This window comes from Haemaphysalis longicornis, unplaced genomic scaffold (genome assembly GCF_048455015.1).
Source record: "Haemaphysalis longicornis isolate Haplotype H1 unplaced genomic scaffold, Haemaphysalis longicornis Haplotype H1 scaffold_10, whole genome shotgun sequence".
Taxonomy (NCBI): Eukaryota; Metazoa; Arthropoda; class Arachnida; order Ixodida; family Ixodidae; genus Haemaphysalis; species Haemaphysalis longicornis.
In genome coordinates, this window is record NW_027526204.1 from 101608473 (window position 1) to 101665982 (window position 57510).

At 49.6% G+C, this 57510-nt stretch overlaps 1 protein-coding gene across 1 annotated transcript; it reads right to left on the reverse strand.

The window, feature by feature from the left end:
• Positions 1–3565: 3565 nt before the first annotated feature.
• LOC144159987 (cholinesterase-like) lies at positions 3566–39079 on the reverse strand. Its single transcript, XM_077691614.1, has 4 exons — positions 38978–39079; positions 36918–37284; positions 33966–34249; positions 3566–3676 (listed from the first exon to the last, which is right to left on the reverse strand). Exons 1-4 carry the CDS (start codon positions 38978–38980, stop codon positions 3566–3568), a joined length of 765 nt encoding a protein of 254 aa, XP_077547740.1. The 5' UTR covers positions 38981–39079.
• Between the last annotated feature and the right edge of the window lie 18431 nt (positions 39080–57510).

A 57510-nucleotide genomic window follows, 5' to 3' on the forward strand; every position in this document is an offset into this window, starting at 1 on the left:
ATTTATCCCACAATGCTCCTCGTGGTGTTTCCGAAAATTTCTTAAAACCTGTGCGGCAGCTTTTCACCGTCATACGAGCGACGTCGTCAAAAAATAGCAGTGGTTTAGCTCGGCTATGCCAGGATATACGCAGCGTGACTTAAGGTTCAGCTAGTTATTCTTAGCTTTCCGGGTTGTCTAGCAGTAGCTTGATTATCCTGCTTAGTGCTGCTGCAATGACACACCCACAGTATACGCATTAAATGACACATGTCTATTTATCAAGCGGCTCCGGCGCCGCGTCATCAATCGCACCAGAGCTAAGCTGGTTTCACAGGCGCAGGCCGGTGTTGCTGGCACTGTAGAGCCATCGATTCCACACCCAGCCACCCCTCGCATGATCATCAAGAGGACCGGGCCGCCACGTGCGGAACGTAGGGCGGCGAAGACGCTGGGCGCGTGGCGTGTGTTATGGCGCGTTTATACTTCGACGTAGCGTAGGCGCGCGCCCGCGCGGCACTGTTATGCTACGTCTGCGAATGCCGATCCCTCTACACTCCGGCGTCAGATAACCACCGGCGTGTCGGACGGAGTTCGGCGCGGTTCGGCGCGGGCGTCGGGATAGGACATGTCTCTATTCTGCGCGGGAAACGTCGGGCTAGTCGGGCTGCGTCGGGCCACCGGCGGCCCCGTATCCCGTCATGCACCTCGCAAACCCATCTGGACCACCCGTACAGCGCCCGCACGCGTCCGTTTGCTCGACTGTTCTCTCGGCGTGCTCTTTTTGGTTGTGCCCGACCGCTCGACAAGTGCGCAATGGAAGCTTCGAACCACAGCGACGTGTCCAATGCCGTGGTGGATTCCCTTATCGAAGCCATACGTCGGCACCCCTGTGTCTATGACAAGAAATTACGCCCACCTCCCCTCGCGGGAACCCTGGTGTGATGCAACGCATCTCATGCGGGGGGGGGGGGGGGGTTCCATTGGCGTTTTCCATCGTGTTGATTACGCTTATAGCAGGGATTCTCACGCGAAGGGAAGGTGGGCGTAATTTTCCATTTTCACCATGCAATGCACATGAAGTACAGGTGTGCTCAGGTACGGTTTTATTGCAGACGAATGGGCTCAACCGTCTTAGTACTGCGAGAGAGTGCAAGCGTAGTGCGTACGACCGTCGACTGAGACCGTCTGAGCGCGGCATGCCGCTTTATATTCACAGCGCTCGAAGGAGAGGAGAGTGGGAGAGAAAGACAGTACTGCACATGCGCAGCGCGCGCAGCGCCGCCCACCGGCGCCTAGCGACGGAGTGAGAGCGCGCTGCGCCAACCCGCAGCTGTTTGGGCGAGAGTGTTCGCTATCGGAGAGGAGAGGAGGAGAGGCGCAGCTGTGCGGAAAACGCCGCACAGACGCAGGAAGGACAGAGGGGCGAGCATGAGATGCGTTGCATCTAAAAGGATTGACTACCGCGACAATAGCTCCATTCGATTCAGACGCGATTCCCTACAACGCCTGCACTGTTGCACGGTGCGCTGCAGCAAAGTGCTCGATTCGCCGCTTCAGGAATGGTGCCGTGCACCGCGTCGCTCGATTGCTCATGGTGCTGCAGCGGTGGAGCCGCGGTGCAGAGAACCGCTGCACCTGCTACGGAGGAGGTGCAGCGATTAGGTGCCGTGAGCGTTGGGGCGTTGCGGGTTGGCAGGCGGCTACCGGCAGTTGCGGGGACCGCGTGAAAATGTCCGTCGAGCTCGAAGATGCGTGGGACAAACTTAGCGTCGCCGCTGATGCGTACGACGCATCCCAGATGGCCGTAAGCATCCAGTTGTAGAGGACGACAGGCGAGGATGATTAGAAGACGACTATGACTGCACCTCCCTCGATTGTAAACACGCACGGGCGCTACTGACGGTGCAACCGTGATGCACGGCACCGCGTACCCACGCTGCTACACTGCACCGGCACCACAGAACTTCCTCTGCAGCGTTGCCGTGCACCCCTTCTGAATCGAATGGGGCTTATAACTAACGTTGGTCAAATATTTCGCGGATATACTTAGACCGCTTCCGCTTACGCCGCAGCCGACGAACCAGTAAGGCCAGGGCCAATTTATGACATGCAGGGTACGCCCAAGCCATGATCAGGACACAAGTGTGCGAAAATACACGGACAGACAGAAAAAGACACGAAGAAAGGTTCAAACAATGGTGCTCAGGCCGCACTGTTGCAAAAACGCGGCACACGGCCGGGTTAATGGAGGCACAAAAAAAAATTCCCCGCATTTCCCCGAGGGGAAGAATGTGAAAGTGCGGATGCACGAGTTGAATTTGCGCGGTTCGGTAATGTTCGCGAGAGAGAGATCACACACACACACACAACTACAAAGAAAGAAAGATGCATTTATTCACAGACACCTATTTGTGTTGTCGTTGTACTTGATTGCTAGAGCGGATCTCAGCTTCCAAATTTCGTGTCAGTACTCCTTTAAGCGGGTGCATTAGCCCTTCTCACGCCCGATTCCTGGCCAGTCCCCCAATCCTGGCCAGGCAGCGCGCGCCCATCTCCCCCCGTTGCTAGGGAAGACGAGGAGCGCGCGCACCCGCAGCTGTTGCTATGCGGACTACGGCGGCGGACGATTCAGGCTCGCTTAAGTGCATTCGCATTTAAAAGAACGTGCGCCTAGGTTTTAGGCCGAGTGTTTCGCGCATTCCACGACAGCTGGCGCACTAATTGCAAAACCAACTCCTCATGCGCCAGCCGGAAGCGACGCTGGCTGCGCTGCGCCGGCAAAGCTGGAGTGTACACTGGTAGAAATTGCCGCTGGAGTAGTCTAGCAGACGTGACGACGCCGACCGCGCGGTGTGACGTCACAGCTCCTCGCGCTTGCACAGCATGCTTCTCCAGGAGCCACGCGAAACTGCTCAACCTCGCGCAGTGTAGCTCATGCTACAAAATCAAAACTGCTGGGAAGATTGTTTCCCATCGGAATGTCTGCAGAATCGCCCGCGTAGTGGCCACCGTGGCTCAGGGTGATGACGCAATTCCGGGGAAGCCACAGGATGTTGTCCCCGGTCTGGGGAGGCCAGTGTCTGATTAGATTCCAACCTGGTTTCTCGAAGCGCAACCATACAATCGTCGCTCACACCACAGCCAGGTGTGCGGTCGACGGTCACGCTCGGGTGACCTGATCGCTTGGCTCCCAGCCTGCAGTAGGTCGTCGCACAGACCTCTACTATCACTCACGCTCGTCGTTCGTGGCAAAGCTCAGACTGAGGCTAGCTGGTTGCACTAGCTTTGGTGAATTATGTACTACAGCTGCGTGTCGCCTTGTGTGTTTAGTCCTGTTCGTTTGTGTGTGTGTGTGTGTGTTACGCCCACCCTCCGCCTTACAGCTGGATAGCATAATGCATTTTTTGCTACGTTTTCATAAATGCAGAAAGTCCACGCCGCGTAAGCGCCGACATACAGAAAAAACGAAAACAAACTGCTTCATTGTCCGCACGCTCGCACGCCGAGCGCCGTAAGTGTTATTGCCCGCGGCACCGATAGTGGCTGGCACTATTTATTAAAAAAAATTGTCTTGCAAAAGTTGTTAACTTCTTCTTGAGCAGGGACGTCTGTTTCGTCCTCGAATTCCATGGGAGTATTGCCGCTCTTTGACCAGGGTTCCCACGGGTCTCCATATTCTGTTATGGGTACGCTCCTGCAATAAAAAAAAAATGGAGCAAGACACAACCGCTGAAAAACTATTACGAGGTAAGATAAAAAAGTATTGCGTCAGCTTCCGGTTCAAGAGAGACTTCGCGTGAGGATTGAGCCGACAGTTGATGAACGAAAAAGTGTAACCCAGTGATGTGGCGCTTAATGACACAATCAAAACGTAATCAATTGTGGTTACCAGTGACATACCGCGCGAAGCAACAGCACACGCTAATACCCAACGCCCGGGACCACCTCAGGTGACTTGCTACATATGTGAAGGTGCCTATGGCTAGTGCTGCGTTTGACGTCACAAAAAGACCTGACTAAGATGTAGCTTTATTCCTAGGTTTACAGCAAGGAGTTGCGCTACCTGCGCTGGTACGTCCCCAATAACGGCGTCCAGTGTAGTTAAAGCACTGAGAAACAATGCAGCGAATGGCTTGTCGTCCGCACCGATTTAGCCTCTTTTCAAGGTAAGTGCGAGGAAGATAGATTTCAAATAACGCTAAACTAAATACCTTCCAAAGAAATGGTGCAGTTACTAAACCTGCTAGTTGACCGAGCCGGTGAAACAAAATCAGTTTTGGGCTGTGCTTATTGCTATACCGTATGCTCGGGCGCATTTATTGTGTGCCCGAGGTGTCTTACATTTGCGTAACGATGACATGTGGACTAGAAATCAATTATGCAAACGGCATTGACGCGAAGCATCTTCCATGCCGCGCTAGGGAAACTTCAGATAAATGAATCTCATTCTCTGTGAGATCACACAGAGGGTTGCGTCAAAACATTTCCTTAAGTACTGACACTGCGAATCGCATTTCAACCAGAGAAAGCAAGTCCAGGCAAGAAAAGTTTCAAAATACCCGCCAAGTTCACGGAAATGGAAGTTTACAAGGAGAGTTTTCTAATCCTGAATAGCCATATTCTAGATTAAAGCCCCGGCGCCGAATTCCTAATGCAGTCGTATGCTTTCCGAATGATCATCCCGTGCTTCCAACGTGCAAAGCTATATGCGTTAAAGAATAAATCGTCCACGCGCCCCTGATGAGCCAACGTCAATACCGGATATATAGTCCGCTTGGTTTATGTTCCATGCTTGATGAGACAGCGCGGCATCTCTTACTTGAAAGGCTTACAACAAAAATTTTCGGCTTAAAATGCTTGCACAGTGTGCAGCAGGAATTTGTGTTTTCAGAATTGAAGGAAAACGAAAAACAAATTTAAGAGGAGACTTAAGCGCGAGACACATGCACGACTAGTGCACGCGATTTGCATGCGCCTGGTCGTTACGACTGATCGTTAGGACCGGTTTTGGCGTTAATGGCTGGTCGGAGGAGGCTCACGACGTGCGACTGGCAAGCCAGATGCAATCGGGCCATCGTTGCGATCGTCGTGAGGCCACAGCCAATGAGAGCGCGCAACCGGCTTGCGTTGCTCAGGTCGGCTCGGATGCTTGCGGAGACAGTGTAGCTTCCCTTACTGGAAAGGTTTACAACAACAATTTTCGGCTTCAGCGATAAAATGCTTGCACAGACAATATCCTAGAGACAGCGCAGCAGCAAGAATGTGTGTTTTCGCCTTTCGGTTGCCGTTTGTGTTTGCTTTTCCAGACTGTTGCCTACGTGGCCGTCACCCGACGGCATTTGCCGTAGTCGCATATGGCACAATTATTCCAAAATGGCAATGGCTGTCACCAAACCAGTCGTCGTTGCAGACCTGCAGCGATGTCTGGAAGTACAACTGGCCTACGCGCGGCGCACGTTCAATTGCTGAGATACGAAGTTGAAGAGTTTAGAGCGCAGAAGCGACACCTGGCATTTTAGGCGCTCCGTGGTGATCGCTGCGCGTTAATTTTGGCCACCTGGGCATCTTTAAGCTCCGCCAAAATGTCGACACACGAGTGCGTCCGCTTTTGCTGCATTTGAAGAGCAGCCACCGCTGTCGGGGCTGAATTCGCGTCCTTGGGCTCAGAAGCAACACGGCGCAGCTAGGATAACTAAATAAGTTACGCTTAAGACTACCGCCACGTCGTGCACCGGGAAGCGTCGGGGGGCTACTTTGTTTCTGACTTGCCGTGTTGCCTTCTGTCTCAACAAAACCGCCGCCTGGTTGTGTCGGGCAGAGTGTGACCGGCTGCTCTAGCGTCCGCGAAGCAGAGAGAGAGAGAGAGAGAGAGAGAGGGAGATATTTGGCGCCCAGAAACAGAATGGCTGCGCCCATGTGTAAAAAATATCACGTAGTGCGGACCGAAAAATGAAAATCCCGGCCGCACATAACAATGAGAGAAAAGAGTGCCGATACTCTAATAGCCTTTATTTAGTGACGATAGGCGCAGCGAGTGGACAGCTACGGGTGGTTGTTAAACTGCTCAGCGTCGGCAGACTCAGTTCAGCGCTCTTTTGCTGGGCTTGCCATTCAGCAAGTAACTGCGACTGCTCACATAGAGGGTGTTAGACTTTGAGCGTCTTTAAAACTTCGAGCACCAGAGGTGTTTAAGCTTTTAGTTTCGCCGTCCAATGTTACCAGAAAATACCAAGATAAAAAAACTGGCTCCAATCCACGCTGCGAAGGGGGTTGATCTGCGAAGCTGTAAACGCCACCTACAACGATTACACACGCGGCGTCAGTGGAATCCATACCAGAGACTCTGCCAACCGTTACCAGGGGTTCACGGGGCTGGATACCCGAATGCATCTACGACGGCTAAAAGAAAACGGAGAGGTGCATATTTCGGAGAGTGAGGAGTAGGGTGGCACACGCGGCTATGACGTCATCTCTCTCACTGCCTCCCTCTCACTCTTGTTTCATGCGTCGCCGCCATAAAGCACCCTCCCGGCCCCCAGACTCTGTTGAGTTCACCACTAGTCCAAAACACGTGAACGCATGAATAAAAACATTGTGCGGTTTGCACTTCACACGACGGATTGAATGAGCGCAGGTGGCAGACCCGCTGCTGTGCGCGTTGAGTACACTTTTCATCTGCACATGTACACGTGTGGTCGTAGCTTTGTCGCCAAAACGACGGACTTTCACTCTGTTTCTCTATTCGGGTCGAGGTTCGATTCCTGGCGGTGCCACTAGTTTCTGTAGCCTGGGTGTAGCCAGTAGCCAGTTTGCTTGTGTGGCCAGTAGTAGCCTGTAAGTTTTCTGTTGACGCGCACACGAAAATTCCCTTGGCCGGTAAAGGTATACTACTTCGCAGTAGAAACCGAGATCACGTGAGCATGCGCCCCGTGAGGAGCGCCCGGCGTCGGCCCAGCCCTCATGGTGTGATCCCTGGCGTCCTGTTCTGCTCGCCAGTTCATGTGTGTTCGTGCCTCAAGCGGGGAGCACAGACTCCGAGTTTGCATTACAGGCGCAGAGTTCACGAAGCCGGTGACCGCGGGGTTTAACGCCTGCTGATGCGGTTCAGCCTCGGAGAGATGTGAAAGGCTGGGCGCAAAATGATCCGGGCCTCCCAGTCACGGAGAACATTGTCGACGAATCGTGAGGGGGCGCCAGCCCTGCTGTCTCTACAGCCTTGCACCACTAGGGGAAGCTGAACCCGATTGTTCTAAGTTTTCCTTCATAAAACTTACAAGAAGAAATAACAAGAGGAAATACGTGATACGAAAAAACAAATTTGCCTCCCACTAAAACAAGAAAACAGTCGGATTTCGCAGAGATTTCCTTTGGTTACAAAACTAATTCTTTCTATTATGTCTGTTTTTGTTTCTCGTGCCACTCGCCATCTCGTTCCACTCTAATGAGTTTGAAATACGGGAACGTTTACACCTTCGCGTGCGTAAGATGAGATGCATTCCCGTTAACGCTTGATCAGTAGGAGGATGCTGTGCGCGGCTCAGGAGCTACAAGTCTCGCGCTTGGAGGAAAAGGTGGCAGCGGTGTACAACGTATGAGCCGCTCCCGGACCTTCCCCACTGTGTTTTGATTGCCCAACTATAAATCTGTTCTGACCACCCAGCACAAAACGCCCAGCGCAAATTTCCAGCCCCCAAAGCGTGTGTCACGTGACATATTTGCTTACCCGTCTTTGATAAAGTCGACCACGGCAGCCATGTCCAGGAGAGGCTCGAAGAGCTGTTTTTCCCGGCCATCGGTCATGTAGTGGAACCCCTTCACGGACGCTCTTTGGACGAGTGAGCGCGTGTCGCAGCCGCCCATGTATAGCGCCAAATGGGTCAGCAACTGGTTCTCCGTTTTCGGAACGAAGTAGAATTGGGGGACCGTATAATCCATATCCAAATAGGGTGGGAAGAAGTACTCGATCGTGAAGTCCCAACGATCTCCGACCGTTGACAGGTCAGAAGGTACAAACCCCGGGGGCAGGACGTACTCGTCCAAGAAGATCCTCACCTGCGCGTGCCGTGAAACGCACACGTCTGCATACACATAGGCGGCTGCTGTTTCGTTCAACAAGGGTAATGCTCCTACGAGGGGGTTGTAAAAGGGGTGTGAAACTATTCCCGATATCTTCTGAACTGCGCATGCCCCCTTCCCCTTCGTCTCGCCCTTATTTCTGGGCTATGTGATTTGGAAACTTCATCAACTATCTATAATGTAAAAACAAAAAATAAGAAAGCTGTCAGTTTAATAAAGCCAAAAATTGACTGAAACTTTGTTGGAGCGCGGACCACTTTTTGTTACTGCTGGCGTATAAGTCCCCCATAAAAGTATTTCTGGCTAGAACTTTGGGGTGAATACCGACGCAGTCACACAAATGCGAAGGCAAGTTAAGTTTCGTGTTCCCTAAAAATCATCTGCCATCTTCCGCACTTCCCTCGCGGCAACGCCAAATAGTAGAGGACCATTTTTACCTAAAACTCGTAGTTAAAGTAACAGCCGTAATGGTAACATAAATATTATCACTGTGAATATTATGAGCGCTGTAGGCAGAGGACCAGGCGACGCTGTCAAATCTCTACTCCATAAATTACTGCCCCTGCTTTGAGGTTCCTGTATTTTGGCGTTGGCACTTGCGCGACAGTGGCGGCTCCTGAGGGGGGCCGAGGGACCAGGGCTCCCCTGAGACCACTGCTTTCCCTCTTTGCCTTCCCCTTTTATATGCCCATGTCCACCAGTTCATCCCCCCTATCCATTTTATCCCTCGGCCACGTAATGTTCTGGGAATGAGTTTGTGGCACAGAATAGAAGAGCGCCGGCTTCGCAACTTCGTTGTTGCACCACCTCCCTTCCACCCCCTTTCAGCCTATTGTTCAGTAAACTCTCCCTTTGTATGCAGTACCCCGTTTCCTCCTCTGTCAGCGATGTTCCCCAATGCGGGCACCGTTTGCGTGGTAAACACATGGAGCTTCACCTGCACCAATAGCCTGGATCCGGTTTTCTCTGGGGCAAGCGAGCTTCTGCAGTGCCCTGGAGGCTGGAACCGGAAGCAGCTCTGTGGAACACTCTTCTTCCTAACAACGAAAACCGGCATGCTTTGTCGTGCAACAAGTCCGTTCACGGTCTGCTTTTACCCCAACCGAGAATTTCCCGGACATCTTTCGCTTAGATGGTCACTCACATATCCACATCCTGGCCCCCCCGACCCAAAACAAGAGATGTCGTGTACGCCTCGTTTCGCGTGCTGCCGACGACGAGTCATTATATACGGCTTCAGAACCCCTGCGCATGTCGCTGAAACTGCCCACTCAAGGCATCTGATGGAATCATGTTAGAGAACACTTTTAACCTTTACGAGTTAAAAGGAAAGGCTTGACGTCATGATCATCAGTACACTTATATCATCGAAATATTCTGGCCGAAAGGCGATTACGGATGAGTTGAATTGTAGCGTTTCTTTTCCTGTTGCTGTATCAACCGGAACTCGGCTTGAGCCAAATATATCGCCATTGACTTATTTTTCGTCACAACGCCTGTCAAGCCACTAAAATAATAGAGAGAGAGAGAGAAAGGACTTTATTGAGGTACCGGCAGTCCGGGACGGGTCAGGCCACGCAGGGCTTCACCGTCCCGTAGTCTTCACCGCTCACCGCGGCGTCGGGCCGACCCCGAGGTCTACGTCTTGTCGGCGCGGGCTACTTGGAGTGCCGCCGCTGTCGCCCCTAGCCCTCGCTCCCGCAGGAGGAGGCCGAGAGGAGTGCGGGTTCCCCTTTCGCCTTTGCCTGTCCAGTGCAGCCTCGAGCCGCTGGATGGCCCTTAGCTGATCTTCTCGCCCCGAAGAGCGCACTGAGTCCGCAATGTCCGGTGGAAGGATCGGCCTCCCCGCACTTGAGTCGTGGTCCGCACATCCCCACATCAAGTGGGCCAAGTCTGCGTTCACACGCGCACGCACACTGCACACCTCGTCCTCGTACATGTCCGGGCACACGTGGCGCGCGAGCGCCGGCGTAAGCACCGTCCTGGTTTGCAGTTGTCGTAGAAGCACGGCCTCTCTCCTCGCGAGCCCCGGGTGGGGCGGAGGATAGGCCTGCCTCTCTGTCCTATACCAACACAGCGTAGCTCCATATGTGGTCAGGGGCTCTGCGCCGTTGTCGTCCTCGTCGTTGCTTGGCTCCTCGTCGACGTCGGCGTCCGTCGCTAGCGCGGCCCGGCACGCGGCGAGATCACGGGCCGCAGCGTCGGCTGCCTCGTTGACGTTCCTGTAGCCGCCTCGCAGCTCCCGACCCATGTGGGCCGGAAACCAGCGCACGGTCGTCGTTGCGTTCTTGCGCGCGCCTTCCCCGATGCCGGAGAGGACTCGCATCGTTGTCTTGCAGACCATACCCCTGGCGAGATTGGCGATGGCCGACTTCGAGTAGCTGAACACCGTTCGCGTGTCGGGGTGAAGCAGGGCCAGCGCTATGGCCGCCTCCTCCGCCTGTCTGGCGGTCTTGGCTTGCACGCTGCCCGCACTCAGTACTTCTCCCGTGGCGGCTCGTATCGCCACCACGGCGTAGGTGTCTTCCCTGTCGCGGCGTTTGGAAGCGTCCACGTACACCGCGTCGCTCCTCCCATTGTACCCCTTGGCGAGCGCGCACGCCCGCGCCATCCTCCGCTCCGAGTTTCGCCCCGGCGCCACGTTCTTGGGTAGCGGCGGGATCACCAGGCTGCTTGCGATGTCGTCGCGCAGCGGTACTAGCTCGTCCTCCTCGTCGAAGGAGCAGCTTAGTCCCACGCGCTGTAGTAACCTTCTGCCCGTGCGGGTCGACCCTAGGCGCTCCAGTTGAGACGTTCGCTCCGCCTCGCTGATCTCCGAGAGCGTGTTGTGTACTCCTAGAGACGCGAGGGCCGCGTTGCTCGTGCTGTTGAGGAGGCCCAGGGCCGCCCGGTACGACTTGCGTATCGCAGCGTCGATCTTTGCGCGTTCTTGGGTCCGCCAGTCGTGGAAGGCTCCCACGTAGGCCATCTGGCTGACCACGAACGCCTGCAGCAGGCGCAGCAGGCTCGCTTCTCGCATGCCGCGCGCCCGCGTGGCGAGGCGCTTGACGAGGCGCGTGGCGATGCCCATCTTTGTTACCAACCGTTCGACAGTGGTGGTGTTGTGCAAACGCAAAAACCCCGGAGGTGGGGCTTTAGCTGTGGTTAGTGATTCAGTGTATTGTAAGATATGGTCGACTTGGAGACAGATTTCATCGGCAGGGCGTTAACTGCCTTGCACTCAGAACAATAATGTATTCTTTGGCCTTTGGGCACAGGGTGTACAAGCTATTGGGCACCAAGAATAAAAAAAGAGCAATGATGTTACTCGAACAAAACCTAGCGCGTAATGTTTCCAGTGGAGTGGAGTAGCAGCCAGTACTTCTTTCGTTAATGAGATATGAATTATTGGTTATAATTATCTAACTCGAGAAGTGCTGCCCTTATCATTGAAGTGTCAATGAGGCACGTATATACCCACGAGATTAATCTAACTTCGGTATTTTTTAACGGTGAACTAATTGCGCAGTTAATTATTCTGACTGATAAGGAAACCCCGCGAAATGTGAAAATGTACCACGTGATGGCGCTCCTGCGCACATCGTAAAGCAATGCCCTTGAACAGGCTGAGTCTGAGTTAGCCAGAATGAAATGAAGAAAAGAAACAAGCGCGTCGTAAAGCAACGCCCTTGAACAGGTTGCGTCTGAGATAGCCAGAATGAAATGAAGAAAAGAAACAAAGAGGAAATGGCCACCGAGTTTGCTGCTTATCCACTACACGCGCACCGCGGCACTTGCTGTTGGTGCTCATTCCATGCATGTCCTTATCAAGGTGATTCGCTGTCTTTTCGGACCTGTGACGCGCAAAGCAGTTGGTTTGAATCAGGTCATTTGAGGGCGCTGGCTTGTGATGCGCACTAGGGTGCCTCGTGCGTATTGCACACGGAATTGCCAGCACGTGGCATTTTTTATGTTTCACGGAGTTTCGTTATCAGTCAGAATAAAGGAGTAGGCAATTACTTCGTCGATGAAACTTGATTGATTGATTAAAGGATTGATTGTTTATAGGGCAAGCGATGACGCGCGCCGTAGCGGAAGGATTCCGATTAATTTTCACCACCTTGGGATCTTTAACGTGCACCGAAATCTCGTACAAACGGGCGATTTTGCTTTACTCCACCATCAGAAAAGTGGACGCCGCGTCCGGGAATTGAATTCCCTACCTCGTGCTCAGCAGCGCACCGCCTTAGCCACTGAGCCACCGCTCGTCGACGAAAATTCCGCAATAGATTCCTCTCGTGGGCACCTACAAGTGTCTCATTGTCACCTAATGATTAGGGCAGTACTTGTCCAATTAGATAAACAATTATAATTACTTAGATCTCATTAACGAAAAAATTACGGGCCCCTACTCCACTTTTCAGGAAACGTTATTAGCTACGTTTTGTTCGAGCAACGCCATTTTTGTTTTGTTTTTAATCTTGGTGCATGATAGCTGGGACACCCTGTATACGAACTAATATTCTTCCTATTTGACATAGCTTGAGAGTGTAATCGAGCCGCACCAGGAGGTGACATTTCTCTTTTTTATGTATTTAAATGCGCCCACAACAGATCGCGACGTTTGATTCGTCGAAGTATTATAACACCCACGTTTGAAACGAAGTATTCAGCTTTGCGAGAAGTTTTACGCGTTTGTTACTTATCAGCAGCGGGTAATAATTGAGGCACAATTTAAGCGGCGGCCCTTCGACTGGTGCAATCTGGAGGCCATGAATGCCAGGTTTAAAGATCCAGCCTTCGGTTACTCACTTACTGCTATTTCAACCACTGAGTACATAAAAAATAGATGAAATTACAAAACACCGTAATTTCGCGCTACAGTGACCTAGAGTAAAACATTTATGAGGCATGAGCGAACGAAATGAGGCGCCAATATCATAGCACAGCCGATTTGCAGCGGCTTCAATCGTTCGCCTCTGTCACACAGACAAGATTCTCTGACGTCGTAGATGCTTCGCCAGAATGGGACTACGGCTGAATATCTAGGTTATAAACCGTTTACAGCGGCAACTTAGGTGGCCTTCAACAAGAGAAGCTAGCGACGCACCCGCCATTACTGGCCTTTAACACGGCGCAGTTTCGGTTTCCGCCTTAAAAGGCTGGTGAAGAGCTTTTAAAAAAAAATTTGTTGGGGGCATTACATTATGGTTTCTTGAAGCTGAATTCGAAAAACATGTTTATTTTATGTGTAAATACATCCAAACCATCTTTTTTCGTCAAAACATATGACCCCTGCCCGCGGGCGCGGTGAGAGCTGTGGCTGTATTTCGCGATCAGCTGGCGGCAGATGACGTCATATTTGGAAGTGCCGGCGTTGCGGTGACTGCTCGGCCTGAAGATCTCATTCTGTTCGAGTTCAGATACGGGCCAGAAGGCCTCTGGTGAATGGAGGGCTCACACAATCTTTCCTTAGAATAGGAGAGTCTGATGGAAGTACAAACTCAACAGGTTCGCTCGCGGCGAGCTTTAGAAAGGGGTTCTCCCCCGACGACTCATGGCCGACTTGTTTCTCTATTGCAGGGAAGTTGCGCAGATATTGGTTCGCCGCTTTCACTACCAGCGCTAGTCACAATTCCTGGCACAATTTTTCAACCCACCATCATCCCCATCCTCGAATGTGGAACTTTGTTTTTACAGTTCGACAGGCGGCAACAAGCTCTGTGCAGCGGCCTGCGATGCGCACAGGCAGTGCGGCCGCCGCTGGTCGCTGCGTCGCGGAGAGGTTCTGGTGCCGGGTCGCTGGTCGGCCAGTTAGCGGAACGTGGCATTGCGGCACATGCGGATGTTTTAGAATGGGGGAGCCAAGCGTTGGTCGCCCCCCAAAAGGTAGAGAAACCCAAGCGCAGCACGCTGGTCCCCGACGAGCTTTAGAACGCCTTACCCAACAGCTCCAGCCGGCTCAGGTTGCACGGAGTCGCTGCTGATGTTGGGAACTCTAGGCTTAGCACCAAGGGAGATAGTTGGTCGGTGCTATCTCTACAATTGCGAACGACTATCCTTAACACAGTTTTTCACCACACTATCATCCCCTTTCTCGCGTGTGTAACCTTATTCCTACGTTAATAGTCATTCTAGCGATCGGCGCTGTGGTCATATTTGCGCGCAGGTAACGCCATCCATCGGCCTCTCGCCGCAACTCGTGCTCGGGCAGGTTCGTTTGCGGCCGTCGACGAGCCTCCGAGACCGCTCGGCGCTCCGCATCGCGATACAAATTCTATCACCTCTTACGAAATCACTTTGGATAACAATCCCTTACACAATTTTGCACCACCCTATCATCTTGTCTTGCACGTTTACCTTGCTTTCCGCGACGGCCTTGAATCTGGACGGCAGCGAAGAGCGGTCGCTGCCACAGCATGTGTGGTGCGAGCCGTTTCGTGCGCCGTACGGGCATGCACGCCGGTTGCGAAGAGGACAGCTGTGACAGTGATTTCGGCAGATGCTGCTGCTTATTTTTGTTACCCCACCAGCAGTGATTACTCCACCAACCATGTGGATTCGTTATATTTTTGTTCTGATGAAGACGCTCAAATTCGAGTGCCTCAGACTTCGACAGATGCTGGCAGGTAGGGTCGTTTTTCACCTCGGGCCGAATTTATAAACAAAACGTACATCCTATATGACAACTGCGGTTTGTCTTGGATGTGTAGGGTCTAGACAACGTAGGGTGGGATATTTTGTTAAGTGTGCATAGCCGTATCATGTTATCACCTTCAAGATAGCCAGGCTCTCCTGACACATTAGCGCTACGGAGCGATGTGCGATGCTCCTCAACAGCGCTGAGTTTTCTCTTGTCTTATACCACTGAATTGATAAGGATTTTGTGTGAGAACAGAAAAAATTATGCATGGATGCGCATTTTAGGCGGGCCGACTTACACTGGAGTGGCTTCGACGACTGGCACAGCGGCCAGTCTCGCTAAGCTGACGGGCCCGCAAAGATCGAAAACTTGGTGTATAGCGTTGATTTATATATTGAATCATACTCAAGTAACGTAGAAACAATTTCTTTTCCTATAATTCCTAAAATAATTTTTAGGCTTAACGCTATCGCCTACTTACATTGTGTGCATAATTCTATAGTGCATTCTTTCTCCTTATTTGACCAATAAACTGCAAATAACTGTACCTTTCACAAAACTGCTGTTATGTGTTTGGAGGAGCAATTTATAGGCTACAATTTCATGCAGAGCAACGTTAATGTGCCCTCTAGCTCAAGAAAAAAAATAATGGATTTGTGGTCACTCTCAAAATCGGTCTTTTGTCCGCCGTAACGAAAGAGTTCAACTAACCGTTCGGAGTGGTGACTTCCAGATTCTTTCCTAGTTTTTGCTAGCGCATATCAGCTTTGAGTCTTAGCTGACCGTTTTCAATGATCCGCTCCGGTACCGGCGGCCCGCTCAGCGAAACCGGAGCCAATGGCTTTCGCGGCCAAGGACACGCATGCGCAATGGCGCATCCAGTTGCTATCGGAGCGGAGTGGGCCGTGAAAAACGGTCAGCTAAAACATCCAGTTTCGCGTTACTCAAAGTGAACCAAACGCATTTCGTCGCACCGCCATCGTCCCCGGAGCCCCGCCGTTCGCCGCTGCAGCTAATGCATCTTTTTTGCTCGTGGCGAGCGCAGAAACTGCGGCTTCCGTAAGCATATTGTATGCGTTTCGTCGTACTCCAGGGCTGTATACTACACAAGTTGGTGCAACCAAAGCTACGCCTTAGCGGAAGTTGCCTTTCACCAGAGGCTGCAGCTTCGATGTTATTCCACACTCTCCTAATAATCCCTGTATGAACGAATCTGCACATTCTTATAATATGAAAGTATGGCAAGCAGCGGCTCAAAGCCGTTTCATTTATAACAGGCATCAGCAACCTTTTGAGGTGGAGGGCGAATTGCATGAAGGCGACACGGAAGGGCCGGCCGGCAAATAGGGGCAGGGCGGATGAAAGGTTTTTTTTAACTGGTACGTGCAAAGAAAAGTGGAGACGTTATGTGGGTAAGTGTGACGATGGGAAACAATTCGAACTATAAGCGATCTTGCTTTGTACCTGTCTAACCCCATTTGAGGTTAGAATTGCCATGTCGGCCTTTGGCCTCTGTCTTCGTGCCGGGGACAGCATAATGCTTCCCCGTGTGTGGCCCCCGGGTCGCACGTTGCCACCCCAGATATGCAGGGTTTCTGTGCACATAGAAACAGAAAACAAATGCTATATGAAACGCGTGAACAGGGGTTTGACGATGGGTGCCCGTAAGAACAGCGCTTTAAAAAGCTAAGTGGGCCCTTTTCTGGGACTAAGTGGTCTCCAAAGGTTGGCACTAAATATGTACGCATCTGATAAGTGCTCTTCCAAGCGACACTTGAAAAAAAAAATCATTAAAGCCATTTTACTCCATATGAAAGCTGTCGGAAGTTTAGATCAGGGATTCGCCATAATGGGCTGTTGCGACGTTATCCGCTAACTGCTACCACCGAATGCAATTCAAATTTACCGCCTTAGCAGTGCCCGCGCGACCCCTGCCTGAAACCGCCCCAGCGGGAGTTCTGTTCTTTTTGTGCTTGCTTTTTCTCCCACATGTACCGATGTTACACTGCCACTTTTTTCGCTTACTTCGGTAAAAACCAACCCAACGAGCGTTCCGAACTAAATGAACGCGGGCGCGGCCGGTTAATTACGTATAGATTGCCTCAAATGTACATACAGTTTTCATTGTGCTAAGCAACGCGGACATGTATGACAAGCGCTTGCTGTTCACGAGTTTCGAACGCTTATGACTATATAAATCGCTTGGCTTTCGAAGCCTCTGGGTTACGCCACGACGACTGCCGCTACGTCTGAATGCCCTGTGGGCCTCTACTTGTGTCCAGAGAGGGAGCTACGACGACAAGGCGAGCCCCTAAACTGCTCTGCACTTAAGTGCGGAATTCGTCTTTAAAGCCGCACCGGCGCTCGCCGATGCGGCCTGGCACATTGAAAGCCCCGGCGAGAAACGCGTCCGAAAAGGCCAGCAATGCCGAGCGACGTCACATCGTCCAATAAGTCTCCGCCCAGGCCGGCGCTTTGTAGAACGTGTATACACTGTTTCAGCTATTTTTCGTAATATGTGAATATTAGTTTGAAGCTTGGGATGGATTGGATATCAGTCCTTTGAGCAAAACTGTTTGTATGAACCAAACCTTATTTGGTTTTTATGACCGGTTCAAGACTGTTTTATGAATGTGTCTGGCCTCCGTTACCTGGTTAATGTCGAATCCAGCAATGACCTCAGGTATTTGAAGCGACGGTTCCTTTGAGAACTTTCGTAGATCTCCCAAGCTTGGTGCAAAGCGAAACTTAAGCCTTGCAGCCGCTGACAGCAGCACCTCCAGAGCAGAGTTCCTTAAGCAACGCAGCGAAGTGGAATTTCTCTTCCACCTGGTGCAGTTGACAGAGGTAGCCAGGTCCATTGAAGGTTCCAGCTTGTCCTGTGTAGACGATGTGGCAGTTGGGAGATATAGAATTATATGGTGTCGTGAGGCCCAGTATAAGAGTGGCGTAGTACACAAACCGCCGTTAGTATGGTTAGAAAGGCTTCGACGGTGGTCTTTCAACCGGAGGGAAATGAAATGGGACGCGATCGTGGCTACACGGGCTTTCTCGTAATTTCTGGGACTTGAAATAAATAATTCCTCATAGTCTCGTGCAGGAAGGGACACGAGCATCATAACATATGTTCATTTTTATTTGTCTGTCCAGAGGAGTTGTGCGCAGCTTTCAGGCAGTCCAAAGCTGCTCTCGGGACAAATTCTAGGGTAAAATAAAATCAGCTACCATTGCAATTTTTAATGGTCTTGGCTAACTTTAACTTGGCGTTTCTTGGGTCTGCATGCTTCCTAATAGAAAAATGGTTGTAGACTAAAGCTTCCTCCATGCAAGCTGAGTTAAGTGAGAGCCCGCAATCCGTCCTACCAAAAGTCTTCAAACTGCTAAAGTCCGAAGCCAAAGTAAATTTGAAAGCCAACGCCTGCGATACGACCACAAAGTAAAGGCTGAGCACCCGGAGTGCGATGATAGCGCGTTATCGGATAGACGCTGGCTTCATAATACGAGTGACCCATGTTCTCATTCCGACCATGGGATGCGTTCTTGTCTTTCCAATGGCCAGGTAATGTGATTGCTTCCCTCCGCTGCTAACAGAGCACCCGTCGGCAGTTGGGGTCGCCTAGTGGTTGGGTTGACGGTTTGGCGGGGTAAACGTCCCGGGAATCCTACTGGTTTTCCGGGTTGGGGAGGTCCTGGGAATCACACCGGATGCGATTCCCGGGACCTCCCCAACTCCGTGTTCTTGAGGTGCGCACTCCCGACACCTGCTCGCATAGGTCGGCGTACTCACTCGTGAGTACACTCATTTGTACTCATTTGTACTCAAACTCACGAGTGAGTACGATGATTGAGTACACACCCAGAAAAAAAGGTGAGTATGATGACGAGTGAGTACAAGGGTAAGTCCAATACTCGTGAGTACAGTACTCATGAGTACACTACTCATGATTATGAGTACTTATGAGTATAGTATTCATGAGTATGAGCACTCAAGAGTTTCAGTACTAATGAGTATGAGTACTCAGGAGTACACAGTACTCGTGAGTAAACAGTACTCGTGAGTACACAGTACTCATGAGTACGCAGTACTCATGAGTACAATACATATGAATACTGGTTTTGCGAGTGCTTGCACTCTTGAGTATATGCACTGGTGGGTACAGTAGTGCAAACAAGTTTTATCACGAGCTCGAGTCCGGACGCGCGTGTACGAGTCGCAAATATTTAGCGGTGCCGCTGTGCAGCGTAACAGTCAAGGATGGCAAAATTAGACAACGAAAACTGCACTTCCCCCCTTTCCCGGTCCCTGTTTGGTGCTGTAAGCTTTTCTCGGCGGTCGCTCGCAAAGGGGTCAGGGTGAAGAGGGAAAAACGAGGGGGTGAAGGCCTGGCGGGAAACGCGGCCGCAGTTGCTGTTCTCCTATGGCACTTGTTGACTGCCGCAGTTATTTTTGTTGACGTGGCCTGTGAACGCGTGGCGGCTTCATTACGCTTGCTCCCTTCCAGTTGTTTTAGTGGAGAGGCGGTGGAGGCTGCTAACAATGCACGCACTAGGCGTACTGAAGTCCCTCTTTTTCTGTCTTCAGAAGTTTCCGTAGACGTATGTCACGCTGTGTAGTCGTTTCGTGAACCGAACCGCTCATTTCCGCAGTCGCAGTTAATTTAAGTAACTCGCGTCAAACCGACTGCGTGGTTTGTAACGTTTGTCTCACCGAAATTGTCCGCACCATTCCGCTGTGCATATTCAAGCGACAATTTGGCTGATGTACGTGCCCCGATATGGTTGTATTAGGTTCCCGTTTTGAAACATTTTGCTCAGGTTCGCTAGTAATATGGTCTCGTGTAGTGCCATTTACAAGTGAGCATATAGCCCCACCGAACAGGCGCGGCGGTGGAATTTGTTCCAGCAATGGAAATAAAATATCCGAGCACACCAAAGCCCGTTTGCGAGTTGTGAATTGGACATAATAATATCCAGTTGAACGCGTGCGACGCCTTGTTTAGCCTCGCATAATTCTATAAACATTTTATTTTTTCTGTTTAGCCTTTCATTCGAGCCACGACCTATCTAAGAGGTTGCAGTCGACAGGATCAGGATTTGAGGCCATGAGAGGACGAACGGACGAAGAGACGAACAACGTGGACGAACCGCACCACGACTACGAGAGTGCGGCACGCAGACGTGAGGCACCGACGGACTCCATGTCAGTGGTGGTCGACACACTGCTGTCTTCAACGGAACGCTACGTCCTATGCTCTGCGAAGAAGCAGCAGTTCGTGAGCGCACTACGATTACGAAGGCTACCCTGCTCTGTCCGTAAGGACGACATCGTCTTGCGTCTTCTAGAGGACAACAGAGAACGTCGCCACTTCTCCAAACGAACGTATGTGCCAACGCTCCTTCAGGCTGCTTCCGACACCAAACGGCAGAGCACCCTGCAAGCGGCGCTGTTTGAGTGCAGGAGGCTGCGTGAGGAGGAGGAGGAGCAGGAGGAGGAGGAAAAACGTTCTTAATGTACAAGACAGAGTTAAAGAGAGGGAGAGGCGGTTAGGCCTTTCTAGCGTGGGTGGTATCCTCAGTCCAGGATCCCATTGGTCGAGTCAGCCGCCCGTGCCCACTGGACGAGATCCCGCTGAGACTCTAGGTCCGAGCAGCCGGACAGGGCCGCCTCCTTGCCCTCCCTCATTGGCTTCACTTTGACTTTTAACCCTGGAATATACTGGCAGGCCCATACCATATGATACGTGTCTGCCCACTGACCGCAGAAGTTACACGAACCAGAGAAGGACGGGTTGATGTGTTTGAGCATTGCGGGGCTGTAGACTCAGCCCGTCTGCAGCCGGCGAAGATGGCGCTCCTTAGTTCTTTCCAGGCACTTGGCGGGCACTGGGAACGCTCGCCTACCGTGGCGAAGGTATGTTGTGACCTTAGAGAATGTGGTTAGCGGGTAAGGTACAAGGGTACGGTCAGAGCCTGGGAAGTCAGAGGAACTCCGGGGGAGAGACGCTCGGGCGGCTGTGTGCGCAGCCTCTTTCCCCTCTATTCCCTGGTGGCCAGGTACCCATACAAGTTGTTTTATGGTGTCGGATATTTCTGGATTGGCATTTGTGAGAATTTTTTTTCTAGCTAGGAGTGCTATCCGACCCGTGATGAAATCTCGGCAAGCTTGTTGCGAGTCAGACATTATGTGCGTTGCGTCAGAGTGAGTGGCGGCCAAAGCTATAGCCGTCTCTTCAGCAAACTCAATTTTACTCGTTTTCACCGATAGTCCATCCGCCTGTATTCTCTCATGCAGGACCGCAATTCCGTACAGATGCCCTCCGGTGTGGGCCCTGCTGCGTCTACATAATACAGGCCTTTACGGGTGCCATTCTATTCTTATGGCTGTTGCTCGGGCTTGCCTTCTTCCTGAGTTTCGGTCAGGATGCATATTGCGGGGCAGAGGTTTAACCATTAGTTTGCGGCGCCAAGGGGGAGGGATGTCCGCTCTGTCTTCAGTGGTACTGGGTAGAGCGATGCGGAGATCTTCAAGGACCTGCCTGCCAATAGTTGTCATTGACAGTTGCATGATTTGACTCGTGTACTGAGCTTCTATGAGCTCAGTGATCGTATTGTGCAACCAGAGCTGTGTTAAACGTTCGGTGGACGTTTTAAAAGGGAGTAATAACAAATGCAATAACGCCATTGCCCTTAACAAACTTAAATCCACGTGTGAACAAATCAGCCGCATGATCGGTCGAGTATCAAGCAAACACGGGGGCCTCCAGGAATGCCAGACGCTCCGCCTATTGCAGGTCTTCGTCACCAGCCGCATAACATATGCAGTGCCCTATCTCAAGGTACGACGAAATGATCTTAATAAACTTGACAATATGATCACTTCAGTTGTTAAGACTGAGTGATGAACGAGAAAGTTTTCAGAGACAACTGGCGAGAGCCGGCCGCACGTTTCCCACGGTGCCTGGGCCGCACGAGATCCGGACACAAGCAGAATGCATGACCACGCACATGAACGAGCCGCCATGCAAAAGTGTGATTGCGTGCTCACCGGACCTCTCCCAGGTAATCGCCACGATTACAGAAATGCATCGAAGGTCAGTGCATTTCTGGCGAGATAACGAACACACGTTGCTCTGCTACATCCCCCACGAGCTACATCGCCCACGCGCAGGTCATTCCAGCAACGAGTAACGAGACGCTCAACGTATGCAGCGTGCACGAGTCAGAAGGCACCACGTTCCTGGCACCCGCTATTCCGGTACAGACGTACACGAACGGAACGCTGAGAGCACGGAACGCAACGGACCCAGTACGTACATTTTTCGCTCGTGCTGTCCCGGCGCCGGTCCACGCAACCAACGACATCACATGCGGATTGGTGGATATGGCCACGACAAGCGAACAAGACGCACGGCGGCCGAAATGCACCATACGTGGCGAACAACCGCACACCAATCATAGGGGAGTTTCCTAGATAAAACGAGACGCACAGCGCACGAAACGCACCAGAGGCGACGAACGACATCCAACTTGAACCAGTGGAGCTGACCACGGCGAACGAATTGCACAGCGCACGGAACGCTACCAAGCCAGTACACACGGAGGAAACTACTATTCGCGACATCCTCCGCTCCCACTGCTGCTACCCGGACTTGGCCAGCGAATGTTACAACCGCAGAAATCACCTGGCCATAAGCAACAATAGACCCAGCGCACGCAGTTCAACCCTACCGGAACGTACGAGCTCTCCACACCCGCTGCTCAAGCCCGATGTCCAGCGGACGAACGACGTAACAGTCGTGCAGGTAGGTCCGTCACCGAGCAACGACACGGCCAGCGCATGCGGCATGAACGAACTAGAACGAGCAAGATCCCCGGCACCCACGCTCCGACCGAGACTCACACGACAAACACGAATTCGTACAAGAGGACGCAACCGCGAGCAAGCGGACTCGGGACGAACGGAGCCTGCTTGTATGGGAGAGATAGCGATTATAGCATTCTCGAAACAACGGGCAAAAGACGAGGGCTTGAGCGACGACATGGACGCGGCAACAATAGAAACAAGTGAACCCGATCCAGATGAAGGCATCGAATGCCCTAACGATCAAGTCACGCTTGCGACACCAAGGAATGTGGGACGACCGAACGGACGTCATGAACCATACATGCTTCCCCACCACAACGGTTTCACTTCTGAAACAACCACTGCGACTGCGAGCACGGAGCCGCAACGATCTTGACCAATCAGCCATGCCACCCTACGAAAACGCCACGATACAGCACACTAAACGAAAAGGCAAACGGCTCCCGCACCATACGCAACACACACGACAATTCAAGCAACGTCCTCAACGCGCCGAACTATCCTATCCCTACACAACGCAGCTCGCCACCGGACAAACCGGACGTCTACGCCCCCACACGCATCAAGCACGCAACGAGCTACACGAACACAATAGCCGACGGAACCGGCGCGGCTAACGCAACGTCGTAAACACAGTCAAGTTCAGTTCTGACGAAGGCAATTCCATTGCACGCACACAATAAAATCAAGCAGATTTGAAATTTACCGAAACTCAACGAGACGAACACCATCTTAACGAAGTTTCTAGTATACGGAACAATAAAAAACAAACGCCAGCATCGAGCATCTGTGAATAAGCGGATAGTGATCTGGATACGAACGAACGTCAATCTACGCAAACGTTTCATTGTGCCTGCGGGCAGGCACAATTCAGATTTGAAGCAAGATCAGCGCGCCCGTAAACGAAAACGGACGACAAAAGCTGCCACCCGAAGACACGCACAAAACCGCAGTTTATGGCCACGGCCACACCGACACGTCCCGAGCTCCCCTGAGCCCGACCCGACCTAGACTTCATTGTTTTATTCCTGAAACAAGAGGAGACGCAAGACGCAACGCGAGTGCTTACATTCCGGTTCTCTCTCTCACATATACGTGCATTCGCGCAGTAAGTCGACCTACAGTGCACCGCGTCAGATGTTTTCTTCCTCTGTCCTGATATATATGTAACCTGTGTTTTTCTAATCAATTAAACATTTTATTTTTTTCTATTTATTCTTCCATTCGAGGTACGACCTAGCTAACAGTGCAGATAAGTTGATTATTCGTGAGTAATACAAATTTAATACTCATGAGTACAGATGGAGTACTCATGAGTGCAGAATGAGTAGTACTCATGAGTGCAAAATAAGTAGTACTCGTGAGTGTAGAATGAGTAGTACTCATGAGTACAGAAGATTGAGTACTCATGAGTACAGATTGAGTACTCATGAGTACAGAGTGAGTACTCATGAGTACAGTGATTACTCATGAATACAGATTGAGCACGACTACTCGTGAGGACAACTGAGTTTGAGTACAAGTGAGTAAGATTACAAATGAGTATTTGATGAGTGAGTACGAGCGATTTTGCGAACACACGAGCTTTTTGAGTCTGAGTTTGAGTGCAGCGTGAATGAAAAAAATTGTGATTGAGTTTGAGTGAGTTCTTTCTGTTTTGCGGACCTATGGTCGAACTACACCTGCTTCCCCGCCACAACGTTTTCACCAGGTTTCACTTTCGAAGCAACCTTGTTGAAAGCGAGCACGGAGCCGCAACGATTTTGACCGATCCGCCCCGCCGGGTGTAGCTTGAAAGAGCCCATTCCCGTTTGTCCCCGTCCGGTTTGAACCCATTCCCAAAACTCCCTTCCCGCTTGACTCGTCCCGTGTGCGCCCGCTCCCGCAACGACCTTCCCGTTTGGGCGCTTCCTGTTTCATCCAGTTCCCAAAACGCCCTTGCCGTTTCAACCCACTCCCAAAACGGCCTTCACAATTGAACCCGCATCGTTCCAACCCATTTGAATATCTAAAAATCTGCGTTACCGTCTCCGAAATTGTCCCCCAAAATGTGCTTACAAGCAACGGGTCATGCACTAAAAACTTGTATGCAGCAATTTATCAGGAATCGACCGATATTTCTGGCCGATAAAAGTTTCCAAATGCCTTAGGCCGATACTGCACTCTTGACACAATATTTGTAGCTGCGAAAGTGTACTAGAAAGATACCCAATATCTAGGGCAATGCACGCATTGGATTTTTATGCAGTTGGTGTCCGTACGAGTGGCTGAAATTTATTTGACAGCTGTTCTTATGCTCATTTTTGGAGCGTAGTTTTGTCTTCGGGTTCGAGAGACCTATAGATCAAATATGTCCATAGGAGGGACTTAAAAAAGGCAAAAAAGACAATTGAATGTGTTCATTCAGCCAATTACACATTTTGCGAGAACGCAGGGGGCTTTCTGTCTTGCGTTTTTGTTGCATAAAAGCCTGCGCGGCTTCTTTGTGCAGGCACCGCTGAAGTGTTCGAGGGGTGCTAGGAACAACCGTGGAAGCGCTTTCCGCTTTTCATCGTTTTTTGGGGGAAGCCGGGTAGCGCGTCTGGCCGATAAAAATAATCCCAGCCAGGGAAGCGTGGTTATTGTCATTTTTGGGGGGAGCCGCACCTTTTTTGTTTCACGTCTATACAGCTCCGAGGGTACCTTGTGACGCCGGGCGGAAGGTCTCTCTAGTTGCCACGGGTAATTACCGCTTTACAGCATGCAAAGAGCGGGTGCGTCCTGGTCGGTGGTGTCATCCTCGATGCGCTAGAGATGAATAGAGAAAGGCCCGCCGCGGCGCTTCTAAATGTTGCACCGGCCAAGGTACGCAGTGAGGTTCGAATTCGTTACAGGTCTACAGCGTCACTGCTACAACGGATATATGTGACGAGGGACTGACAGCTCCTTTTGTAATGGACGCGCCTGGTTGACAAAGCAGGGAATGTCTTCGGCGCTGAGCATATTTTCGGCGCGCGTCGCAGGAACAATACTTATAGAGGCCGCCCGAGGGTCGATGGCCAGCGCTCGGAGATGGTATGGGTCGGTTGGTTATTAGTTATTTACTCGTTCTTTGCCGATTACCTTGAAGCTTGAGTTAAAGTTAGCTCTAGACTGTGGATAAAAGAACTGATTGTGTCTAAACCTCTGGTTGCCGTGGTCGTGTGTGTTAGTAGTCCCTCCTCACACTCTTTCGGGACACGGCCATGATGGCGTCGTTTTAATGTAATAAACCTTAAGCGTCTGGGATTTTTAGGGTGGATCTAAAGAAGCTAGAGACGAGGGTCAGTCGACCTAACAAGAACAAATGAGGGCAGACGCCAGGAGACCCTCGCGACCTAAATGTTTAGTTTAGGTATTTCACCGTTTTCGAGTAAATTGTGCAGATTTGTTAATTGGTGTGACTTGAATTGTAACCAATTTTCATCATCTGTAGATTCAAAAACTGAACCCCAGGTTTGAAAAGCAGTCAAGGATTCTGGCTGAACTGAGCATGCTATCGCTGCGGCTGTGAACAAAAGGAAATAAAGGAAGCGCAACATGAAAATGTTTTTATAGCACTTCATAAACTTCATAATAGGAAAATACGAAAGAGGAAGGTTCTTTCGCACCGGTTTGAAATGGAAAGGAACAAATGGGAAGGTTGAAATGGGATTGGGTTGAAACGGGAACAGGCGAAGTGGGAAAGGCCGAAACGGGAAGGGCGTTTTGCGCCGGGTTGAAACAGGAGGAAACAAGCGAGAAGGGTGAAATGGGAATGGGTTCAAACGGGAACCTCCCGCCCCGCAACCCTACGACAACACCACGCCACCGCACGCTAAACGAAAAGCCAACCGGCTCACGCACCATATGCTATGCACAACTCAATCGAAGCAACGTCCTCAAAGCGCTGTACTATGCCATCCCTGCACACCACAGCTCACCAGCTGACAAAACGGCCGTCCACGCTCCCACATGCATCAAGCACGCAACCAGCTACAGGAACATGATCGCCGATGGAAGCGAGTTCAGGTCCGACTGCGAATAAGATCCGCATACAAACGGATGTCAATCTACGCGGACACTTAATTGTGCCTGGGGGTATTGAGTATTGAGTTGAGTATTCGTGAGTAATACAAATTGAGTACTCATGAATACAGATTCAGCACTCATGAGTACAGATTGAGTATGAATACTCGTGAGACAAAAGAGTTTGAGTACAAGTGCGTACCATTGCAAATGAGTATCTGATGAGTGAGTATAAGTGATTTTGAGAACAGACGAGCTTTTTGAGTCTGAGTTCGCTTGAGTACAGTGTTAATGAAAAAAATTGTGATTGAGTTTGAGTGAGTTCTCTGTTTTTCCGACCTATGCCTGCTCGTGGGCCTCGTGCGTCCTCGCCATTTACTCTCACATTTCTTGGCCTCGCATTTCCCCCTCTCCACTTGGACTACGGAATTTCTTCTCAACAATCCGCACAGAGAGAAGACAGTTTGAACAGCTCCGCCGTTAAAAAAATCCTGCTTCCCGCCGTCTAACCACGACATTAGTTGAACACAAAAGTTCCTTATGGCTCATTCTTCAGTTGTCGTATGTTGACTGAATTCAGTCCCAACTCATACGACAATCCGAACTCATACTGTTCATGTGCCTCCGCTGACCGTCATCATTGTCTTGTCAACCCTATATGTAAAGTCCGCTTTGCTGAAATGTGTTTTGACGACAGGACGGTCGCCATTAGTAGGTCAGAGAAAGCTTCGCTTTAAACACACCTGCAGTTACGTTCAGGAACCTGTCATGTCTCCGTTTTTCATTAGCGAGTTTTAGCTGACGGTTTTTCACGGTCCGCTCCACTCCGATAGCAAGCGTGAGCGCCACTGCGCGGGCGTGGCGCGCTTGGACACCAATGGCGTTGGCTGGCCGCCGAGCTGGCCGCCGATACCGGAGCGGACCGTCGAAAACGGTGAGCTAAAACTCTAACATAGTTTTAATTTTTCTGCCACGGTACAGCTTTTTTATGTGACGCAAACATTACTCGTGCAGTTAAGTACTTAGGCGGGATGAAATAGCTTGCATAGTTCTGGAAAGGAAACCTCGGCTTTCCGTGTCGCGGGGGGTACTGATAAAACATGGACAGTCGTGAAGAGAAAACATTATTTCTTGTGTAACGTCTCAGTTCCGGCATAAAATGAACACTGGTTTTTCTTTTCCCTAAATGACCCGGGGTGCTTCCATTGTTGTGATTACACATTTTTAATCTTTCTTGGAGGCTAGGTAATCTCTCTTATGTTAACAGCAAAGCCGTTTAGCAAATCGTAATTTTATGTGCCTGCATTCAAAAATATCAAGAAATTGGCGAGCGCGCGCAAGTGAGCGCACGCCTCACGGCGACCGCCCGGCAGTTGATTGATTGATTGTAGGGTTTAACGCGCCGACGCAACGCAGGCGATGAGGCGCGCCGTAGTGGAGGGCTCCGGATTAATTTTGACCACCTGGGGATCTTTAACGTGCGCCGAAATCTCGTACACACGGGCGTTTTTGCTTTTCGCCTCCATCAGAAAAGCGGCCGCCGCGGCCGGGAATCGAACCCGCGACCTCGTGCTCGACCGCCCGGCAGTTAGCAAAGCTAAAAACGTGCTTAGCACTCGCATGTGCGCGCCTCGCTACGACCGCCCGTCACACTCCGGCACACCCTGGCCAACATTGGCAAAAGAAACTCCAGCGTTTGCCGTAATCGTGGCTACAGTTGCTCGGAAGGAAAAAGACGCGTCATAGCGTATGACCCTCCAAGGTGATGTCCCATTATTATCACTTCAAAAAAATGAAAGAAGCTCACACTTATAGGAACAATGGTGGAGCAAAGCTCGTTGCGGCACCAAAGAAGCAGCAAATTGGCTGCTATCATAGACAAACCTTCGTGGCGGTCGTTTAGGTTGCGGACATTCGCTACTTTCTGGTCTTACACGCTAGTATCAGCTTCTTTTATTTTTTGCTGCAATATTTTGCGGCGATAATGGCAGTAAATGCCAATGTAGCTGTATGCTCGCTGGTACGTTCTATATAGCGTGAGGACTACCGTAGACGGACTCTCGTATCGTTATGCTTACGTGTAACCGCCGCACCATGACCGCTAAGTCTGCACAAGCCAGAACATAAACCTTATTGACTTTTCCCTTGCGTGATGTTTCGGCATAACCCGACACCCCAACCTCCAGTAAAAATTGCCATTCTCCTGCACAGTACCGATCTCCGCCTGTACCCTAAAATTTTATATAAATATCCACTGGAGAGACATATGGCGGTAGTGTCCAGGCCAACCATGCTTTACCGAGCGTGCCTCATGTATACCGCAGAGAACAGTTCCATCTTTACTTGGCGTTGGCCGTGAACACGCTCATTGTTTATCTGTGGGTACAAGAAACGACAACTCAATTGTTACAGCGAAAGCTTTCTTAGTGGGTGGTGGCATGTAGAGAACTAATGCATTTACCCATAGACCGGTTGGTCGACCAAAAAGCTCCGATACGATCTCCAGACACACGGCGCGTGCGTGAAACCTGGCTTCATTGTGTCAACACGGTTGCTTGAAAATCGCGAAAAGGAGCAATTCTAGCTAAGGCAATACACGCATCACTCATCGATTCATATTCACATGGTTTGTAGATGTCTTTTCTTAGTGCGCGAAAAGTATTCGTATGGGTTCTTTTTTTTTGCGATTTCGGTGGTTTAAAGTTTAAAGATCGATTGGACGGACTTTCAATGAAGGTATGATGAGCTTCTAGCGAAGGTTATGCGCACTATCGACACAGTTCTGGTGATCAAAGTCCTTTGCGTTTCCCTCAACCTTCTTTAACAACAGGAGGTAACGTTTTCGAACATTCTTTAGGCTTATTTTTTAAAGAGTGTAGCCTCAAAAGATGTCTCAAATGTTTTAAAAATCAATGCGAGACGAAAACAAATAAAAATGTTATCTAATTTGTTGTTTTTGTATCCAAGACCAGGAAGAAGCCGTGTAGCCAAGCCAACAGAAGTAGGAACGCTTCTAGGTGCCATGACAGAGACCTCGAGGGCTCACGATTAAAGCCGCACATTTCTCTCTCGTATATATTGGGATGAAAATATGTCTTTGCACTACTCTCACCCACATAAAATAGACACTAATGGGTTGCACAAACAGAAAGGCTACACTGAGTTATCCAAATGACGTGCCTCGACAGACGACATCGAGAGGTGCGATGAAAGGTTTTCCTCAGGCCGAGTGGAACAATGGCAAATACAGTTTAACCTCGATGTAAAAAATTCCTTTATTTAACGAAGCTTTTCAATTTCTCATTGCCACCCCCATTGAAGCCCGTGTGTTTGCGACCTCCAAGTAAGGAAACGTCGCGGCAGTTTATTTATTGATTGATAATACCCTCAGGGTGCATTGAAGTACTTTGCAGAGGGTAGGGGTGAGATTCTATAAATATACACAAAAGGGACACTAGAAAGCAGCTGCAAAATTAAAAAGAAATCGACAGCAAGAGAAAAAAGAAGAAAAAGAGAGGAGTATGTTACAAAAAACTACAGGTTTGACAATGCAATTTTGAATGCATTTTGAATTGTTAATCTTGATGTAACGAAGTCGGCGAGCTGATCAGTCATAGTTTTTTGCACTTTTCTTTCAAAAATCGGAAGGAGAAATGAACTATTTTACCGTATACTAGCACTACTGTAAGGAACTAACAGCGGTGAAAACATCTGAAATCGCTTAAACACGAAACGTCGCGATGATGATAATGACGACGACAATTCTGATGAACGGAGGTTGCTAGAACCTTGCCGTGGCTAACCTAGCCATCACTTGTGTTCCGGTTGTGTAGCGTGAGCCCCACACCAGCTATCAAGAGTAACTTCCTTCCCGGTTTTATTACTATTTATTTATTTACTGCCCGCACCGCAAACTATCGTGTGTTTACACGGGAACAGCGGTTTCGGTTCCAGACTTGAGGTACTTGGCGCTTTTTTCGGTGTGTAGTGGCGCGTCCCAACTTCTAGCTTTTTATCGCTTCGCCGGTGATGACTACTTCTGCTAGAAAATGAAACGTTGTGTCTTTTCAAGAAGCGCGCACAATTTTAAATGTTTTCTCCGCTGGTGAGAAAGAAGAATGTTGCAACCTGGTGTAATTATCCCTGCTGGCACCCTCTCAAAAATATTGAGTGCCATAAAGAGCACCAAGTTCACAAGAAAGCGCCCTTTCAGCATAGGTCTGCTTCTTGTAACGCATTAAGGCGCCTAAAAGTATCAAAATGCAGAAGTGATACTTCAGTTACGTTTGTCAATACAAAGGAGGGGTGTATTGCCGAAGCTTGTGCGGGAGCAGGAGCCGCAACTCACGCTATTTTTCGCTGTGAATTAAATCCACGAAGGGTGAGTTTAGCTTCACTGATCGGTAGCATTTTGAATTCGTTTAAGCTTTATTCTCGCGAGCCTTAGCTCGAAACCTGCATGCAACAAAAACATTGATGTTTAAAAATTGGAAATTATTCTCAACTTCCTCACATCCATGTTGAACTATTTCGTCTCGCGAAGCTCTCCCGTTGCACCGAAGAGCGTCTCATGGGAAGCGTGACAAAAGCGAGGCACCTTTTACAAAAATTGCCCTGCTTTTGAAAAGTTCCCACTCCACGTATAGCTTAAGATTTGGAAACGTAACGGGCCCGATGTACACCCGGCGTCAAAATACGTCGGGGCACGCGAGCGCGTGGCAAAATGCATTCCCGCGACATCTGACGTTGCACTTCTGGTGTCGAGACATCGATGTGCGCGTGCGCGTCCAACCACGCTCGCTAGCCTGTCTTTTACATCGCTTCAAACGCTAGCGCTAATCACATTCAGAGCTTGGCGCCAGGGGTACTTTCTTTGCTCAACATGTCTTGCTCGTACACGCTTCAGCGGCCGAGGGTGAGAGTGACGATGCGTTGCTCGCCCTGCCCTGCTATGACAGATGACTAATCTTGCCCGTCTCGCTGTGACAAAAGTGTGTCCCACATATGCTCTCCCACTTCGGTATTTCTAACACCGACGCTGTTCTTGGGCTGGGCTTAACTTGTATCGTTTTACGCTCCCTCCGGAGTTCCTAGAAAAGCGTTTGTGTTTACAGGTAAAGCCGACTATACGAAGATCGGCGGAAGCTTGGTCTTTGTAAGCTGATCTTCCGACACTGCGTGTTGCGCAGCGAAGCATGGAAATATACGGAGGGAGTATGATTAAAGAAAACGGCTTTAACTCATGTGTTATTAAATGTATAAAAAAAAATTTGCATGAAACTATGCTGATAGGACGATTACACCGCTAGGCCCAGTTTCGTTTACTTGTCGTAATTGTAGGTAATGAAGTTTTAAACGTTGGATAATTAGTTTGTTGTCATTATAACGCAATCTCCGGAGAGAGATTGCCATGTATTGGAGAAAACGGTCGTAACTACGGCTCCGCGCTGTTTCAGTAGATATTAAAACTCGTTCCACTGATTGTGATTGATATTTTTTTCGTAAAACATGCAATTGGTTGTTAACTAAGTATGAGCACACAAACAGAATAGGAACTGAAGCGAGAAATAATTGATTTTATGAAGGTGTGATGAGGCTTCACCTTGCATACGTTCTGAAACAATTTAGGAAGGGGAAACGGGAAAGGAATTCGGCGTGGTACTGGTTTTGACAAAAAATTAACAAAAAATTCAGTGCCCTTCTACTCTGTGAAGAAGGATGACCATAAAAGCTGCGGTGCCAAACCTCAACGTGAGCTTTGACTGGGTCCAAGGGGTGCACGAAGCAAAACACGATTGTTTGTGGTTTGCGATTCAGCATAGTTCCTGGTTAATGACTGAATGAACTTTTGATTAACTAGACTTTTCTTCTGGTGGACAAACATGGGGCTGTCCATTTTCCTCCCGTAGAATCCCATATGTTCTGACAGCGGGCGAGAATTACACAGTATTTACAATTTCACTGTGAACCATGCAATTTTGAAAAGTATAAAACCTGGCTTTGTGTTAGATTCGTCTTAGCGGCTAATTGTCATATAATTTGTTTCGTTATAGTTTCGATGAAACAAGCGTTAGAGCCACTTTATGTGATGGTATTCCCTCCGAAGATTGACTTGATTCCCTGTTCAACAGTCGATGTGGGAAAGCCATCTTACAAAGATCAAGCTTTCAACGGTCCCCTTAATGTCTGCTTCACCTCCTAACACAAATGAATTGCTGGGAAGACATTTTAGGGAACAGCATTTTTGGCGCCCTTCTCTACGCTCAGCTGCGTCGGTGTCGTCGTGACCGAGCGAACGATGGGAAGACTGACCAGTGATGGACAGTAAAGGAGTAGAAAGTCGCGAAATTGGGAAGGGAGTAGTTTCGCCGTGGTGGCGCGAGCCCGCGCTCTCCGAAAGTGTGCGGTGGGGGAAGGTAAGGGGCAGTATTCTGTGCCCGCACGAGGCGCTCGACGCTTGGAGAAAACGTGAGGGGGCGTTCACGGGAAACTGATTTGGGTTCGCTTAATGCCATGTTCAGACTAAATACGTGCCAGCCGTATCGTCCGCAATGGACGTAAAAAAACGGCGTTTTAGACAGTTCGGTTGGCTGAGACGTCAAATGACGTCATTACTTAATGATATTACGAAAATTGCGACAACACTCTGAACCCGGCCTAAGACGCAGTTCTTGTCTACATCTTGTCTACATTCTTGTCTACATTGCTCTATTACCGAAGACGATCTGCTGGATCCTAGCCATAGACAGCTTTTCTGTAAACAAGGATGCAGTATTTAAAACTAAAATAGCAGCCCCGTTTCCATGTATCCTTTGTCAGAGCAGCGCAGAGCGAGCAACGCATCTTCACCCTCGCCCTCGGCCGCTGAAGCGTGTGCGAGCAAGATGGGTTGCCCAAAGAAAGTGGCCCCTGGCGCCAAGCGCTGAATGTGACAAGTGTTGTCGTTTGAAGCGAATGAAAAGACAGGCTAGCGAGCGTGGTTGGACGCGCACGCGCACATAGGTGTCTCGACACCAGATGTGCAACGTCAGATGTCGCGGCGATGCATTTTGCCACGCGCTCGCGTGCCCCGGCTTATTTTGACGCCGGGTGTACCTCACACAGTCATATTCAAAAAGAGGCCATGTGAGAGCAAGACCTTGAATAACGCAAGATAGAGAAGGGCTGAGCGTGGGGTCCATTATCGTAAGCACCGTGTTTCCTTTCACCATCTTTGTAGGGTTACGTCTCGCGACAGTTGGGGCAAGGCGGATTTCGATTGGACGTGTAACATCGGACGGCACTGGAAAATGTGAACGCACGAAAGTTCGCCAAGGTAACGTTACTTCTTTCGAAATGCAAGCCCCGTAAATGTCGAAGAAATCCAGCTGAGACTGGAGGAAAACGTGAGCGCACCGTGTTGAAAGGCCACAACGCGCCAGGCACAGGACCCTCCAAGATGGCTCGGCTGCACCTGATGTTGAGGCTCGTAGCCGCCTCGGTCAGCATGTACGCGCCCGACCCGTGGCCCACGAGCACGACGCCGTCCGGGCGGGCACCGAAGGCAGCCGCGTTGGCGACCGCCCACTCCATGGCCGCCTTGGCGTCTTCGTTTGCCACGTCCTTCACGGTGCTGTTGTTCGGGTGCAGGAATCCGAGCACGCCTAGTCGCACGTTCGGGGACATCACCACTACGTCGGCTGTTTCGATTTCACGGGAATACGGAAATAAATGTGCAGCGTATCCTCCTTCTTCAATGCTAATATTTACAAAAGATATTCCTGCGACCATGCCATGCACTTTCTCCTTCTCCGCTCCAACCCATGAAGGTCTTCCCTCCCCTCCCGCTCTTCTCATGGTGAATTCGGCGAAGGTTTGTTGAATGCGCTTTTATTTCACGCCTTCGTACTTTCGCCGGGAATATGTTCGGACAGTGACATGGAGCATAAAAAAGCTTAGGAGAGGCCATGGTGCCACCAGTGCATTGAGAGAAGCGTGGAGGAAGTCCCTTAGTTCTACCACGCTCATCACAGGCCACTGGCCACCACATCCTAGCAACGGCACCGAATGCCGGCCTACCGAGGCCCGACGCACCTCCGCGCCCCAGCCTGTAGCCAATGGTCCGCAGGCTGATACGAAGTACACGACACGGGACCGAGTGAAAGCGGAGGTGGCGGCGGGTGCCCGGAAATCGCAAGCACTAAAGGGCGATCTCCGAAAATGGCGAAGCGCCTTCACCACGGAGGAAAGAGAGCTTGGGAGAGGACCTGACGTGACGTTTGGTAAAGCCACTTAGCTATTCTCGGAGGTGTGGATTTTTGTTTTGTAGTTTGTGCGCATGCCCCACCGCATCCGCCTTCACAGGCTCTTCTGTCGTAGACGTCGTCTCCACCTGCTGACCACTGGCTACCAGCTGTGGCGCGCTGTGTCGTAGGGCCACGCTGGACCGGCCTTCGGCGCGTCATTGCTACGATGTGATTGCCAGTAGCCTGCTATGAGCGTAAAGAGACCACGTGACTTCCTCCACGCTTCCCCCAGTGTGGCCAGCGGTTTCTTCAGTCTTCAGACATGTCACATCCGCTTGCGTTACGTTCAATGCATCAGACATCTAACCAACCTAAAACAGCACTTTTAACCGTCATATGTCAATTCCTGCTAAATACATAATATTAAAACAGCGGCTTGCCGCACAACGCAGTATCACCGCCGCAAGGTCGTTTGTCAGGTTTGTGGCGGTAGGGGGAAAGTATTGCCCACACCTGCGAGTATGCAGCCCACGTTTGTCTTCAGGGATTACAGGTGCTCATTATGAGTGCTTTCTTTCTAGTTCCTTTAATAGCTACCTTCCATAGGCGCTCACGCATGCCTGCTGGAATGGAGCGTGTGTCTGAACATTTTCCTAATGTGCCCGCACGCAATGTCTACACGGCGGATACTCCCTGTGAAATAATTTATGTGCTAAGAAGCTAGGCACCTTTGCCAGGCTGACGTCACAGGTACCATTAAAGACTATTCATGATACATCTATTTTGTGCTTTGCAAACGAGAAGTCACACAGAGCGTGGGCGAGGTATTTCAAACGGCGGCAACCGGGCATCTGCGCTGGCATTTTCAATTGGTTACAGGAAGCCAAATCGAAAGACATCCTTGTGAATATATGAACAGTATGCATGAATGAGCTCAATAAAAATCAAGCAAATCTCTTTGTGAAAAAACTCTCAAAAACCGCCCTTGAGAGGCAAGTAAATGGTTGAAACTAATGATGGAACACTGCACGAACGGCGAGGACGAAGTCAAGAGGGTGATAGGAACAGCGCAACACATACTTCCCCCCAGTATCAGCGGCAAGCCAATCAACAGCCGAACTACTGCTACCGGCGTAACCAAACGACAGGTCAAACACCACAAAGGAAAGAGGTTCATAAAACGCGGTAAACAAAACAGTAGATACCAGAAAACACAGTCAGCGTCGAAACATAGGGAAACGCACCGTTTACATTGTTCACTGCGTTCGTGTTCCCACACTTCTTATCATTTTAAGTGATTCTATGCATGTGTGGGTCTGGTTTTAATAATTTGTCCAAAGAATGACAAGTATTGATTTTATACGGTTTGTTTTATTTCTATACTGAATCTATTTTATGCTATGTACTGTTCTGTTTACCCCATTTTATCGAATTGCTTTGTTGTGATTGCCATTTCATCTAGGCTACGCCGAAAGAAGTGGTGGGGCTGTTGATTGGCTTGCGGGTGAGACTGACGGGAAGTATATATGGGTGCTTTCGTTTCATGCAAAAGTAGAAGTTGCAAGTTGCGCTCGTCCTCTAACATTCTTATCTTCGTCCTCTTTTCACGCTGTGTAATTACGTCGTCGGTCATAAACGAAGTAACTAGAAACATAGTGATAATGAGTGAGGGTAAACTACTAAATTATTCAAACAGCGAGCTTGCTTTCACGCTGTAAGTTGCGTACAAGCGGCTGTTTATAAGCAACTCTCTACACGCACCTCTACGTGCTGGAACGTACCGCCACACTATACGGCCACAGCATGCATCATCCATGCAGCAAGCCAATTTGTTATCAATTGGGCAACTCTGTTCGTTCGCTACATCAGCTGTTGAAGCAAGAACGCCGTTTATGGGTGATTTCTATTTCTGACCTCGCTTCCAAATTGTGTTAGGTCAAGTTTATAAAGCATTGTTTTCAACCCTTCCCGATATTGACACAAATGTGAACAAATATGAAGTTTCTACGCCATCGAGGTACGCCAACATTAACGTGTTAGCCTGGAATTTGTTGCAAGGAATATCGCGACATTTGTCTGCAATGCACTGCCATCAATAACCTGTAGCTTAGGGTGGTGTTACCTTTCGCTGCCAGCTCGGCCCAGTCGGGGTCGTTGTTGGATCCCCTCTGGAACCAGTAGCTGACGGACGCCAATACCAGGGTTCTGTTTACCCCGGCTCCAGACCTCCATTTTGGTGCCCACACGTTCATGTGAAGGCAGTCTTCACTGCCTACCACTGTGCGGTTCACCAACTGAGGGCACGGAGGGCGTGGCTCCTGGGCCAGGGTGCGCTGCTTTTCGGTAATCGGGCGGGGCTTGCGGAAGCGGTAGTTGCCCGCCGTGCTTTTGGCGTATGGTATCCCCAGCCAGCGGTACACGTCCACGCCATCCACCGACACCTTCTTGCCGACGCACTCGCCCGATGTAGTGGACACCTGAAGCAGGGACTACCAAGAACCACGCACTGTTTCCTCAATCATGGCGGCACCCTCGACATGCGCGCGTGTAACAAACATCCCGGAACGTACACACTGCATTGGTTTACACCCTTAGGGGGTCTTTTATGTTTCTATTAACAACGTTTAACCCAACAAAACCCCAACAAAACCCCAACAAAACCCCAACAAAACACCTCGTGAGAGGGCGTTTTGTCGTTTATAATGCTCTATTTAACCCTAAATGCATATTGCATTCGTTGGTGACAACACGCTCTCTAACGCGACATATATGTGTTTCGGATCTCAAAGAGGGCTGTAAATGACAACACCCTTAAGTGGGTATTTTTATTGTGTTTTTGTTTAGGCGTAATAATGTCATTTAGAGACAATAAAAATTTTCCTTAGGGTGTGAATACTCTACACTGTGCTACGCACATGACAGAGTCTACTGTATGATATAAGTGTTTTCAACAGCCATACACGACACAGCCGTAGTAGCAGGTGTGGTGCGTCCTTAATGCAGTACCGTTAGGAAGCCTCGCATCTCGGAGTCTTTTCAGTATGAAGCGCATGGCAGTCAACGAGGCCTGGTGACATATTCCGAAACAGCGAAGCCGTAGTTCTCTTTTCGCGAATGTCAAAGTGCGCCAGTGCGAGAACAGCAGCGCCGCGCCGGAGAAATTCTCCGATTCACACAAACAAATCTGCAACTGAGCGCCAGCTGTGGGAGGCTTCCTTCACCAGTGGGAACATGCTTCTGTGAGACCACTGCACCCTCCGTCGGTGGGTCTGGGAAAGTCCTCCTACTTCTGCGTGACGCCCAACCTTCAGCAGACGGACAAAAAGGCCCGACTTACAACAGCTCCGCTTTGTAAAGGGCACGGTGCCTTTCCCGCCCGTTGGAATCCTTGCTTTGACAGCATAACGAAAACCTGTATCGTGTACATCTTTAATGTGAACTAACTATTCATGGCTCAAAACGAAAGACAGAACAATAAGAGAGTTGCTTTATAGACCAGTTGAGAGCCATTTATGTAACTATATGAATGCCTTAGTTGCGCATGGATTCACAGAAGACGAGAATTGGTTAACGTTTACAAATGCAGCTTTGCGCGAACTAATTATCAAAAGCATGGAAACAGAAAGTAACAATATGGTCACCTGCAAGCAAATTGCGATATAATTTTAAGAAAGGTTCGAGGAAACGAGTTGCAAAGTTTCTGGTGAGCAATCGCGATTAAGTGGGCGTCGACGCGAGGTTCTTTTGCCGCCCGAGTAACCAGGAACAGCCTTCAACAGTGAATGAATGAAAACGGTTGACCCTAGCAGCGCCGCCATAGTAATATAGGGTGTGACAACACGAAAACACAAACTGTATAAAGGCGTGTGCAAAGACAAAAAATGGATTGTGTGACACATGTTTAAAGTGGTAAAGGTATTCGAAAGAGGCTCGGTTCGGCAGCTGATGTAAATAGCATGAAGGCATTATGCTTAGATGAGTATACAACGAAGCTCTCAATGCAATGATTATGGAGAAAACTATGATGATGGCGATAGCTAATATACCCAGCGAGTCTAACCCCACACACTCTACTACCAACTTGGGTTGACACTATGATTTTCTGTTTAGAATGTTTCCTTGGAATCTCCGCATGCAGTAAGAGCACTGAGATGAGCCATTGTGAAGGCGCTACTTTCTTACCATGGCAGTGTCTGGGCGCACAATGACTAGCAGGCCCACGACGACGGCCACTAGGACTCCGACGACCAGGACCACGGCCCCGATTATCGGAAGGATGGTCCTGTGGTAAAAATAGTGAACCCAGACTTGCGAGCATTTGTTCTAATCATTCCTTTATGGAACGAACTCATTTGGGACTGTCTCATAAAGGAATGAAAGAGCTATCAAGGGGGCTTTTTCAAAACTTAAAAACAATCGAAACGATTTTCGAACGTTCCAGACACTGTCATTTCGTCCCTTATTTGGTTGCATAGTGGATGTTTCGCCACCCTCGCTGTACCGCATAAAGACGTTTTACAGGCGTTTCTCTGCAAACTAATTCGGGGGACTAAATACACAGATGCAAAATTCGACTTTTGTCAATTTCTCGTCCGCATAAAAATCTCAGTTTAGACCCAATCCGGTCCTAATTCACTCAAGGCTGGTGACAGATTGTGACGAAAAAGGAGCTAGGCTGCGTGACAGGGGCCCAGCAACTGGAGGTACGGGATTAGTCAAACTAAACAGGAAATAAGCCTTCGGGCAAAGCTAAGAGTTTGCATTAGTCACAAAATTTGAGCAGCGATTACTTTTCTTTCACATTTACGTAGGGAAAGTAAAACTATTAATACAGATATTTCTGAGATTGCAAAGGTGGACGCGTAGTAACACCGCCTCTTGATCTGCTCTTCAGCTTTTTGAACTTTGAGGCCACGACCATCACCACTTGGCTGCCCCTCCGGAGAGCACCCGGCGAATGTTGCCACAATCCCCCACCATCCCCATCCGACATTCTAAACTCTATTTGATCGCTAGTCATCACCAGGATCATAATGGTGTCGCCATTAGGTATTCCTCCCACCTCTCAGAGCAGTTCGCATTAATCTTGTGGCAGCGGCCTACGCTTTATCGCACCGGTTTCCTTTCCCAGCTCGTGATGCCCTGATAGCGCAAATTAAACATTTTTTTTAAATTCAATGTAATTCGCCACAAGTGTTCGTACCTCACATATTCGATTAAAATATATTTCACGCTTACGCCTTAACTGCACACTGCCACACTTTTGATTAACGCTTTCACTTCGCGTTTGGAAGCAATGCAAAAGCTATAGTTACCGCCAGCACGGAGCGGCACCGCGTGATTTGCTCGTCGCATCAGATACGCCTTCCGTTTGCTTTGTTTCTATGGGTTTATTTTCAAAGTTGCTATAGAAAGCGTTTATTGCCGCAATTGAAGAAAAACCGGCCAACAGCCGCTACATCGACTTAGTGACGTAATTCGGGGGGTCGAAGAACGTCAAGACTGGGAAAGAGAAAAAAATGTTTTGAGCTAGTTTCCAAGTTATCTGCTGGGCACAGAGCAGTAATTTTTGGCGAAGGTACTCTGGGACCCCTAATATCAGTACTGGGTGTGTCGGGTGGCTACATTCCGCAAGCTTTTCAGATTTAAAAAAAATTTAAAATAAAAAAGAGCTGCAGGGTACCTTTAAGTAAGAGACTGCATGAAAATAGCGTGTCACATGCTGCGCGTGGTTTTGTGGTTTTGCAAGAATTGATTTGCTAGAATTTCTTGAGCGTGACACCTTTTTATTATTTGTTCACATTTGCTACTGTTTCCTGGATCTCGCACACTTAGGCATCAACACGTATATGCAGAGCTGCAACTAACCCAGCTGTAAAATTTGTGAATAGTGTAGATACAAATGGTTTATGTCAACGTCGCCTTAGTTGCAATGGTTTGGCTCCGCCACATTAGGGTGATTTGTGAGCTTAGTATGAACACACTGTGGTTGGGTGTCTTGGTTTGCCACTAATGCCTTGCACCTAGCTTATAGCTCAGAAGTTGTACGAGTGATATGGTAGACGAAGCTTACGTGATATAGTCCCTCTCCCGGAAGGCAGGAAGATCGGCGGGGTTGTCGCCATCTTTGGCATCCGCGTGTGCCTGGGAAAAGGGGTAACGTCCTCTACGACAGTGGAAAATGTCTGTATTGCGTTAATATCAATTTGGTTTGGCCGGTGTCCCCTTCGTGTCCGTTCAGTAGGCTGCCAGAATGAGAGCTGCGCTAAGCGATGTGTTTGCAACGCCACTAATCACGCCACAATAACCTCGATTTGGTCGGGAAGACCCACATGAATACATGGAATGCAAGCCCTATAGGAATACATGGGAAAATCAGGTGCTTGATCCGCCCCGTAGAGACCGCGGACGATACGGTACTGCTAAACGAGGAGGCCACTATTCCCGCACCTCCCGTACGGTGCCGTCACCTGGTGGTAGACAGGGCAATCCTCCACGTACGCCTGTTCTGTTCGCGAGCCGTCAGCTTCACTTGTCACGCTGCACGCGCTAGGATAGTTCTATTTTACCGTCTTGTAGGGGGTTCCTGCTAAAGCAGTTGTAACACATTTGGTTAAGCTCTGGAGATGCGGGTTGAATTCACCCACGAAAGCAATTGTGTTTTTATGCCAGTGGAGGAGCAATACTTAATGGAGCGCACTAGAAGTAAATGACTAAGAAAAGCAAAAGTGGATGGACTTGTTTGCATTCAGAGAGCCGCGACCTATCGCGCTTGCTGGGACTGTTGAGATCAAATGTTCTTGAACTTCAGCGGACCTGAAAGTAAGGGACATTAAACTGTAACGCCCTGCCACGCAAGGTGGTACGTGGTACAGGGAATCTGGCTATAACGGCAGTTCTACGGGTATGGCGGGAGAGATGTGGTATTAATTGAGGTTGTTAAAAGTGTTTCGGTTTGCAGTCTTTGCCAAAGAGGGTGCCGTATTTGGAAGACGATAGTCTTTCCTGGGCTACTTAAACGCATGTAATTTGGTCTGTCTATCGGTCTCTCTGTGACTCCATTCAGCCAGCCAACCAAAGTGAACAGAAACTGCGCAATACTCTTATATACGCAAAGCCACGTCTAAACGTCGAATTGCGCTGTTAAGGCTCATATTTGTCAGCATTGTTGAACAAGAACAAGACAATACGCACATATAGGGCAGAAAATCAATACATGAGTGATATTTGCAGTTTCCATTTTTAAAAACATTCACGGATGCCTGTTTTTTGCGATAGCAACTGAAATACTACGTCAACTGCAGAAATACGTCGCCTGCTGTGATCCACGCTACCTAGCAGAAACTTCATTATTCAAATGGCAACAGCAACGAAAGGTTCCACTAGATATGTTCCACGTTCCACTTGGAACGCTCATGGAGTAGGCATAAGGTTTCAAAATGCTAGTGAAAAACTCTATGGGAGTAGCGCAACGTGGTTCTAAAAATGTTGTAGTGGGGTGCATCAATTTACGCGCGTCTCCGCGGTACGGTAGCGCTGGAACAAAGGCACCCGACTTGGAGCAGTTGAACGCGGTAAATTTAAGTTGACTTGAGCAAACCTCTAGTGCGTTATCTTTCGAAGAACGACATGGGAGAGGAACAGCATGAAATGTGAGCGGGAAACACCAGGAGGCACGTACTAGCAGGGGCCCCAGTCGATTATCGTCTTTTGTCGACATTTGCAACGAAAGGAGCAGATACGAGGACAATGTTTTCCCCCGTGGCGACCATGCTGGTACAATTGATATCGGCGCCGGCGATTGCCGCGGCGACGGCTACGATGCCGCATTTTCGTATTTGATGATACATCCAAACATTGCGCCGTAATAAACAAGTTTCTGGACTATTGCAAAGGCCACTCCAAGGCATTTTAGCGATAATGGGCAGCAGCCTTACCCCGACGGGTGCTGCTGATGTCGGAGCCGGTTGGACACCAGGGCCATCAGAGCTTTGCCCCTGCGCATCCTCGGACTCGCCAGGGAACTCGGCAGTATCATTCTCTGGCGGCGTGCTGCAAAGGGGAAGCAGTTTGTTGTAATGTGCAATTTAGTTCGTGTTGTGCCCCAAGTGGCGCACAGAGTTCAAGGGACACTGAAGGGAATTTCTCAAGCTCCGGTTTTTGCTTGCACTGCGTAGAGCGGCTGAAATAAACACACTTTTCATCGTTTATCCGGACGATAACGCGGTATTTCTTACGGAAAGTCTAAAAGAAGAAAAACCAGCACGCCCTGTTTGCGTCGGCTGCACCAACTAACAGCAGTTACGTGAATTAAAGGTGCTACGTCAATGGATAATGTCCCAAATTAGAATTCAAACAAGTTTCGGTTTTTGTTCTCTGAAACAACATGCTTGGCATCCGTTGTTATCGTTGGATGGGCATTATTGATATCTTAGTGATCGGCAGATTAGGCTTCTGCCATGTTTTCGGCTGTAAAATGCGTCAAGTCTACCAACACGGCTTGGAATCATAGCAATCACTAGCCGAGGTGTACGCAGTGGATGAACATCCTCTGTGTCACCGCAGAAGCTCAATTGCGATGCGGTTTTCCCCCATCTTTAAGGTTTGCCTGGCTCGTGCATTCATCGCGAGAGGCATGTTCGCACTAGGACAAAGGTCGGCTGATTATGGCCGTGCCCACTGCCTGCGAGCAGTCGGTCCTTATGGCAACAGCATGCCTACGAGAAGTCAGTGTCAGTTTGTTAGAGAAGTGTCGGTTTGCGTGCGTTTTGTGAACTGGCTCGTGGAGCAATGAACGTTACAGAGCTGAATTGGTGTATTCAGTGTAAAAAGCATCGGTCGAGAAGAAAAAAAAATTAGTTTAAAAAGGATTGCCCTCTCGGGGATTCGAACTTGGAACTTGCAAAACAAACAACATTCCTAGCGTTCCAGACGTGCTCAGACACTACCCAACGCTGCCGTTTGGAAAATATGTATATTATGTATAGCCAGCTAACATTTTTATTTAGTTTTAACATTTCAAGCAGCTTAGATGCCTATTTTTGGTACAGCGCTCATCGAGTAAGCGTCTCCGAAATTACCGGGATATGTCATTGTTAGCGACTGCATTTGTTAGACGGAAAAGCATTCGCAGATGTATGGTCGTGCTTCTGACCTCTGTGCTTGTTTACCCAGCGCAAAAAAGTGCTTCCTGCAGCCTGGTCTTACGCTGTAAGGTAAAAGATTTGGCTGGTTTTATTTCCGTAATACCTATATTAACTTCGATTGCTCTTGTCCCGCCTTCAATTGGCCTCTGTTACGTCGGAGATTTGAGGTGCGTCGGGTTCAACACAGTGAGATCCAATTACGCCATCGGGGCTACGTAGTCTCTTACGGGAAAGCCTGTGGTTGTAACGATGGTTTCAGAGCAGAAAGAACACTACATCTCATAGGCTACGCAGAACGCACTGTTGTGGCCGGCATGGGAAGGAGTCGAATTTTGCGAATCCCAGTGAGAAGTGTTGAGGGCCTCCGCTTTTGTATAAATCCCTGACGGCAGTTGACGTTTTCAGATAGGGCGAGGTTCCCGGAATTTCTCTCAGGGTTATCAGCCTCCTAATACTGCTTCTCATGATAATGCTGACATTGTCTGCCATATCCCTCCAAGAGGTACTGCTGTTCCACCAGATTAGTGGGAAGTGGGACGCTTCTCGCAGAACCTCGGTTTCTCCGACGTTACTGTAGTGACTGGAACCTCCGCAGCTCTGCCTGCCTAAAGACCAGTGGGTTCTCGTAACAAACACGAGTTAACAAAACTTGTTGCTGAGCTAGTTGGTACATAGTTTAAGAAAGAAGAAAACGTGGCGCAAACTAGACGGGGACGAAGAAAACAGGGTAAGACATATACAGGCGCCTGTATTTGTCTTGCCTTGTTTTCTTCGCCGACGTCGAGTTAGCGCCACATTTTCTTCTTTCTCGTAACAAAGTTTCTCTATTTCCGCAATATGTGCGACTATGGTGCACCATACATAAATATGAAGGAGCGGCAATCACACAGTGCCGAGATAAAGGAAAATGCTCTGTGAACGACAGGCGCTTTTTGTGTACTAGCAATTCCCAATTTCAATACGGTTTCAATTATTACAGATTTCCGAGATGCATAAGCCTGAATGTAAGGCATGCTGTTATTTTTAAAATATGGCACTAAGGGCCGAAGATGATAAAACATGTAGCAAATCTGAGAAACCACACTTTTCGGTTGCTGTATCTTACAAAAAATTGAATAGGGATGCTTTATGCTCGTTCGGTCCTAAGAACGTGCAGGCAAAAGCCGAGTTGTACCTTATGTTGATCTACTGTTAACTTTCTGTTCAACTTGCGGCCGAGTACGTCACAACCTGACCAATCCTTTGGACGGCATACTCCGGAGCTGCTTCCCATCGCTGGCCATGGCTAGAAGCCGCCTGTGCACCCACATCGGCATGAACCTCTTAAGGAGGCTCGTATTGCAAGTGCGGAGGCGGCCTAACCTACTGTGATGTTGCTATATTCCTTTCCTGGAGCGCTCTTTGTCGACATTTCACGGATCTCTCCTCCGACACTTCTACATCTCTCCTGTTTCCTTTTTGTTGTGTCCCAACTTGCTCAGCGATTTCGGGCATCTCATGATTTTCTGTAACTCACAACTCGTTCCCTTTAAATGGAGCATCAATTGCAAATTTAATTGAAAAAAAAATGGTTATACCCGAAATTCTTTTCTGAATTCATTTCTAGCTGTAATACCACTCCAACCTGCTGTGTCCAATTTGTGTTGGTGGCTATCAGCTATCAGCTGACCCTGCCACAAATGTGCTGCAGCATTTACTCATAAAACATTTAAGACAGAAATTACTGCATTTGTTCAGGCATTCTCTCTGCAATCACATACAAATGTTCCAGCGTGCCGATTCTACGAGGCTACGTATGAAAAGTTCGCCGCCAAGCACATCGCGTCACTGGAATTAAGGATATTAAACCGGTCGCCCTGTTTTAACTATTCTGCGTTACCATGTTACAAAGCTGTTCACCTGTAGCGCATCGCTACTGCATGACCTTTCACTGAACGATTACGTGAATAAAGAAATTAAGTTCACCAGAGAAAGCATCACTTGCTACTGCAAATCACACCGCCCTAACGATATCGAAAATGATTGTCAAACCATTACCTAATCAAATTTGAATGCAAACGAAGCCATTCCAAATGCAAAGAAAATCTTGAGTGCGGGCGTTTGTCAGCACGATGTGATAGCTGATCTCGTGATCCTAAGATACACTTAGGCGGCGGGCGCCTACGTATTTCTAGACAAGGCGGGACTTCAAGTGCTCTGCACTCAAACAACAACACAGAAAAGATCATCCCTTCCGTTACTACAGCTTCTGGTGTACTCGGCAATGATTTATAATTCCAACCGTTTGAATTGTATACTGCTATCAATCAACTGAATGACTCTTTGAACGCCTTGTCATAAAAATGACGGCAATATGTTTCTACAAAGGTGGAAAACTTTAGGGTACCGCCTTGTCGTCGTAGATCGTTCGCTGTCACGCTATCGTGCCACTGCCGCAATCAGGTGGTGTATCGACGTAACGGACTTAAAGAGAGCACCGCGGCGTAGCGGCGTAATGAACCCAAACAGAGGCTTCGAAAAACAGGCGGTTTATATAGTCATAACCGCTCGAAATTCCTGAACCGCTGGCACTAGTCACACATCTCCCCGTTTTTTAGCTCAGAGAAAACTGCAGACAAATTTGGGGCAAAATTCTGTAAATATCCGCCAGCCCCGCGTTCATTTACGTCCTTTGGGTTGGTTTCTGCGATAGTAAGCGAAAAAAGTGGTCGCCGAAAAAGACGCCTTCCTAACTGCGCAGTAAAGTTCCGGCACGTGCAGGATGAACACAAGTACACACATGCCAGAATTTCCGGTCGCGCTTTTCCAGGCCGCGAACAATCTAGCACTGAGAATGCGGTAAATTTGAATTTCATTTAAATAAACCTCCATTCAATTCAACAAGAGACAAATGAGACATGGAAGCGAACAGCGTGGTGGGTGGTAGCAGTGGGCGGTTAAGAGCGCCACAGCCGATAATGGCGAATATTTTTTTAAGTGCAAAGCATTTAAGAGTCCTGGTGTGTTGTCGTAGCTCGATCGCTGTCACGCTCTCTTGTCACCGGCGCAATCAGGCGACGTAACGACGTAACGGGCTAAAATCCAGCCCCATGGAGTAGCGGCGCAATGTACCCAAACACCAGGCTTCGAAAAACAAGCGGTTTATAAGTGACAACTGTCTGAAACTGCTGGACCGCTTACAGTTCTCATAGATCTCCCCATTGTTTAGCCGAAAGAAAACTTCAGGTACAGGTCCGCGCAGAAGTAAAGAGAGCACGGGAGAGGTGGCCGAGCTGCATCGCTGTGCCGCGTATGGGCGCCGACAGGAACCAAGTAGCGCCTGTCTAAGAGTGTGTTCGCACTGACCGCGCCGCCCCCTCTCTTATGTTTAATCGCCGCTCTGCTGGCGCGTAATCCTGGGCGTGACAATTTCCTTAACGCAGCTTTGGGCTATAGAGGGGCGCTGGTTGCAGTGCCGCTCGCAGGCATCATCAGCAACCGAATTCGTTGCTGTTGAGATGGTCGAAGGTGCGCGCGCTCCTAAACGTGCCTTGTTGCGCGCTGTAAAGGGTGGCGTAAAATTGTAGGACGCTGCGGTTTGGCATAGCATGTCTTTGCGATGTAATCCATTGTACGCTGGCAACAAAATTGCTCTGGACAATATAAAAATCACACTCACAGACATTTTTATTCTACGGAAAAAAATTTAGCTTCCAACCTTTATTTTTAAATGTTTGGTTTGTCCCAAGTTATTGCTGCCACTCAGTCCAGGTGTGTTCTGAAGAAAGGAAATAAAAAATGTCCCTGCGGTGGAAATTCTGTATTAGTGAACGCCGTAAAGAATAGATACAATCGTTGTCTTCTATAACAGCGGGTCTCCTATGGCGCATATTTTGTTGTCTGAGTAATCCTTTCGCTACCATTGATGAATATAGCCGTCATAAGATTTTGTAGCAAAATGACCGATGACGAGTATGGCTGCCATCGGTCATTTTGGAGCCCTGACGGCGCTTTTTGCAAGAAATTGAGGTCATGCGGCGAAGACATCTTTTAATTCATTGCGGGGTTTGATTTAAATCTGCAAGATTTTCTTCACTAATAAAAAGTGCTCGTTAAAATAACAACGTCGGTTTTAATGCGACAAAATATGCGCCATATGAGGACCGATGTAATAGAAGACAACGATTGTATCTATATTTGCGTCATTTTTAACAATAAAATTTCCACCCCGTGGGCATTTTGTATTTTCCTTTCTTCGGAACAGGCCTGAACTTAGTGGCAGCAGTAACTTGGGAGAGACCCAAAATTAAAATAAAAACAACGTTGGAAGCGAGATATATTTTTTTCTCATAACAAAAATTTCAGTGATTGTACTTTCTATATTGTCCAAGGGAATTTTATTTAGCATGAACTGGTGAAGAGGGCCTGGACCGCCAGCCGAGCTAAGGGCATCCCGGAATAGGGAAGTCCCCCACCGGGTGGGTGCCCTAACATCTGCACCAGCTTGACCAATAATGATTTATTCATCATCATCAGCTTACAATAAATGATTGCAATGACATGCTATGGGAAACCGCTGCGGCCTACAATTTTATGCCACCATTTACTGCGCGCAACTCAGCACGCTTCCGGGGGCGCGCCGCTTCGTCCGGCTTAACAGGGGCAGATTCAGTCGCCGCTGATGCCTGCGAGCGCAATGCAACCAGCGACCCTACATAGCCCAGCACTGCCTTTTGAAGACCGTCACGCCCAGGATTACACGCCAGCATAGCGGCGATTAGATCTCAGCTAGGGCGGCGGGGGCAGTGCGAGCACACTCTTAAACTGGCGCTCCTTGGTTGCCGTCGGCGGCCATACGCGGCGCAGCGATGCAGTTCGGCCACCGCTCCCGTGGTCCGCTTACTTCTGCGCGGACATGTACATTTGAGGTAAAACCTGTGTAACTAACCGGCAGGCCCCGCGTCCACTTAAGTAGTAATGCTCTCTGGGTTGGTTTTTACTGTACTAAACGAAAAAAAGTGGCCGCGGAATAAACGATTTCAAAGGGACGCAGTCAGGGTCGGGCACGTGGGAGATGATAGCAAGCGCACAAAAAAAAAAAAAAACAGAACTCCCGCTCGTGCTGTTCCAGGCATAGGGCGTGGTAGCACTTCGAAGGCGGGAAAATTTGAATTTCATTGGACAAAACCTCTGTTCAATTTAGCAAGAGAAAAGGGAGGCAGGGGAAGGAAGAGCCTGAGCGGTGATGCAAACGAGCGGATAACAGCATCTGAGCACCTCTGGAGGATTATCGCGTTAAAAACATCGGTCCGTAACGGTGCACAGTACATATTCGCTCCATTACGCGCGCGTCAAAGCCATTTCTTTGCCTTAAAACCAGAACATTGGCGGCGGTAGTCTGCCAGCTACAATGGTGATCTCGCTAAGGGGGAACACGGGAGCGCGTGGCCACTGGTCGGCGACTCTGGCTAGTTTCGGTTTCAAAATTGGGGCGATCCTAGCGGCAGGGTGCTGCGGCGTGGCCCTTCCCTTTCCCTCATCGTTTCTTTCTTTCCACACCACGCATGCTTCCGCGCCTCCTCACGCATGCGCAACAGCTCACCGGCGCCAATATTTTTTTTTTCTTTCTCTGGGCGCGCACGGCGGGCCAGTTCGGTGCGTGCGGAAGCGAGCCGGCGTGCGAAGGGCTGCGCGGGTTGCCTAAACGCCTCCACGGGCTGAACGTTTCGCTGTATTATAAAATATATACCAATGTATTCTAAATATGGGGCCGCGTGGGAAGGAGCGTCACCAGTCCTGCGCAGCTCTGTGGTGCAGCAACACAGGGCGAAACAGTTCGGCCAAGTTTCTCGTCTTCTCCAAAAATGACAGGTAAGCAAATTAGCTTTGTTCAAGTTATAGTGAATTCCTTAGAAGCCGACCGATTGCACTCTTCTATTTTCACTTCGCACATGTAACGTGAAGTTAATGAGACATGTCAGTCGTCTTGGAGTGGAAACTAATGTGCAAAAATATCCCAGCCTTGCAGGTACACAAAGTTTTAATAGAAGTAAACGCGCATTCGGCGCGCAGACTCTTGCTCGTAAGGTGAATTTGAGACGGCATTGCCGTTTTGCGATTGCCGTAGTAACTGCTTGAACGTCGATTCAGGATTCTTATCGATGTATTTTTTGTTGTTGTTTCTTGCAGTGGGTTTGAGTCTTGGGTGGGGTCCCAAGTCGAGGACGGTTGGAGACTTCATTAGACGTTTCCTGTGGTGAATCACCTCAACCCCTCCAAAGTTATCACGCTGCACCTGCTCACAAAGAAGGCAAGCTCAACTGTACGCGCTTCTTGTCATTGACTGCGTACCTATTACCACGGCGATTGTTGGCGCGGGGTGGCGTGCCCTAACCAATTTTTCCGGTGCCATCTTGCTCCAAAACGGATATTTGCGGCAAAACTGCTGCCAAACGTTGCTTCAGTGCTCCGAAAAATCTGACGTAAAACCGCGGTGTTAAATGCCAGTCAATTTGCACAGGGAGCAGTGGAAGGCCAAACCGAAATACATGGGTTGTCTGCAGCTGCCATTGCAAGCGTTTCGCTCATAAAAAAAAAAGGTAGCATTGCCGGCTTTGCTGTTCAATCTAACCTGCGCGCCCGCGAGTGGCTTTGCTGTTCCATAGTTCTAAAGATAGAATCGATATCGGACAGGATGAGATAAGAGGCGCTGCCCATACACGAGCTAGGGAGTAGCGTGTGACAACCTAGCCGATATCTGCAAGTAATGAGCTCGGTACATGCGGCTTACAATACAGGAAAACTTTTTTTCTGCGCGTCCCCCCACCCCCCTCATATTCAGACTGTTCACGCGCCATTAAAAGAAAAGACGGGTACGCTCCATTTGTGTTGCGATTGTGTTCTGTATTATACGACGTGGTTGCGCATTATTTTTGTACGCAGATATAATCTAGCAATGAGTGGTCAATAGTGCGGTTATTGTGTTGCAACAGTTTTTTCTCGTTGCATTCTGTTGGTGTGAATAGATTTCTCGGAAGTGCATGGTCGGGTCAACGCTTCCTTTCAGAGTTTGCGTTAACTGGCCCAAAAGGCAGGCGTTGAAGCATACCTGTGCGTGCTTTCTTTTAAATTATAGGTTCCCGTTTACTGTGTCTCTGAACTGAAACGAATTTTTTGAATGTCTAAAGAACATTCTCGTCTCGAGGCGAGCCCAAGAAATAAGTATAAATTGAGTGAAACTTTCAAGTTCTTTCCTTCTCCCGCCGAGGTGTGCGCAAAAAATATGTATAGTGGTTAGAACTTCCGAAGTTATTCTTGCGTAATCAATTATTGTGTACCTAAATGTGCACCTTGCACGTTTTTTTCCTATTCTGCAATGTTGCATGCCTAAATTTGCATGTCATATTTTTGCTTAGAGTCGAACAGAGTGTACATAAAATGTATGTGCATTATATTTTGTGTAGTGCATGTTTTTCATGACTTCGAATCAAAGATGTCTTCATACGAATTTTGAATAAAAGAAAAGCGAAAGGAATGTTTGTGTAACGCTCCAGTTATTATCGCCACAAAGACAACAATTCGACACCAGAAAACATACTATTATCAACATGTTTTCTTCGTTCAATTGTTAAACACGTTACTGCACACACATACCAAACGACGGGCGGCGGCCATTCCGAGGCATCGCCGCCGCTCGTCCAACTTTCGCGCCTGGTGCCATTGCCGAGCGGCCCATGAGCAGCGACCGGCGGCAGGCGCGGAAGTTGGGCGAGCGTCGGTTGCTGCGGCCGGCGCGCGGCGGCCCGGACCGGCTGCCGCGAAAAAATGACGTCATCAGCGTGCGCGACGTCACCAACCTCCTTTCCCCCTCGCCACTCGTTGCCATGACTATAAATGCAACGTTTTTCAGACGCCACGTACCACTAGGGGAGGATTTGGCGCTGTTGGCGCGAATTACGCGGGACCACGGTGGATGCTAGAGAGGCCGCCCCGTGGCGTGGCCGCCGGTACTTTCAGAGCAGCCTAGCGTGCCCAGCGCGAACCATCACGCATGCGCTGTGTGGGAGGAGCGATATTTTGCTTTCAGCGCGCGCATCGCGTCATCTGAGCGTCTGCTCGTCGTCTTCTATGTTGCGTCTCGTCTGCTAATGGTACCTTGCTTTGATCCACGATTCCTGGATTCTTGCAAGAAAACGCCCAAAAAGTTTTCTCCCGTATATTGCGCGCCCCCTTTGAGTGACCACCTTCGAAGCCTTGAATTCGGTGCTTGTATTTGCATTTAAAACACTTTTTGTAAGCACTCGCAAAAATTAAGTGCTGTTAAAATCTGCGTGATCTTTTGATTGAGTCTGTTTGAAACAAGTGGGCGAGTTACGCTGCTGTGCCGAAACCATTGTATTGGAGCTCAAGAACGAATTACAGCCCACACGAAAACATTTTTAATGGGGATTATAGTTTACACTCATTCATACAGTGGCTGATAGCTCCACCCTTACACGAGCGATAAACATAGCAGGTGACGCGCAGACGCTCCGATGACGCAGTGCGCGCGCTGAAAGCATAGTCTCGCTCGGCACGCACAGCGCATGCGTGATGTTTCGCGCTGGGCACGGTAGGCTGCTCTGATAGTACCGGTGGCCACGCGCTCCCGTGCTCACCGTTAGCGAGATCACCACTGTACCTTAACACGATGGATCACTTAGCCAGCTATAAATATAGTTTAACTTACCTGTCCTTCGTGACATCATTGCCCGGCGTGGGGCTGGGCTTCGAAGGCTTGGTGCGAAGATTTTTGTTTGGAGCAACGGGTGAGTGTGCCGTGGTCCCGTCGGCATTAGACGACGAGGCGACTGCTCCTGCGTCTGGGGTGCTCGTTTCCGTTCCAGCTTGCCCCGTCAATTCCAAGGCGCTGGAAAAAAAGAAGGTAATGATTGCCATTTGTAGGGTCACTCCACTTCCTAAGGATAAACTAATCTCTCATCACTGCGATGCACTTCCGACCACCACTTTCACATTGAGTGAACGGCTTTAATTTTAGATGCGACTGCATCTCATTCACTCGCCTTGTCCCTCCATACGGCGTTGTCTGTCCACACCCCTCCCCCTGCACTATAAAAAAATTATAATATGCGACGCCGGGTTTCGCTCCCACGACCATGTGGGCGGAACGCGAGGCACATGGTGCTCTTCCCACTGCGCCACAAAACCGAGACAGAATCAAATACTACGAACGCGCCTTATATCCTTGACTCATTCAAACTACGTCAAGAAGCTACTGATACAACGCATGATGGGTAAATGATTAACACTTGCAATAAAAGAAAAGAAGCTCCCACTTACAGCAACAATGATGGAGTAAAGGTCGTTGCGACAGCGAAGCCCCAAGCATACCACTTAGAGAGATTGACCAAGATTGGACAATAAAACATAACAATAATAATAAAACATAATAATCATACGCGTTCCCGACACGTTTCACGCGATTTCAGAATCAATCCAACGGAAACACCATGTAAACCCCACGATGCGTCGCATCTACAGAGGGTTCCTCTCGGGGGAGGTGGCGCAATTTTAAATGCAGCGCATTTCTTTAACTCACGATGTCACCCGTTATTGGCGTCCGTAGTTGTCCGCATCGCTCGCCCCGACATGCCCGGCTCAGACGTTTCGCTATCGGCGCGATCAACATTCGATAGCGCGCCCAGGCACGTTTCAAGGACACTCTCTCCCCTCTCTCGGACTCAACGTGCACCGAGGCTGCCAATTTTACTGCTGACGAGCGCTCTCTCGTCAGCAGTTGCCACAAGTGCACCAACATTAACGTAACGCAAAATACTTAACGTCGTGCGCCCCCGGAAATGCTCTGCGTTTGATCACGCCCCTCGCGAGGGGGATGTTTCACTGCGTCGCCATGCCAACAGTTTGCCACGCTTTAGTTCCAGTTCCGTATCCGTATCTCCCCGCCGCGGCCGTGGAGAGAAGGCGGCAGGCCGCGACTCTCGCCACCACGGCGCTGCGGTTGCGAGTTGCGCTAGGAAGGCGAGCGTCGTCTGCTAGCGGGGAGCGGAACGCGTTCTGCTCGGCATCTCCGGTCTTCGCCACTTCTGGCTGCGCACTGCAAAAGAAATTTTTTTTATCACACAGCAGTGTTATTGCTGTGAAGGCTGGGCATCCCACTATATTAGCTACAATGGTGGTAGATAATGGAGAGTTTTAGCTAACCGTTTTCGACGTTCCGCCCCGGTATCGGCGGCACGGTCAGCTCGACCGGAGCCAATGCCGTTCACGGCCAAGCGCGCCACGAATGCGCAATGGCGCCCCCGTTTTCTATCGGAGCGGAGCGGACCATGAAAAACGGTCAGCTAAAACTCGCTATAGGAAAGGGGAAAAAATTGCCCACACCTCCCCGAAGGGAATCGTGAGGAAGTGCGAATGCATTTCTTGCGCCGAGAGTACACGGCGTAGTAATTCTGCCATCGCCTTGAGAGGCGCAACACCGGCGAGGGGGAGCTGTCAGGCGAGGGGAGAGGCGCCCGCCGAGGGTGAGTGCAAACCTAACGGGGGGAGAGGCGCGCCAGCTGCAGAGCATGTGACGTCACGGCGCGAGGAGAGGGGGAGCAGACGCAAAGGCGCCAGCGCGCGGTCACGTGGGAGTGTGACGTCACGGCGCGAGGAGCGGTGCGGGAGCCGGCGCGGGCGCGCGCAGCCACGGCGCGGGAGGCGGAGCGCGCGCGGGTCACGTGGGGTGTGACGTCGCTGCGCCGTTGCTACAGACGCTCCTCTCCGCTCCTCGCGCCGTTGCTAGGGGAGAGGAGGAGGAGCGCGGATGACGGCGGATTCAGGGTCGCTTATAAAGTGCATCGCAATTAAAACGTTGCAGGGCCGTCTACGTTTAGGCCTCAAGATGCAAGACGCGATAGCGTTACTTCGTCGTCAACTGAACTGATTGGAATCGCCATTTATGCTTTCCCGGCGCTGAAGTTTAACCTAACGAAACTAGCAAGAACGGCTTTGTGTGGGAGAAAAGGCTTAATTGCGAAGAACGGACGATTGATGAAACCACGTATCATTTCGGTCTTCTGCGCTGCAGCATCATTTTCGCCAAGCTTACAAGCCTGCAAATTTCCTTTCCACATTCGTTTTTCAGCCACTACGCCTGATTATAGCTTCAGGCGCGAGCTCTCGTTTGGGTGCACAGACGTACTTCCAGGTTGACGGGGACGCTACGCTGTCTTCCGTGGTCGCTTCTTGAGCACGGCTGATGGCAGACCGTTAGCCTTTACGGAAAGTCGCCGAATGAGCCCAGTAACAGAATCATATCAAGAGTGGCTATGCGCCGCATGCATTAAAGGGACACTGAAGTGAATTTGTCAAGCTCCCGTTTTTGCTTGCACTGCGTAGACTGGCTCAAATTAGCACACTTCTCATAGTTTATTCGGTTGACAAATCGGTAATTATTTTACAAAGCGCGAAAGAAGAAAAACTACCATGCGCGGTTTGCGGCGGCCGCACCAACTAAAGCTGTGACGTTAGGAGGAGCGGACACGTGATTGGACGATGCCCAAGGTGAGCAACCAAACAAGTTTCGGTTTCGGTTTCGTTTCTGTAAAACACAACCGTTGGCGTTGTTGGATGGGCATTCTCAATAACTCAGTAATCATCGTACCGCGCTTCTGCTATGTTGTCAGCTGTAAAAATGCATAAAGATAAGCCTCCTAGGACGGATCGGAATCGTAGCATTCACTAGCCGAAACCTACGCAGTGCATGAACGCCCTCCGCGTACCCGCAGACGCCCAAATGTCGTGCGATTTTTCCCCATAATTGGAGCTTGCCTCCCTCATGCCTGTGTCGTAAAAAGCGTGTTCGCACCAGGCCAAGGGTCTGTTCATTCTGGCCTGTGCCCACTGCCTGCAAGCAGTCGGTGGTTATGGCAACAGCACGCCAACGAGAACTCGCTAGCGCGCCAGTGCCAGCCTGCGCGCGTTTTGTGAACTAGTTCGTGGTGCCATGAACGTTGCGGCCCAAAAAAAAGCGAACTCAATATAGAAAACATCGGCGGAAAACGAAAAAGTTAACTTCCAAAAAAAAACCACGTACCCGCGGGGATTCGAACTCGTGACTCGCAAAATACTTGCGGTTGCACACCTAGCAACCCAGACCGCTCGGCCACGGAGCGGGCTCCGCTGGCCTTGGTAATATAGGGTATATATTGTACAACCAGTTTACACTTTTATTTAGTTTTGGCACTTCAAGCAGCTTAGGTGACCATTTATTGTATTGCCCTCGTGCAGTAGGCGTCGCCCGAGTTTCCATAATAGCTCACGTCTAGCAATTGCATTTCGTAGACGGAAAAGCGTTCGCAGATGCGTAGTCGTGCTGCTGACCGCTGTGCTTGTTCCAAGCCCAGCGCAAAAAAGTGCTTCCCGCACCCTAGTTTTACGCTGTACGGTAAAAATATCAGTTGATTTTATTTCCTTAGTACCTATATTGACTTCGCTGACTCTTCTCCCGTCTTCAAGAGGCCTTATATTTTCCTACTGGCATACCAGTCAGCGAAGCGTCGCATGTGCGCTTGTGCGGCGCTTGTGTGAAGCGACCTTGACTTGGAGCTAGATACAGTGTACAAACTAACCAAGTAAAGAAAGGCAAATTCTACCATTCACAAACGTGTCCTGGCTTCGTTTCAACTGAGCGAACGAATTGCGACGACCCGTCGGCGGCCAACGGACGAAACGCTGGGCCGACTGACTCTGTCTGAAGGCCGGGGAGCCGTGTCTCTATGGTAGCGCAGCCAATTGCCAGCTTATCCCCTCCTGACGTCACACGAAAACGCCGCAGGAAATGGGCGAGCGTAAAGAGAGGAGGACAGCATTTTCGAATTAATTTTTCTACTAAATAAAATCGCGTAAACGCGCCCAGAGTGGTCGAAACATGGCCTGGGGACTCCGGGCTACAATTTGCGCTAGTAATCCCGCAATGTTTACATATCACTTCAGTGTCCCTTTAACCGCGGGAGAACGAAGTCGCTGCGCAGATGCGACGCTTGATGAATTACCACGAACCATTTCTGCTATAGTATCTGCCGTAGAATGTTTTCCCTTCTTCCAACCCACCAGGTATACTATGCGTCTGGCTTCCACAGTCGTAGTTTCCGGATGGCAGTGGTGGCGTATTTCCGTGGACACTTGATGAGCACGACTGATAGCGGACGGGTAGCGGGCACGGTAAAATCGAGAAATGAGCCTAATGACGCTATCGCGTTAAAAACATGGGTCCGTTACGCTGGACAGTACATCGCTGCATTACGCGTGCGTCAAAGCCATTTTGCTGCATATGTGCCCGAACATTGGCGGTGGTAGTCTGCCGGCTACCGCAACACGATGGATCACTTAGCGAGCTATAAATATGTTTTAGCTTACCTGCACTTCGTTGTGTCATCGCTTGTCGTGGGGATGTGCTTCGAAGGCTTGGTGGGACGCTTTTTCTCTGCGCCTTCCGGTGACTGTGCCGAGGTAACGTCAGTATTAGATGACGAGACGACTTCTCCCGCGTCTGGAGTGTTTGTCTTCGTTCCAGCTTGTCGCAACAAT

Excerpts from the sequence above, each read along its gene's own strand:
- LOC144159987 (XM_077691614.1), bottom strand. Across the intron at positions 34,250-36,917 it reads GGCCGAGCTGGCAGCGAAAG|CCGACGTAGTGGTGATGTCC; the intron begins GTAACACCACCC and ends AAATCGAAACAG. Across the intron at positions 3,677-33,965 it reads CGTTGTGGCCTTTCAACACG|GAGCGTACCCATAACAGAAT; the intron begins GTGCGCTCACGT and ends TTTTTATTGCAG.